Source organism: Erpetoichthys calabaricus, chromosome 17, assembly GCF_900747795.2.
Source record: "Erpetoichthys calabaricus chromosome 17, fErpCal1.3, whole genome shotgun sequence".
Classification (NCBI taxonomy): domain Eukaryota; kingdom Metazoa; phylum Chordata; class Cladistia; order Polypteriformes; family Polypteridae; genus Erpetoichthys; species Erpetoichthys calabaricus.
In genome coordinates, this window is record NC_041410.2 from 4615695 (window position 1) to 4678386 (window position 62692).

Genomic DNA, 62692 nt, shown 5'->3' on the forward strand with positions numbered 1-62692 from the left:
TGCACTGTAAGTGGCGTCGTTTATGTAAGTTGAGGGGCGTGTGCTCCAAACACCAAGAGGAACCCGGGTGATGATAATGAGTGGGCGCCGTTAATGAAAGTAAAACACCAAGGTGTGTGCGTTGCTTTTACTGTCCGCAGTATGTACACAAAGGGGTGCTGTTATTGTTATTGCAGAGGCGCGCGCTTGTGACACCGATAGGTGACGCATACCGTACCCCTATTACAGTGGCGTAGCGTAGTGGGGGCGGCAGGGGAGGCAGGGGAGGCCCGCCTCAGGCGGCACTTTTAGGGGGCGGCAAAATTTCACAATAAATAATAATAATATCTTGTAAAAATTTGAACCATACCTAAATAAGGGAGCGGCGGAATGTTCCTCCGCCCCGGGCGGCTGACACCCACGCTACGCTACTGCCCTAATAAACAAAAAACAACGCACAGGTTGTCAAAGTGTAGAAATTACGACAACACGCTATGGACAACGAGGGGCACTCAGTATCAAGCAAGTTCGCCAATGAGCGGACAGTTCCCAGACCAATATTAGAAACTGCAAATTGACGCGCGCATGCGCTTTAGTTTTTATTCCTGCCCCTTGACAGAGAAGTAAAGCTTGTCGTTCACATTCTAGGACACTTTTTATTCACAGAATGCATTTGTTTATTAATGTAATTACTTACGTTCTATTAACGTTCTTACGTTTTCTATACACATCAAGCCGCAGCTTCGTGGCTCAGAGCGCACGCACATGACAGCTAAAGCCGAGGAAACGAAAGTTAAGCGAGGAAAGCGAAAGTGCGCGCTGAGCGCCCCCGGCCGCCGCGTCTCTCCAGTCAGTTTGTGGCGCTCGCCATCGCGTTAACCTACAGAGCAGCTTTCTGTTATTATTGTGCGATCCCTGAACAGGATATCCTGATCTAATTTTCCTGAACTGTAAGTATGTTTGAATGCAGATACATTTCATGGAATTTAAGTAAATACGCGTTTTGAATTTTAATGGTCTCATTGTAGTACTTATTATAGCGACTAATACGAGTGAGAGACACCGTTTGTAACTAGAATGGGCCTGCAATCTCATGCCGTTTTTATAGTGAAAACCCGTAAGGTTCAAGTAGTTGGTACCCTCCAGCTGGCTGCTGTTTGGGCTTAACGCGGTAAAGCTCTGAAATACTGTAAATTGAAAATAAATAATTTCTGTTTGTTGTGTTCTTGGTTACACCGCTAGATGGGGATAGAGCGCGTTATGCCGGGCATACACTGTGCGATTTTTAGAAATCGTGTTCAAATGACCGCACAATCGAGTCGCCAGTCGTTTATATGCCCTGACTGAACGAGCACGTTTGGACAGATTGACACGCCACGACCTGGGGGGGATCAGACTATACGAATACATGGCCCCCCACTGACAGTTTTAACAATTTACATTATTTTGCAATAAAACTTTACTCAAAAAAGTAACATAGTTGCATTGCTTGTTATGTTCTGAAAGTAAAAAGAAATGAAAAAAGTGAAACTGGAAACGCGGGTGTTTGAGTCCATCTGTTTTAGAGAGCACCGGAGGTACATGTAATCTGTTTCATTAACTCTTGTGTTTATTTCAGGTTCTTTCGTGGTATTTTAAGAGAACGTTTCCTAAGACGCACCTGTCATTGAATATTTCGTTGTATGTCTGTTGCTTATATGAGCGTTAGCTTTTTAAAACCAAAAACGTGAAAATGGGTCTGACAACAGCAATACCCAAAGTACAAAATAGTGAGATCGAGGCGCAATGAATTTTTATAGCGACAGCAGACAATTGCCTGTCATTCTGTCACATTCTGGCATTGCAAATCCCTCTCAAACTGCACGTGAAACAACGGCCGATGAAGCTGAATTTCAGGCCGACTTTTAGAAAATCAGTCGGTGACTGCGGGTCGGTCTTAAAATTGTTCCGAAATCGCACGTGTATGCCCGGAATTGGGTCAAATAATAGAGAAAGGAACGTAGCGATATACGTGAGTTTATCAACAAGCACAGCGACAAAAAGGGCGGAGTCACCTGAGGGGCGCCATTTATGAAAGGTAAGGGGCGCGCCGCTCCAGATACCCCAATAACATCCAAGTACAGAGCCGTAGGTCACTGTAGGGTTTGACTGCAATAAGATTAGGGTAATTTAGGGTTAGGGGTCAGTACTGTTAGGGTAAGGGGTTTGTGTGGTTAATGTGTAGTAATAGATGTGAGGTTCTGTAACGTCACTTCTGCTGTAAAACTGCTGCTCATTATATTTAGTGGCTTCTGCCAATAAACTGCAATTTAAAACATTTTCAAACTTTAGCGAAATATTGCTCCGTGGTTCAGCTGTTGGATGTATCTCAGACATTGAGGGGGACCAACCACCAGCTGTCAAACTATGATAATAATGAGTGGCCACCGTTAATGAAAGTAAAAGTGGGTGCACTCTGTACACCAAGGGGCATACACTCCTTCAAGTTCATGATATTTGCACAAAGGGATGCCATCTCTGCCATCGAAGTGGCGTGTACTTTGGACTCTGAGGTGGGTCTTCACCTCCCAACAGGGCATTATTCATACAGTTGGACATTTTGATTTTTTTTTTTAAATTTAAAAGTCTGTTCCCCATTTTTAGAGCCCAAATAGGCCAAAGCCTGCTGGTAAAGTTTGGGTCTGGTTGCCTGGGTAAGGCCTATTTTGGGAGGCAGATTCAGCGAGTTCCTGGTCTGGTTTGTTTATTTTAAAGCCTTAATACACTTTTTGCTGTATTCACGATAAAAATGGTGGCATCCACAAAAAAAAAGATAAGATGTTATTTGTATTGACAATTTTAATGGTTGTTTTCTGGAAAAAATAAATGTGATACATGGATTCTCCATTTTCAGAAACTTATAAAAGGATATGAAATGAATGATAAATGAATCCATAAAAGATGTGGAAAAATAGAACCATAACCGTACATTGGAACCTTCTAGAAAGTGACTCGTGAACAGAAATGCTCGTATTCCGGAACAAATTTTCCCATAAGAAATAATGCAGATTTCATTAATCCGTCTCACAACCCAGAACTGTTGATAAACATACGTTGTATATAGTGGGTCAATTAATGCATTTTTATTTATTTATCTCTCTCTCTAAATATACTGTCTCTCTATTATAAAAAAAAATCCTTTCAGAGGGAGACTAGGGAGACGAGACGTGATCTTCTCGGAAGACAATTTGAAGTCCCATGAGAGACGCATTAACTCGCACCCAGCTCTTAAAACAACGACAAGCGACAAGCAAAACACGCAGCTCGCCAGTGGCAGAAAGCCAGAAGATGATCCGACCGCTTCTCCTTAGTGTGCGTTCAGCCACCCAAACCCCCCCTCTCCCCGTTCACAACGCGAGTGGCAGAGACATGAGGTGGCAAGAGGACAGCTGCTGTACAGGCTTTGAAATGATCGATGGGCAGCGAGACAAGCAGAACACGCGGCTCGCCAGCAGCAGAAAGACAACAGATGATCCGACGGCATCTCCTTAGCGTGCGTTCAGCCGCACCCAAAGCAACGCGAACAGCGTTATACATCCTGCGAGAAAGAGATGTAACCACGCCTGGGACTGAAAATGAAAGACAAGTATTGTTTTTACAAAAGTTTTAAAGGAAAAATGAAAATAATGCATATGTAACAATTCCCATGAAAATAACAATCTCTTTAAATTGTGCAGTATATCTGGTAAATCAAACCTGGGGGTGGGCGAGCAAAGCGAGCAGGGGGCTGAGCCCCCAAGTGTATATATATATATACATATATATATATATATATATATATATATATATATATATATATATATATATATATATAAAAAAACATCCAACCTCTGTCTGTCTGTATGTCTGTCTGCTTTTCACGAGAGAACTACTTAACGGATTTAGATCGGGTTTTTTTTTCTAGAATTTGCTTGAACATTCCAGTTGATTTCATGACTTCTCTCATTGCGCTCTCATAGTTCGCTTGCGGTATGGAAGTTAATTGCGCGAACCTGAGAGACACGCAGTGGGCCGAGGGGAGGGGAGGGAGGCGGGGCCTCAGTTTAGCTAGCGAATGAGAGAACTACTTAACGGATTTAGATCGGGTTTTTTTTTCTAGAATTTGCTTGAACATTCCAGTTAATTTCATGACTTCTCTCATTGCGCTCTCATAGTTCGCTTGCGGTATGGAAGTTAATTGCGCGAACCTGAGAGACACGCAGTGGGCCGAGGGGAGGGGAGGGAGGCGGGGCCTCCGTTTAGCTAGCGAATGAGAGAACTACTTAACGGATTTAGATCGGGTTTTTTTCTAGAATTTGCTTGAACATTCCGGTTGACTTTGTGACTTGTCTTTTTGTACCAAGTATCACAGTTCGCTTGCAGGAGTGATATATTCACGCTAATCCGAGACAGTGGCTGGGGGCCGAGGGGAGAGGGATGCATGACATCAGGAGTGGGGAGCCGGGCGGGACCCTCCTCGCTGTCTTGTTTCACTAGTATGTGGGCGGAGCCACAGGGGACTGCTAGTTGTGTATATATAAAGATAATAAAGTTACATATAAGGTAAGGTTCAGGGGTACAACTTTATCTGAGCTCGCAGCTTCGCCATGCTTTATGCCACTGTGAATGCCACTATCTTTTTTTAAACTTCTCAAACCATCCGCTGCTCGCTTCTGAATCACTCGTTCCAGCAGTTGTCTTAATGAGATCAGCATGCAACTCCCTTGCGTTTTCACATCTGATCGCCTCAGATATGCTGTCACCCACTAACTGTTTCTGGTTTATCCACACTAGCAACAGCTTTTCAATATCATCGGTTGCTTTGGTTCTTTGTTTCATTAACACTTTAACACCTTTTGCCACATCAGCACTCTTGAATCTCTCTTTCTCTTTAAGAATGGTACATACTGTCGACGTTGCTTTGCTGTATTGCCCTGCCAGATCAGCCACACGAACACCATCTTCATGTTTTTTAATGATCTCTTTTTTCAGTTCTATGGTTATGTTCACTAATTTCTTCATGGATGCATCCTTTAATGCTTTCTTTGGCCTCTTTTGTAACTCAACAGTAAAATACACCAAAAACTGCTAACGTGTTCGCAATAAAATAACTCGCATATTAATTTGGCGAAGGATGGGCTCAGACCGACTCGAGATTCCTTTGTCTAACTGACGCTGCGCAAACCATGCATGCTTGATTGTGTTCGAAAACGCTTGGGTTCCGAGTAACTACTCGTGTATGGAGACAGATTTCATGACGGAAAAATGCTTGTATACCGGATTACTCAGAAAGAGAGGAGCTGATGAACAGAGGTCTCACTGTACCCCAGTTTTCCATCTGAAAAATCTTAGAATTTGCGTTTTCTAAGTCAGGTTGTATAACATTGGGGACAAAACGAGGACCAGCCCTGGATGAGGTTCCAATCCATGAAAGAGCAAACCATAATGGTAACCTAACACCGCATCTTTGTGACGTGAAGGAAAACCAAAATACTTCGAAAAAAGTTCATACATCAGACAAAAAGGGAGATGAAGGCTGCTGGGAATTTGGTGAATCTGTGTGCACCACCAGCTGTAAAAAGATGTCTGAGATTTGTGTTTAATGTCTGTATTTACCATGGAAGCCGTCATTTTCGTGTTGTTATATCGTTTCAAGCTTCTGTTTTCTATTACTTAACAGGCCCAGATGTCTCAGAAAAAGGTGAAATGCTTGGAGCTACCCGCCCTGAGTCGGCCGTTCAAACTTGGGGGCCTATATGACTCGTGTTCTGATGCAATCATCCAAGGTAAGCCATCTGAGTGAGCGTCAGGTGTTTCTATATGTTACGTCTACACCTGATTGCAAGAAGAGAGAAAATCAAAAAAACAAGTTAGAAAATGTCAACATGGCAGTGGCGTAATTCGAGTTTGTGCCGCTCGGGGCGGGTCGGTGCTTCAATTTAGGTTTAGGTTTAGGTTTATTTGTCATATATAGGTTAACACAGGGTTCAACATACAATGAAATGTGTATGACGAGAAAAACAAGTCACTCAGCCTAGATCCAATAAAGCTAAAAAAATAATTTAAAAAGATTACAAGTTAAAAATAGACAAGCCATATAAAATAAAATGTGTACATTTTAAAAGAAGTTATTGAGCAATATGAGTTGAATGAGCAGCAAGTACAAATGACAGTTATTGCACAGATAATGTTTTATAAGTACAGCTGCATATTCCATAAAGTGCAGATGCATGTTCCAGTCAGTATTCAGAGTGTGTGCAGGTACAGTTTGTGTGTGAGTAGTGCAATGTACTGTAGATGTAATGTAGGTGTAATGTAAGTGTATGTAAGTGTTCAGGTGTTGTTGTTGAGGAGTCGAATGGCCTGGTGGTAGAAACTGTTCTTAAGTCTTGTAGTCCGAGTAGCCAGACTCCTGTATCGTCTGCCAGACGGTAACAAGGAGAACAGCTGGTGTGATGGATGGCTGTGGTCCTTTATGATGCTGTTTGTCTTTCTCAAGCACCGGTGGAGGTAAATGTCTTCAATGGCAGGGAGACTCTTGCCCGTGATGTGCTCTGCTGCCTTCACCACTCTCTGTAGTGATTTCCGGCTGCTGGCAGAGCAGCTCCCATACCAGACGGTAATGCAGCCCATCAGCAGACTCTCGACCACACTCCTGTAAAAGTTTGAGGTGATGTTGGCATTCATGCCAAACTTCCTCAGCCTCCTCAGGAAGTAGAGCCGCTGGCGAGCTTTCTTGACCACAGTGTCTATGTGAAGGGTCCATGAGAGATCCTTGGTGATGTTTACTCCGAGGAACTTGAAGCTGTTAACCCTTTCAACTTCTACACCGCTGATGTAGATGGCCTGGTGTTCTCTGCCTTGTTGTTTCCGATAGTCTACGATCATCTCCTTGGTTTTGCTGACGTTAAGAGACAAGTTGTTATCCAGGCACCAATTACTCAATGCCAGCACCTCCTCTCTGTAGGCCGTCTCATCATTGTCAGTGATAAGGCCTATGATGGTTGTGTCGTCTGCAAACTTTATGATGGTGTTTGTGCCGTGTTTTGCAACACAGTCGTGGGTAAACAAGGAATACAAGAGGGGGCTAAGCACACAGCCCTGTGGCGCTCCTGTGTTTATTAATTTTTTATTAATTAATTATTATTAATTTGCCACCCTCCAACATATCTGAATATCCATCCATCCATTATCCAACTCGCTAGGGGTTTGCTGGAGCCAATCCCAGCCAACAAAGGGCGCAAGGCAGGAAACAAACCCCAGACAGGGCACACACACACACATACTAAGCACACACTAAGGACAATTTAAGATCGCCAATGCACCTAACCTGCATGTCTTTGGACTGTAGGAGGAAACCCACGCAGACACGAGGAGAACATGCAAACTCCACGCAGGGAGGACCCGGGAAGCGAACCACAGGTCTCCTTACTGCGAGGCAGAAGCGCTACCACTGCGCCACCATGCCATGCCAATATGTTAACCTATTTAAATACAAAATTAAAATGACTTGTAGAGAAAAATTAAGATAAATTTTGCATAGATTTATTCATATATAGAGAAACAAAAATAATTTTTCATATATAATCATTTATAAGCAACAGCTAGACAAGAATATAATATTGACGCACTGATAAGCCATGTTCTAATTATTAGTTTAATATAATTACGCTGTGAATACCAGAACTAGCGTACTGTACAAGTGATAGCTGGGGAGGTTTTCTACGCAGAGCAAGAACGCATTCGGACTGATAACGAAACGAAATTATAAATTGTAAATTAGTTGTTTATCGTCCTATAAGTTTTTATTGGCATAATGTTTGTTTATTTTTGTTATTGCCTCATAAATTTTTTAACTGCTGTGTCTGATGCCGTCATAGAAGGACAGTCTGAAAATCATTTTTGAAGCATTTGTGGATTAAAATTAGAGGATTTTACTATTTTCATTCATGAGTGATATTTTGCAGAACCCAGCTGCTTACACACGAACTGTACTGAGCCTTTTGGCCAATAATGCCGCCCCCAAAAATGTGCGGCCCAGGGCAGACCACTCCCTCCGCCTGCCCACCCCTAGCTACGCCACTGCCAGATGGCTGCTCTGAAATGTGATGTTTCATTTTGATTATTGTATTCAGTTATCCTATTTTAAAAATGAAATATACAGTGGATATAGAAAGTATTCAGACCCCTTCACTTTCTGAACATTTTACTGTGTTGTAGATTTCATTTTCAATGGATACATTTGCCATTTTTGCCCACCAATGCCCACCACTGCCCTCTAGTGTTTTGGTTAATGATTCTCTCCTCTCACTCTGTCTCTTTTTCTTTCTGTATATAAAGTGTACGCCATCCCAATAGCCCAGTTTTGCTCTAATGTTTCTAGGGGGAGGTTGTACTGTTTGATGCAGGTGTACACTTTTATGTTACAGTAATTAAATCAAAGATTCTAAAGCTCTGTCATGGTATGCACTGTCCATTTTCTTTCAGATATCACACTTTGGCCCCCTGAAGCCCTGGAGAAAGCTGTTAATGTTAAGCCACAACGCACCCGCAAAAGCAGTTTGAGTCCTTCAGACTCCATCAAGAAAAAAGATGCAGCCCTTCGTCTTCCCGCGTCTCTCCAAGCCAGTGTTCTGAGTGAGTTGATTGATCTCCAAGGTTCTGCCAGATACTGGAAATATAGAAATGCGTTTAGGAAAGGCGTGCAGGTGACTTTGCATTACCAGGCCTCAACGAGATATGAAGAGTTAGTGATGGAGCAGCTGAAACCAAACAAAGGCTCCTGTGTAGATGTCACAAAAGAGGGCTCTGCCACGCATGTCGTCATGGGGTTGATGTATGGAGTGCAGGTTTTCCTGGTTTTTCATCTTGACGTTCTTCAGTCTGAGGAGAAAGAAGACCTCCAAGATAAGTTAACAAAGTTGGTCAAAAATAATCTCATGAGCACAGTAAATCAAGGCCTGAAGTGTAATGTCCATGAAACGGTAATTGTTGAGAGAGTCAGATGCAGGGCCTTCACTGATTTGAGGCTTCCCAAAGAGACCTTGACGTTCATGGAGGCCTACGATTTGTATCACTCCCTGAAAAACATACCTCCTGAAAATGATCAGAAAGTAGCGCCTATCAAAGTGTGGCTGCAACCCCTGACAATGGTGGACCCCAAAGCTCCAAAAGCTGGTCGAGAGCTTCGTGAAGGTTTAGTCGAGTCCTTGCAGGGAGTTTTTAACCACCTGGAGGAGTGTGAGGCAAGAAGCACTGACATGATGACAGATGACGTTGTGCACACATTTCCACTACTTAAGAAGAAGTTCCAACATTTCAGAAAGTTGTGCCAGGAGTACAAATTGTGCTTGCAGAGGAGCTTGTCAAGGTTGGTTCCACTCGCCCGCAGAAGTGAAAAGGAAGAAAACGTTCTTCAACAAATTCTGGCTGCCAGGGAGCGGTCTCCGTTAAGTAAAAACTCATTAGATGCCTGGATAAATGACAAGACGAAGGAGATGACCACCATTCAGTCGTACCTGAAACACTTCAATGGTCTGCGGATCATGTCCTCAGAAAAACAGCTGGAAGAGGAGGTTTTAAACCCAGACGCAGAGTATTTGCTGTGCTTTGTGTTCACTTCACTGGATCAGGAAGAACCGTATCTGTCGGAGCTGGAGAAGTACTGTGCTCGGCAAACAGACGAAACAATGGCAGATCAACAGTCAGAGCCCTATGATTACACAAATCAAGTGGGCCAGCAGTGGTTTCAGGCAAGCTCAGGTGGCAAAAAGGCCCGGAAGTGCGCTCGATTCTTTGCGGAGTTTGTCGAGGCAAACAAAAACTCTAAAATGACAAAATTTGCGATCGCTTCAGTCCCAAACAAGGACCATCCTGGGGTAACGGTCTACTTCTATGAGGAAGGTGTGCTGCAAAGCACAGACTATGAGCCTCCAACAAAGCCTGGGCCAGTCCAGATTACCCATAAGGCCAGTGATGGGGTGACCCTTCAGATGCAAGCTCCCAAAAAAGGGTGTGCTAACATCCTCAACTACAGAGTCCATTACAGAGCCTTGCCACAAGAAACGTGGAACACCGCTGAAACCAAAGGGAAGGAGGAACATCTTTGTGTTGGCGGCCTACTTCCTGATCAACGTTATGAGTTCAAGTCCTCGGCAGTGTGCCTACCTGGAGTCAGTCAAGCAAGTGAAACAAGTGACATTGTGATACCGAAAACAGGCAACAATGAGAAGTTATCATTAACTGCACATCCCTCACCACATGAGGAACTCTCTGCCGATGAATATGATGCAGAAAATGAACATTCTCAGTCCGAAGAATGTGATGAATCCAAAATGTTGGGTTATGAGAGTTCTGAAACCCTTGATTCTTCCATTGAGGACAGCTGTAAAAATGAAACTAAACTGGCCAATGATGAGACCATATGTAATCATGTCACCAGTGAGCTCGCCTTGCAAATCTGTAATCACATGAGTCGCCCCATGACATTCCAAAATTCTTCAAAGAAGCCACAGTTATTTGAGCTCTCTCTAGAAGAGAGGAACTTGAATGCAAGTGGACATCTTAGAAAAGCCTCCTTCGGAGAACGAGGGTCGAAACCCAACAAGAACATTTTAGTCGTTGGGGCATCAGGGGCAGGCAAAACCATGCTCATTAATGCCATGATCAACTACATACTGGGAGTCGAGTGGGCGGATGACTTCCGATTTATTCTGAAAGAAGAAGAACTGAAGAGATCCCAAACAGAAAGCCAGACTTCGGAAGTGACTGCCTACACGATTCATCATATGGAGGGCTTTCAAATTCCGTTCTCCCTCACTATCATTGACACGCCAGGTTTCGGAAGCACTAAAGGAATCAAAGAAGATGAAAACATCTCCAGGCTGATCCGGGATCTTTTTACCCAGCATCCTATCTTCCATCACATCGACACAATTTGTTTCGTGACGCCAGCCTCCGTAGCTCGTGTGACCCACACCCAGCAGTATATCTTTGACGCCATCACTTCTGTCTTCGGGAAAGACGTTGCTCAGAATGTGGTTATCCTGACCACTTTCTCGGACGCGCAGAAGCCCCCAGTCCTAGAGGCCATCAGGAACTCCAAGGTGCCCTATGCCAAAGATGGAGATGGAACCCCAGTCTTTTTTAAATTCAACAGTTCCTCCTTGTATGCCAGTAGCTCAAAATCAAGCGGCGGAAGGAACAAAGAGCAAGACGGCTTCAGTTTTGAAAAAATTTTCTGGCAGATGGGGTCACACAGCCTCAAGAATTTTTTTCTTTTCTTAAGCCAAACGAAAGCAAGAAGCCTGGCTTTAGTTAACAATGCGCTTAAAGAAAGGAAACAGCTGGAGGTCACCACAGAAGGATGGAGGACTATGATCAATTCTTGCCTGTGTGCTCTCGATGAATTACGTGCAACAAGACTTGCTTTGGAACAGCATCAGAATAAAACGGAAGAAGGCGAAAATTTTGAGTATGAAGTCGAAACTACGAAATCTGTCAGAGAACCGCTTCCAAGTGGCCATCACGTCAAAAATTGCATGAACTGCCAGTTCAAGTGCGGATCTCCATTTTCTACTGATCGAGATGAGGAAAACGGCCGATTCCCCATACATGACAGCAAAGGCAACTGCAACATCTGTCCCAACAAATGTACCTGGAAAATTCATTTTGACCAAAAATACAAATGGACCTACGAAGTTACAAAAGAGAAGAAAGAGTATCGGGAAGTCAAGGAGAGATTTGAACGAGAGTACGGCGAGGTGATGACAGCAGACCAGATCCTTGCGTGTCTACAGACGGAAATCATCGTTTATCAAGGAGCCGCGATCACGTTGATACAAAACCTGCACAGGGATCTTCAGAAAATTAATAAAATGGGAGCAAAAAGGCAAATCCAAACTGTCGCCGAGTATATCAACTTGATGATTGAATCGGAACAATTTGAAGGCAAGCCGGGCTATGAGGGCCGCATTCAGTCGCTGCGGGAAATCCAAAAGCAAGACGGACAAGCTATGGCCCAATAGGTACAAAGAATGGAGTAAATAAGGGAAAAGGTTTTATACTTATATCATTTTTTTTTTAAATGTTGAAACAATTAAATACTTAACTGATTAATTGATTATCAAAATGATTTAATTGGTAACAAACTTAGAATTTTATTAACTCAAAGTCTGCACTTATTGAGTTTGGAAAACTTTCAGCAAATAAATTGAATGAAATGTTGACTTACCTGTGATTCTTTAACTATAAAACACTTGAACCTCCAGTCCTCGAATAAAGGTGGGTCAGGTGCACTTATGAAGCACAGCACCCCAGGTCACCCCACAGAGGGTGCCACCCCCTTTTCATACCCTAACGGTGTGTATACAAGACCACATTAAGACCCCAAAAGACCCCTGGGTGGCTTGGCTCCTTAACAGAGAGCTGATCACACTTTTACCAATGTAGCGCCCACATCAGGTCGTTTAGTGCAGCATGGTATTTCTCACTTTTCAGACTTATTCACTCATGGATACTCGATCATTTCATTTTATCGAGAAGTCCCCCTTGGTCATTTCAATTTGCAGATACACCATTATTTCATCAAAAGGGGGTCAGGGTGCTCATTGGTGAAAAAGTCATCCAGGATGTCCTGATGGGAGATCCACCGCATGTGTATGACTGTCCTTTGCACTCTGAGTGTATGACGTGCATTTGCAATGAAAACGATCAGTCAGTCAGTGCAGTATGTTTACGGTCAGCAGATGTCACCACTGTTCTTTTCCTGTTTGCCACGTCACGCGCTGACACTGCTTTTCTATACATGTCAGCAATGTCATGTAGCCATGTAATCATTTGTCACGATAAGGACCCAAAGCCCAATCATGTGGTGGAGGTAGCCCCCACCTCCAATTTTTTGGTTGCCTTTGCCTTATGTTTGCAATGAAAATGATCAGTTGGCTTGTGCAATGTGTTTCACTGTCAGTAGATGTTGCAGCGGTTCTGTGGCTGTCAGCAATGCTCCATGCCCAAAAACTGCCAGTCTTGGTGTGTGGCCACACCACCACTTGTTGTGAGAAGGACCTGAAGAACAATTATGTGGGCAAGGTAGTCCATAGCACATCATTATCTCTCTTTTAACACCAAGATCAAGATTTAAGGCCCAGCAGTTCACAAGTTTTTGCATGACAGAGAGACAGCCCTTAGAATTATGTAGATATACTGTATAGAAGAAGCCCCATCCACCAGCTAGGAGCTACAAATGAAAAGAATCTAGACTGAGACTTGATACACACAAAGTTGGCACCACCATACGCTGTTCACTAGCAGACCTGAGTGGTTGGGAAGGAGCAGAGGACCTCACAAGTTCCTTCATATATAGTGGAGCCAAACCACTGACTCCTCTGTAGGCAAGCATCAAGGATTTGAACCTAATATGTGCCACTACAAGTACCCAGTGATGTGATTTAAAGAGAGAAGTGACATGCGCCCACCACAGCTGGGTGAACACCAGATGTGCTGCTGCATTCTGAATCACCCACAGAAGCTTCCTGCCAGCAGAGAGTCACAGTAGTCCAGACATGACACATGACCAAACCCTGGACCTGGAGTGTTAGATACGGGATGATCTTAAGGATATTGTATGGAATGAATCTGCAAAACCAAGAGACCTCAGCAACATGGTCCCTGAACGACAGCTGGTCATTGATCACCACCTTAAGGTTCTGCTGTGGTAGAAATCAAATATATTAATTAAAGAAAGAAACTTCACCTCTACTAGAACGAGTCTGTTAAAACGTCTTTGAGTCAGAAACCAGGCAGGAGAAAAACTGTTCATTGCGTGCTTTATTACTCTTGCAGAACCCATGCGGAAGAAGGAGCATCCATCACAGCCGTCTGTTACAGCATGATCAGAATGGTCACAGAATTAAAGGCAGACACTCATACTTACTGATAACTGGCTTTACAGAACAATGCTGATTAACACATTCATGTCGTACTCTGTTCTGCGGTGGGCTGGCGCCCTGCCCGGGGGTTTGTTTCCTGCCTTGCACCCTATGTTGGCTGGGATTGGCTCCAGCAGACCCCCATGACCCTGTAGTTGGGATATAGCGGGTTGGATAATGGATGGATGGATGTCGTACTCTGTTTGGTTAACAGATATGACCAGACAGACACAACCAGCCTAAAATCAAAGTCTTTCTACATTATATCATTGTTCTTCAATATCTCTGAACGCAACTCTTATTCTGTTATGAAAACTTTATATGTGCCAATTAGCAAGTCTTACTTGGTGAGTGAAAGAACATTACATCAGCCAGTTTCTTGAGCCATCCCTCTGGAACATTCTGCTTGTGTACAATCATTTCAGCAGTCTCTTCGTGATATTTCTGAAACAAATGCTTATCTATTTTACTGTACACTACAAATTACTGTTACCTCTGAATTATTCTCTCACAGTACTGACTTGGCAGGTGTTGACCAAAGTGAGCCGAGCTCAACAAAGATGGGGTGTTAGATGGACAAGCTGGGATAACAAGAAGGTCTATCTTTGACAAAATGAGGTGGATGTGGAGTTCCCTCTTCCAGGTTTGAAATATCAATGAGACATGCAGAGATTTCCAGCTGGTCATTCTAACCTAAAATCATAAAGTGAGTTATACACTGAGACATAAAAGAAAATATGTTGTGGACCACCAGGGGGTGTACAGCTCCCCAAACCCGGACACAACAGACACAGAGTCCAGTTTTAGCACACAGCACACATTTATTTAAGCGGGGAAGTGCTTCCCCCCCACAAGTAGCACAGTACCAAGCACTAAATGTACTAATCAGCACGGTCCTTCTTTCTTCTTCTCTTTTCACTTCCACTCCTCCTTGCAAGCTTTGTCCACCTCCTCCCGACTCTGGCTCCTTTTATAGCGCACCCACAAGTGCTCCAGGTGTTCCCTGACCTTCTTCCGGCAGCACTTCTGGGTGTGGAGGAGATGCTGCCTCAAAAGGCTCCATTGACTCTGCAGCACCCACCTAGTGGTGCCCACAGAACCCAACATGGCTGCTCGAGACTCCAACTCCCAGCATGTCTTGTGAGAATCCATGATGCAGCAGCAACCCAGAGGGGGATGCCCTCTAGCGTCACAGGGGAGATAACCGTGTTCTCTCCCTCGGTCCTTGCACCTGGCTGGTGTCCTGGCCGGGTAATGGCCCTGACTTTTGCTCAGTATAGGAAACCAGTGGCATAGCTTTGGGCAAGGGAGGACATCTGTCCCCAGGCGCAGCATCCAGGGGGCACCAAATTTCCCTTCCCCATTGCATTTTGACAAACAGGAGGGGGCGCAAAATCTTCAGTTTTCCCCGGCAGCTGAAAATCCCAGCTACGCCTCTGTATGAAACATCTTTGAGTAGACGTCTGTCCTTACAGTTCACAGTCAATTTCAGTTATCTGCTGCTCTCCAAGCAAACCTTCAGCAAGAAGCACTCCATTGAGGTCTTTGAGTGAAATGTCTGCAATTATAAAATGGGGCTTTATATGTCCAGCACAGGCTGGCCCACAAAGTTGGAGCAAATCTGAAAAGTCTTAAGGAGAAGGCCCTCCTTTGTTGGCTGTTGTTTTGAAATATGAGTATGAAAATATTTCATTAAATAATAAAAATGAAATGCTTTCAAAGTAGTTACAGAGTAAGCCTGAGGCCTTTGGTTAATCTATCCACCTTAATAAAAGGATAAATGTCCGTGTGTCTGTCGTTGTGACTATTCAGTTGCTATCTGTCATTCCAAAAGATTTCACATCACAAACATTTTTAGTAATAAATTACATTGTATTGTCATTCCAACAGATGGTGCATCCCTAATATTTTTAGTGAATTTGTGCTACACATTTGTGAATAAAATAAAATCCAGCCTTTAGTTATCAGACATGAAAACTCATTTTATCAAACTCAGCATTCACATCAGCTCTGGAGAACCGTTACCTTAGCATATTGTACTCCCATTATATCTACTGATGAGACTATTGAGGTCATTTTGTAATCCACTTAATCCTGAACAGGGTCATGTGGGGGGTGCTGGAGTCTATGCCAGCTAGCACAGGGCACAGGGCACCAGTCCATTGCAGGCAAACACACACACACACATCAACCACGACATGGGGAGAACATGCAAACTCCACACAGGGAGGACCCAGGACATGAACCCTGGTCTTCTTATTGCAAGGCAGTAGCGGTACCACTGTGGCAAAGTGCTGCTCTTCATATTAATTTTTAAATTATTCTGTTCAGCTGTCGCTAAATCTTTTCTATTTACTTTGCCTTTTCATTGTCCTGAATGGGTGCTTGACTTTAGTCTTTCATTTTGATCAAGTTCTGAGCTTATTGCAGGCCCACTGAGTGACCAGACCACATCAAACCTCCATTGGATTTCACTAGAAGTCAATATAAGACCCTCCACCATGGCACATTGTAAAATACCCAGGCAGGGGCTGTTTGGACAATTGGCCTCCATCAGGTAGATTCCACTCACCTGTGACTTGGGAGACTGGGGTTTTCTTTGTTGCTTTTTGGTGTTTAAGGTGAAAGCGCCTTATAAACGTGAGAGGTGGAGATGGAGAAGTTAAGGTAAATGGAGAGAGTGCTGGGAACAGGTGTAAAGACCACACCTAAGATGCACAGGCTTCTGCATAAATGAATTCACGGGCAACACAAGTCTTCACACATGTCATTTATAGTATTACTAGCAAAATACCCACACTTCGCAGCAGAGAAGTAGTGTGTTAAAGAGGTTATAAATCTATATATATATATATATATATATATATATATATATATATATATATATACTGTATATAAATCTATATATATATATATATATATAAATCTATATTATATATATATATATATATATATATATATATATATATATATATATAAATCTATATTATATATATATATATATAAATCTATATTATATATATATATATATATATATATATATATATATATATATATAAATCTATATTATATATATATATATATATATATATATATATATATATATATAAATCTATATTATATATATATATATATATATATATATATATATATATATATATATATATATATATATATATATATATCTATATATATATCTCTATATATCTATATATATCTATATATCTATATATATATATATATATATATCTATATATATCTATATATATCTATATATATAGATATATCTATATATATATATATATATATATATATATCTATATATATATATATATATATAGATATATATATATATACATATTACGATTGTTATAGTTCTCTTTGTATACCATGTTGTCAGTTCAGCATTCCGGTTGTAATATGACCAAGCCGTGCAAGCACACTCTTGAGACTGCAATCTTGCCTCAAATCAATGGCAACCTTTTGTAGGTCTATGAACTTAATTTAAACTTTAGGTTTACACGGTGCTTTGTTTCCGACGTGCTGCGTTCAGTCAGTTCACGTGAGCCGCTCTCTTGTGTGATGTTGCGATGTCCACGGCTTTATTTAATGTTAGCTAAGACCTGGCACTTCAAAGTTTCTCGCTACAGCAATTTTAACTCCATTACAAAGTGATCCAAATCTCGTTTATACCTCGTGTCTTCTCATTAAACTTGTATCTCGCGAATATGGTATTGCAAACGGCAGCGGGAGCGTTTCTATAAACTTAATTTAAACTTACGGTTTACACCGTGCTTCGCTTCTTATTGTTTCGCTGCCTTCTCAATTGTGTAATGAATGTTTTCTTCAGCGCTCTTTGGGTACGTACTGCGTTCACAGTCAGTTCACATGATTACGTGGGAGGCGTGATGACGCGATACGCAACTCCGCCTCCCACGGCCAGCGAGCTGCAGTCCATTACAGTATATGGACAAAAAAGAGGTTCCAGTTATGACCGTTACGCTTTGAATTTTGAAATGAAACCTGCCTAACTTTTGTAAGTAAGCTGTAAGGAATGAGCCTGTCAAATTTCAGCCTTCCACCTACACGGGAAGTTGGAGAATTAGTGATGAGTCAGACAGTCAGTCAGTCAGTCAGTGAGGGCTTTGCCTTTTATTAGTATATATTCAGGGTATGGAGAGTGTGGAATTCTCCCAGTTTGGTAAAGGACAAAAAAATACCTTTATCAAAACCCATTTTTTATTCAGTTTATTAATTCGAATAAACAAAAATTAATCAAAATATTCAAAATTACAAAAGGTCAACCCCAAAAGAACATAAAAATACAAAAAAATACCAAAATAAAGAAAACCACCGAAAATATGTAGAGAACTGAAACCTAAATAAATCAGAGCGCTAAATACAAATTTTAAAAAACCCATCAACTGCAAAGTAAAAGTCAAAAACCCCAAAAATGTCAATGAGTAAATACTTCAAACCAACCAAGGAAATGGCACAAGGGAGATGAACAATTAAAGATGCCTCGGAGAGACAATGCCACTGCAAGCTCGCTGTGTCACCTGGGGTCCTACCTGGGGCTCTTAGGTAATTGCTGATCGAAATAAGAAAAGAGCCCTAAACGACTGAACGGAACAAAACGACAAAACATAAACCAATCTCAAAAAAGGGAATGACAGTAAATATAAAGTAAGCTGTGGTTACTGCAACTCTCAGGAGCCGCGGATGTGAAAACGAGCGCTCGAGACATCGCTATGCCTTTTACTGATACTGATCCAAAAAACAGGAGGAAGATTACAGCAAAGTGGAATTCTACACCAGTGAATACTGCATTGTTCTCAGTCCTCTAGCCTGGTGGATAGAAAGGGAGAGCAGCCAAATTTACAATCCTTACTTTCTGGTCCAATAATATTTCTGTACTCAAGAGACATCGTCACAGCATAGGGGTCTCAGCTTCACACAGAGTGTTGATGTATGTACTTTATAGTACATAGTAACAGTTAACGGTTGCGTAAACCGTTCAAGTAGGAAAAAAAAGACAGCCATTGTGGGAGCAAGGTTTGATGTTAACTCAGGAAAACATAAACATACATTTAAACTTGGATGGTTTTGCGGCACAGTAACTTTACATTATAGTCTTATCACATATGCAGAATACAGTGAAATTCTTACTTCCATATACTCATCAACGTTCAACTCGTATTATACAATACAATACAATTTATTTTTGAATAGCCCAAAATCACACAAGAAGTGCTGCAGTGGGCTTTAACAGGCCCCTGCCTCTTGACAGCCCCCCAAGCCTTGACTCTCTAAGAAGACAAGAAAAAATTCCCAAAAAAAACCTTGTAGGGAAAAAATGGAAGAAACCTCGGGAAAGGCAGTTCAAAGGTCAGAGGTCACATCATAAAACAAAATACGGAAATGATCATCAGGGATCTCTAGGTCACTTTCGGTTGGTGTTCAGGATGGAAAGGTACCGTATATAAAATACAATTCTAAAAAGCCAAGTTGCAGGTTGTATGTATATCATTCTGTGCAATCCACAATGCATTACAACACCTTGGGAAAAGTGTTCAATGTGCAAAGGCGCTATATAACATAGGATTCATTCCCAATACTGATTCCAATCCAGATTGAGTCTTGCAGGGCTCACACCATGTAAATATCTGAGGAACTGTGGTGATCTCGTAAAAATTTGCATATTTGCATACTGATCAATTAATTTTGCAAAGGTTAAATTTACAAATGCCTAAGAAGTAATACCAAACACGAAATACATTATTGTTATGAAGATTTCATATCAGGCTGACTCACAACATCGAAGGATAACCGTATTGTTTCATGTCTCCTAATGGACCTACTGCAGTTACAACCACACTTTCTCAACCTTCTAGCCAGCTGTGATGTTCTGTTGAAGTCTAAATGGAGATGTTGATGGCGGCAGCATTTTCTTTTAAAGTACCTTGAACTCCTCTGATCGCTTAGTCATTAAAGGAATTGCTCTGCCAGTTTCCACGTCTGTTGCCTCTACCCCTACCTCTATTATATCCTCTGCCTCTCCAATCTCCGTCATTTCTACCTCTGTTCCCAGACCCACTTTGACCCCAATATACACCGCCACTCCTCCAGTCTCCTTCACCTTTACCTCTGCCATCACCCCAACCTCTGCCTCTGCCCCTACCTCTACCCCAGTCCCTCCACCCTCCCCTTCCCCTGTCCATACTGTCAGTTGTGTTGTTAGTCCCAAAATAAATATATCCTGCCTGTCCATGTTGGGGGCCAAACTGAGTGCTGGGGAATGAGATCTCCATCGGTTTGGGAAGTGACGGAGGCTGTCTACCTTTAAAAGCACTGCACAGCCAGTCTTTGACAGTCCCAAACATACCCCTTCCTTTCACTTTTCTGCTGCCATATTGTGTCCACTCCTCTGGCAGAAGGTCCCCTGAGGACATCTTTGATACAATCTCCGCTTTCTGACGCACCTCCATCAAGGACTGAATCCGATCTTGAAACCCTGGTTTGCATTCGCGTTTCTCCGACTCGATCATCAGGTCAATGTAGTCCGGAGCAGAGAGTGGATTTGGCCTCAGTGCTATCACCTTCAGTTTCTCGAGACAATGATGAGATTTCTGGATTAGCTCAAAGACTATTTCCTGCACAACCGAAAATTCAATTTCTAGCTGTTCAAAAATGTTTTTGGTTGTCATCACTTCACCATGAGCCTCTTCAAAGCGCTGTTTAAGCTCATTGTAAGTTCTCTTTTTCTTTGTTGTCACATACGTCCATTTGTACTTCTGGTTGAAGTGAACATTCCAGACACAGTTTCCAGGACATACTTTACAGTAACCTTTTTTATCCATAGCACAACACTTGTCTTTGTCTTTGTCATCTGCATATATACAGCTATCATGACATGTGAAGTGACAGTTTTGACAGTTGGTCAAGTACCGGCTGCTTGTATTTTCTACTTGCACTGGATTTGTGACATCAATTTCATACTCAAAGTCTTTATTTGCTTCCATTTCTGCTTTGTGCTGCTCGAGGGCGTATTTGATCTTCTTAATTTCATCGAGCTTTGTCAGGCCTGCATTAATTTGGGGCTGCAAGCCTTCGATGGCGACCTCAAGCTCCTGACGTTCTTTGAGAACCTCTTGGGTTAAAACCAAACTTTTAGGGCTGAAGCTAGTGAGCGACATAAAAAATTTTTTTAAACTATATGAGCCCATCTTCCAGAACATGTGGTCAAAATCATCACTTTCAAACTCGTTTTTATTTGCCCCTTTGGGACTTGACTTGTCCACAAAGAGGGCAGAGTTATTAAATTTGAAGTACGTGGGCTCGCCATTTCCATTCACAGAACAAGGAATCTGAGATGCCTTAATTGCTTCTAAAACAGGGGGGCTCTGTCCGTCAGCAAATGTGACCAACATCACGATGTTGTCTGCAATATCCTTACCAAAAATCGACAGGATTGAATCAAAAACATAACGCTGTGTGTGAGTCAGGCGGGCAAGCGAAGCTTGTGTTACAAAGCATATGGCGTCAATATGGTCAATGCCTCCGGGTTGAGAAAAAAAGTCACGGATCAGTCCGGTGATCCTTTGATCGTGTTTGATTCCTCTTGTGTCCCCAAACCCTGGCGTGTCCACAATGGTGAGAGAATATGGGACCTTGAACCCCTCCATATGATTGATTTCATAAGCTGTGACGGCTGAAGTCTGGCTTTCCGCTTGAGACTTCTGTGTTTGCTCATCAATTAGGACAAATCTGAAGTTATCGGTCCATTCCACGCCAAGGATGTAGTTGATCATACCGTTGATGAGTGTTGTCTTACCTGCTCCTGTTGCACCGATCATCATGATGGTCCTGTTGCCTTTATTGCTTGCATATCCAAATCTTACCCTTCTGCAATTTCCATCTTGATTAAGATTTTCTTCACTTAGTTTTAGATTATGCAATGACATCTTTAATCCTTTTTGGGCACTGGATTTATTCTTCCGGCTCATTTTATCACGGACATGCAACGCTAGTCGTCTTCGTTGTTTCCCTTCTTGGTTTCTTTGCCTGTTTCTCGATTGTGGCTGTGCTGGTGTTGTGTTGTCATAGCTGTTTGGTTTTGGCTTTCCACTCATGTCTACATGTTGGTCCTGAGCCTTGGGGACACCACTTTGATGTTCATCTCTTTTACTATCTGGACAAGGCCCTGTTGGTGTAGAACTCTCCTTCTGTGGAATTACATTTTCAGTAGGCTGCTCCGTCTCTGATGTGTTTCTGGAGTCACTTGTTGAGGCCATCGTTGTAGCTTCAGTTATGTTGCTCACACTACTAACACCCACTTTACACATCGCTGCATATCTGAACTGATATTTAGTGTTGGGAATTAAGTCTTTTACACAAAATGATTCTTCTCCAGATGAAACAACCTTCATGGACCAGTCAGACTCTTTGTCCTCCTTGTACTCAAGCCTAAGTTTATCGACGTGTGTCGCCCCTTGACTCGGCAGGTTTAACTTTACTGTCACCTGATCTTGATTTGTCTGCACAATTTGAGGAGGATCAGGTTTTGATGGGAGTTCAAAGTCTGTGTTCTCCAAACTGCCGTCGTCGTAACAGTAAATGGAGGCACCAGCATGGTCGACATCTTCACAGGAAGCCACAATGAATTTCACCTGCCCTGCGGCTGCATTAGTCTTTGCAAATTCCACAAAATATCTGGCCATGCTTCGCATCTTTTTGGACACGGAAGGCATTTTGAACCAACGTTCACCAGCTCGCTTTTCATAATCATAGCCAATTAATTCTTGGCTTGCTGGAGTTCCATTGCTGAGGGAATCGAGATAGCTGGACATATCCAACAGGTAAGGTTCTTTCTCTTTCAAAGATGTAACCATAAAACAGACCACATGTTCGGCTTCTGGGTCTAAGATTTCCGAGTCAAACTGAGAGCCTGAAGACACCACCTTGAAACCAGCTAGCATCTTCAAATAAGAACGTATGATTGCCATCTCCTTCTCTTTGTCATCCAGACATGCCTTTAAAGAAACAGAACCAAATGGGGACTGATCGTGTTCTTTCAGAATTTCCACAATCGCATTTTCTGACTTTTCACCTCTACGGACTGAGGGAATCATTTTCGACAAACGAGTCTGGAAAGATGACTTGTACTCCATACAGAGACTTTGGAGTTTTTGGAACCTCTTTTTAAATGCTGGGAATGTCAATGTAGCCTCATCTTCCAGGGCTGCTGAACACCAAGTGGTGAAGTTGTCGAGGTGGTCCAGGGTAGCCTGTAAAGATTCAACTAGACTCACTGGCACCTCATGAACAATCGGGGAAGCCTTGGAGTCCACGTAACTTACAGGCTGGAGCCACACTTTCATTGGCACAGCGTTCTCCCCGTTTTCTCCAAGCAAATCTGGTAGGGTAGAAATAATATCACAGGCCTCTTCAAAATTCACGAGATCATTGGAAGAATGAAAATCAGAAAAGAAAATGCATTGGAGTCTGTTAGCGACTGTTGATTCTTCATCAGAGAGATGCACATCATGGCCTCCCTTCTGAACAAGTTTACTTTTGATCAGCAGCTCCAGTTTGCCCCGAAGATCATCTTTCTCATCAGATGATAGGGTAGAAATCTCAAACGTCACAAAAATTTGCACACCGTACAGCATCGCGGAGACAACATGTGTTACCTTCGCTTGGTCGATGACATTTGGGTGGGCGGTATTCAGCTCCTTCAGCTCTGTCATCCTCAATTCCTTGTACTTGGATGATATCTGAACCAGCAGGCCAACGCATACTTTGTGTGAGGATTGCTCATTAATATTCAAATATGCAAATGAGTCCTTTAATGAAATCAGTCCACTTGAAAGACTTGCCCTGAGAGGAGGACCAATAGCGAGGCCCTTAGCTTTGGCTTTGAATGAACCAGATGAGATCAGCTGGAATGTCGTGTTTGGTCGAGCCTCAGTTTTAGTGTGGCTGTTGAGAGTCTCAGAGTCCCACAGTGTGATTCCTGAAAAATACAAAGGGGTTTTATTTATTTTCAATTCATTATTCCAAAAAAAAGATTTGCAAATTGGACTTTAGAGGGGAACAGAAAAGTGAGAGTGCTTAGATGGTACTGGAGGGGCAGGCAAGTGAGCAATTCACTGGTAAACATGATGAAGGCCTGTGCTAGCATGGTCCCATGGCCCAGTTGGGCTTTTGTTTTGGTTTGTGTGTTGTTTTGTGCTTTTGGATTTTTTTGAATGTGTTGAGCCCTCATTGTTTGTTTTGTCATGAAACCTGAGATCTTGAACTCCTTGGCAATAAGTCTGGGTGTGGAGAGACCACAGGAGGGTGCTCATGATTTAGAGCTAAGATACCAACAATAATACTAATTCCCCAATATCAGTGATACATGCTAAGAAATTCAATTAAGGTACATCTTTATATCTGAACCTGAACCTGAGCAAGATGGTATTTCAGGGGGGGTGCGACAAAGACAAAGGCTGCGTCACAATTCACCAAAATTGAGTGAGGTGCGTCGACCAACTTTATTGTGGTACAATCGGTGTCTTGTGGTGTGCCGTCATTTGTGAGTCATTTATTGGTTAGTGTTCTTGTACTGTGATATGAAAAGAATCAAGTATTGTGTACACAATTGTCACCTGTGAGTGAGAAATACTCATCCTCGCAGGTCCCACGCTGTGGGCAGTGCATTTGTAAAGGTGAATAGAATTTGGACCTTGCAATAATCCGTACAGAAGGACAACATCTAGTATTAATTTCTGATTGTGAAACATCACTGATTTCAAGGTCTGATTGACATTTCTTGCCGGAGGAAACAAGGGGGGGACTGAATTGGATGTAACACCAGCTGATTACACTCAGCCCATTTCTCCTGCTGGTCGGTCCTGGCAGCAGCGCAACAATTTTAACTGTGCGGCACATTTGGTTTTTAACTGCAGTGCCGGTGTTATTGGGGGATAAAGGTCGTCGACTGTGTTTTATGACTTAGTGGTGTGCGGGCACCAGTTGCTCTATGGGGGTCTTCAATCCCCTAAACCCCACGATTGTTGATTGTGTGTCATTTCCTCACTGAATTTAATGTTTCATGGGATACCCAAACCCCCTGATCGTCAATCGAGTGTCTAAGCTTCATGGAGACACATTTTCAAGGTTATTTGATATTCATAAAGGTAAATTGCTCAATTTATATTTAAATTTTATGCACAGAGTTAAAAGCTTATATTTTCTGAGTTCAGTTTGTTCACCCACTGCACTATATGTGGTTCAATGTATGGTTTAAAAATTTGACTTCTTTATCTTCAAATGTGATTTTACTTCTGTAGGGGGTACAATTTGTTTTGTTGTCCGCATATTGATTTGACAAAATTTTACACCGGATGCCCTTTCTGACGTAACCCTCCTCATTTATCCGGGCTTGGGACTGGCACGAAGAAACACTGGTTTGTGGATCCCCTGTGGCAGGGGTTGGCTCTGAGCCCTGTCTTATTTGCAATGGTGATGGAAAGGTTGACAGATGAGATTAGACAGGAGTCCCCGTGGACTGTGATGTCTGCTGATGACATTGTGGTCTGTAGCGAGAGTAGGGAGCAGGTTGAGGAGACCCTGGAGAGGTGGAGATATGAGAGGAGAGGAATGAAGGTCAGTAGGACCACCAAGACAGAATACATGTGTGTGAATGAGAGGGAGGTCAGTGGAATGGTGAGGATGAGGGAGTAAAGTTGGTGAAGGTGGATGAGTTTAAATACTTGGGATCAACAGTACAGAGTAATGGGGATTGTGGAAGAGAAGTGAAGAAGAGAGTGCAGGCAGGGTGGAGAAGAGTGTCAGGAGTGATTTGTGACAGACGGATATCAGCAAGAGTGAAAGGGAAGGTCTACAGGATGGTAGTGAGATCAGCTATATTATATGGGTTGGAGACAGTGGCACTGACCAGAAAGCAGGAGACAGAGCTGGAGGTGGCAGAGTTAAAGATGCTAAGATTTGCATTGGGTGTGACGAGGATGGACAGGATTAGAAATTAGGACATTAGAGGGTCAGTTCAAGTTGGACGGTTTGGAGACAAAGTCAGAGAGACAAGACTGCGTTGGTTTGGACATGTGCAGAGGAGAGATGCTGAGTATAATGAGAGAAGGGTTCTAAGGATAGAGCTGCCAGGGAAGAGGAGAAGAGGAAGGCCTAAGAGGAGGTTTATGGATGTGGTGGGAGAGGACATGCAGGTGATGGGTGTGACAGGACATGATACAGAGGACAGAGAGATATGGAAGAAGATGATCCGCTGTGGCAACCCCTAACAGGAGCAGCTGAAAGAAGAAGAAAGGGGGTACAAACAGAAATCACACATTTTCTAGGGGTGTGGAGCATAGAAAACGCTGGGAACGACTGACCTAAACCTTCCACAAAGTCTACTAATTGATGGACTTCAAGAGTAAACAAGCAGGCTCAGTTATGGGACACATTCTGGACCCCCAGGAGGTCGTACTGGAGGAGAGGATGAAGACAAAATTGAGTGCCATTAAGAACAACGCCGCACATCCTCTCTCTGTGACACACCAACACTGAGGACTTTCAGCCAACGAATCATTCAGCAGAAGTGTGTTAAGAAACACAACGGGGGCTCCTTCATGCCAACAGCAATACGCGTACATAAAGTTCTGCCAAGTCAGGAGTTTTTCATCCTTTTTAATTTTCTTCCTTTTTAATCATTCTGGTGTGAGTTCAGACTATTGCGTGTGTGTCTGTGTGTGTATTTATGTTTATTTATCTATCTATTATTTATTTAAAGAACTTCTAAAAAAAAGCCAAATTTCCCCCTTTGGTCAAATAAAGTTCTTTCTAAATCTAAACTCTAAATCTTCCTCAAACTCCATATCCCAGCAGGTCACCCACCAGAGTTTGTCGTTTCCGAGCAACAGTCGTACAACATGCCCAGCTGGAAAAACTGGCCGAAGGTCGGACGCTCCAAGCACTCGTCTCCTCTGGCTGTCATCATTTAACACTTCAAGGCCACCCAAGATTCTTGGAATCCTAAAGAAGAAATGATTTATTAGTTATTTTTTGCCACTAATGACATATTTATTTAATTGATTTGAGCAATACATTACATGTCTATGACAGCGACAGATCAGTCAACAAGGAATTGAAGTGTAACAATTGAAGAGCAGAGAAAACAATAACTGGATTAGGATTTTGTTTTTCTTTTTAAAGAGTTGGCTGATCATCTAACGCTTCAATTTCTGAAATGAATTTCTCCATTACAAGTAAGCAGAATTATCCCTGCAACAGTGAGGACAATGTAGTGACTCCCTGGAAGAAAAGAATACGAGACGATCCAAGAGCAGACTCACACACTAAGACACCTCATTCACACAACTTAAAATCACCAGGCATACCTACCAACGTGAATTTGGACTTTGGACGCCACAGGGAGATGAGGCAATAAAATGATTACTATTAATAATATTCTTTACATTTTCTCAAAGTGAATGGGGAGCCACTTCAACCTCCGCTAAGGTATACGATGCAACGACAGCCATTTTTGCACCAGTGCACTCACCACAAATTAGCTGTTAGGTGGTGAAGTGGTGAGACAGACAGCCAGTCAGAGACAGGGGATGATTAGGGGGCCATGGCGGGCAATGTAGCCTACACAACAGAATACACCCTGCTCTTCACAAAGGGATCTTTTATGACCACAGAGAGTCAGGACCTCAGTTTTACATCTCATCTGAAGGTTGTCACCATTTTTACAGTACATTGTCCCCATCACTGCACTGGGGCATTGGGGTCCCAACTCAGACCGCAAGGTAAGCGCCTCCTGCTGGCCTCACCAACACCTCTTCCAGCAGCAACCCAAGCTTTTATTGATTGGTCTCCCAACCAAGTACTGGCCGGGCCTGAATGTGCTGCCAAATTATAGTACTAAGCACCCACTTTAGGCCCCCCACTCTGTTCACCATTTCTACTTTTGTTTCTGTCCTTTTTACCAACTTTTCTTACTTCTTCATATTTTCTTCCTTCTCCATCCGTCCATTTTCCAATTCTGATTAATCCAATGGAGGGTTGTGAGCCTAACCCATGCAGCATGTAGAGCAAAGCAGGCAGTGACCCCAAACGGGTTGTCTTCAGCCCCCAACCTGTCATTTGCTTCATGACGGCACAAAAGCTGAAGCCATTGTTCTAAAAACATTTCCTTGATGTTTTGAAGTGGATTTACCTTCATCAGTATTTTGTTCTTCCCCACTTCAAGATGCACACCAGTGCAGTCCTCTTCTGCCACTAAGCACTCTGGGAAGTCTTTTATAGAATTGTGGAACATGTCAGGTCATTTTCTAACCCACGTAAATCCAGACCTGGCTCACGTCTTGGGGCTACAGTGAATTTTAAGGATAGTGCCTTGGATTTTGAGCCCTGCAAATAATGAAATGAATGCGGAGTCTCCTGCCGCCAAATAGAAGTTAGATAGTCAGTCATCGGGGTCTCAGGTGGGGTCATGGGCGGAGCCTATCCCAGCTAGTGTAACGGGTGTATAAAATAAAACGTTTAGTTGTTTGGAGCTTCACCAGATCCTGATAACATTCATTGTGTTGTATGTTTTCCTGTTGTGGTCCTCTTCTAGTTCCCTACTCTGTTTGTTATGTTATGTTATGTTGCGTCATCAGCGTGAGCTTCTCCCAGTAAGCACGCTGTTATTCTCTGTATGGTAAAATTAATTAAATTATTTTAAATTGCTTGAGTTAATTTTTTTTGCATGTGACAGTAATTGTAAAATATAATATAATATGTAATATATATTGTGTATATATATGTATATATGTATGTACATATGTATATGTATATATATATGTAATATAATTGTATATTTTGTTGTATACAGTTGTTGTTTTGAATGCTTTTCTATTCATTTTAGTTATGTGTTAATGTGAGCGTTCAACAGCCTTTCCGCGTGCTTTTCTTTTGTTAACAGGAGGAATCACAGAACTTGAATTGTCACATTTTATGTTCTCTGTTTGAATATTTCAGGTATGTTATTTTTTATTTGCATATTGAGCTATGCATGGTTATGTATGTCATTGCAATTTAGATTGATCCCAGTATTCGTTGTGTTACTGTGAGAGGAGGAGGAATCACAGAGCTTGAGTAGTCACTTTTTATGTTCTCTGTTTTAATATTTCAGACTATTAATAAAAAAGAGAAAACATCAAGAACTAAAGGGTGTTTTGCATTATTCTTTTGTGGCGGTTTGTACGGCACGTTGCACAACACAGAAGCCGAATCCAAAGGCCAGGATTCAACACTACGGTATGTGTGGTGGAGACCGATTACACTAGCAGGGAACAAGGAAGGAACAAACTCTGGACAGGATGCCAGTCCATCACAAGACAGACACACACACACAGAGGACAATTTAGTATCACCAATCCACCGAACCTGCCTGTCTTTGGACTTTGGGAAGAAACCCACGTAGACACGGGGAGAACATGCAAACTCCACACAAGGTGGACCTGAGACGTGTAGTCCACTTCTTAAAAATGCTATTTTTTTCATGGCATTTTAGGGTTCTTTACCAGGTTGTGTGGTTCCTCCAAGAACCTGTGCTTGACAAAAACTATTTCGTTCTTTGTAACTAAAGCTGTTTTTTGGGTGACTGGAAAAAAAAAAAACCTTTCTAATATATATTTAAAAAAGGCCTGTGGTGGGCTGGCGCCCTGCCCAGGATTTGTTCCTGCCTTGCGCCCTGTGCTGGCTGGGATTGGCTCCAGCAGACCCCGTGACCCTATGTTAGGCTATAGCGGGTTCGAGAATGACTGACTGACTATATATTTAAAAAAAACGGACCCCTTTAATGGGTGGTGGGCTACAAGACAACAACAGATTAAGAAAACCTGAGCTTCTGCTGTGTTGTTGGACGAATGCAGGAAAAGTCCTTTTAAAATCGGGAGCCATTGGTGTTTCAGAAATCTGTTACCATCATTTACTGTATGAAGCCTGTTAAGCCTGATCTTTCTGGAGGCTTCATGCGGATGGGTCTTTTGTGAACCAGAAATCAGAAGCACCACTCTGGCGATTTGATTTTTTAAGAGTGTCAGACCAGCTGTTATTTTAAAGCACAGATGTGATTCAGGAGAGTTTACTAAAGTGCAAAGGCAGCCTCAGGGTTTCTGAACTTCTTTTCTGGGTCTGGTAAATTCCAGCAGGGTTGCTCAAGTACACACGAACACTGAAAAGAGAAATGACAACGTCCGTGTGCGTCACCTGCGGGCGACACAGCGTCTGGCACAGAGCATGCGCAGCTAAACCGGCGGCGTCATCTTGCGCGACTTCAATTCTTGTTCTGTTAGCCTTTCTTTTTTCTCCCCAAATCCCCCCAGCTACCCCCCAAAATTTCTGGTATTGTTTCTAGATTTTTAAAATAATTCATTACATTCATTTTTATCTGCTTGATTGCCCACTGTTACTTTCTTAAAATAAAAGTAATAAACATTAAAGGGCCAAAACTAAAACACTGTATAACTAACGCGCGGCGGAATAAAAGTCACAGACGGACTGGTGGAGTTTTCCGAGGCTTGCCAATATAAACATTTCATCAAACCACTTTTTTTTTCACAAAACTTAATAATATGTCCTTATTTGTGCCAACCAAACTTGCGAGCAAGTAGGATTGGCTCCGACTTCCCGGGACCATAAGCATTATTTATTTATTATTTTTTTTATCGTTTTCTCGCAATAACGGAATGACGGGGATATCGAGGAATTTAACTATTTTACCAAAGCAAAGAGCGCAACGTTTAGCTTATTGAATGCTGTAAGTATTGCAGATCAACTAAAGATCCTAAGTATAAACTACACTCATCTTTGGACCAGAAAGGGCACTCTGCATATAGGAGACCGCGAGAGGGCACTGTTTGTCACATGGACAGCTATGATAACCTCACAACGGGAGAGTGGGTTTGCCCAAAATAATCAAATCGGATCTTGGCACTGAAATCCAGCAACACTCAATATAATTACACCGCTAACGGAACAGCACGATGCAAATCGGTTTATATTTGTATTCGCATTTCAAACGAGTTTGCATCAGTCGATACCATTGCTTTTATCTATGTGTTAGCTGCTCGCCAGGAGCAAAGGCTTAAGTTTCGCTTTTATTCCATTATCACGGGGAAAATAAACACTAATGATATTGCGCTTCCTCGTGAAAATCATTCGGATATCTTGAGAAAACGTTAAAAAAACACTAATGGTACTTACTGCACGTCATCTCTCGGGTTCCTTACGGTTCTCGATGTTTTATACTGCACTTTCGTTTTTAAACAGAGTTTCAAAATAGAATGACTGATTGGACACTCACAGTACGTTATACTGTACGTAAATGAGTCTGAAGGTGTTCATTTTTTAAACAAACTCCGCTAAACTCCTCGTCTCTATTACTGATTACAAATACAATTGATATTTTCGCAGTGTGGATAAGATTTTTAAAAATCGACTGTAAGCCAATTTAGTCCCTTCGCCCGCATGTACCGCGACATTACTTGATAAACAGAAGAAAGTATATATTATTAAACAACCTACCTGGAGACATTTTAATTCATAGAGTAGCGCTAAAATGCTCTCATTCTCTCTCTCTCTCTCTCTATCTATCTATCTATCTATATCTATATATATATATATATATATATATATATATATATATATATATATATATATATATAATTTATAAAAAGAAAAAGATCACAAAGCCAGCTGACTCGAAAGCTCATATGTACAACATGTATACGTTAGCAAGATTTTTATATATAAGAATAAAAAACACACATTCGGCCTTACCTCCGTCATTCAGTCGGACCGTGCAGATCCCTTGATTTGTGACAACTAAAACTCCTCGGGAGGCTTTTCTTAGCTAACAGCCACGAACACACAAGCGACCAATCAGCGCCTCGTCCGCCTGAAGTCAGGCGCCTGATCGGTTTCGTTTCAAGAGAACAGCCGTTTAGTTTCGTTTCAAAGGACTGGACTAAGTGCAACATGACGTATTACCTTTACAGTTATTTGTTACTTTTTAACCCTTCTTCAGTCGTTTTGACAGTCACAATAAAGAATTTATATATTCATGTTAATGTGTATTTAAATATTTAACACGTCGTATGACATAACATTCCGTTTCAGAAAAGTGCATCTCATTCATAACGCACATTTCACACATCCACGCGTCTGTATCGCACCGTCTTTTTACATGTGAAATATACACGTTATTTAACTCTAATATTTAACATGTAATAACACTCGTTGTTATTAGTGCGATACGTCTGCATGTTGTACGAGACGGATAGCACCGCTATTTTTAATAGTATAAATCTATAAGGAAAAATACGTACAGGATTGACTTTTAGAATTGCAAAGTACTGAAGCCCCAATGTTCAGCGTGCCATCTGACAAGGTTAAAGAGAGTTACTCATTCTCATCCAGATTACCGCAAAGTCTTAATTTTAGGTCATGTTAATCAAAGGTAGTTAGGGGGACTTGAATCAGGAGACCTCCATGTGCTGGAGACAGGATCCTAGAGAGGGGTCCAGCTGCACCCCTCCGAGACTCCGCAATTCAGCAGCTCTGCTGGACAGCCAATTGGATTGCAGGTTTCTGTCAACTGGTCTACTCGACTTGTGTCAGAAAACTCCTCCCCCAACCCTAATCCTAACCATAGTGTAACCAGCTGTTGTCACTGACAGGTATAATAGAAAGTGAGAACTTCCTAACGGAGTGGAGCCCTGGAGATCAGCAGGTAGAGTCTGCTGGGATCCCAAAGATTTGACCACAAGTCCACAAATGTATGAAGGAATGCAAGCAGCTCTGCATACTGGTGGACGCGAAAAAGTGACAAAGTGAGGGAGCTGTGACTTGTCTCCGCATCTAGGTGTGTATTTGTTGTTTTGAAGGCGGTCACCGTGGCATAGAATTTGAGGGGCCCACCTGCGTCCCCTGAACCAGGCTACTTTTAGCCTATTAGTCAAGAGCCAGTGATTCCAACAAAATTGAATCAGTGAAATTCACACCATTATTCCAGGGGGAAAGTTTTTTTAGAACATATTAAAAAAAAGAAAACTGTTTTCCGGTACATTTTCATCTCATTCTCAGCCTTGTGGCAGTGCTGAAACAGGGACTACAATTCCCAACAGGCAGCAGAATTGTGCTGGGGCTGATGGGGAGATGCCTTCTTCGGTGCAAACATGGTCTTTAAATTAAGAGAACCAGTAAAAGGAAAAGCACTTCATCTAGGAGCGCAACTGCAGTTGGGTTTGTCTCAATTACTTTAGAGGACAAATTTATCGACTCCCAGCTTTTGCCTAAGAGTGCGTCTTTATCTCAATCGTGGATTGCATTTAGCCAAGTTGCATCTTCAAAAGTTAGGTGTTTTTTTTTAATTTATTTTCCTCTACACCCTTTTCTGTGACATCTATGGGCCCTTAGGGTGCAATGTGTCTTTTACATTCCCATCTCTCAAAAAATATTTAAAACTCAAAAGACAAAACAAAACTCAAAGTTGTGAGTTTTGAGATTGCATGCAGAATCAATAGAAAAGTGTATTTTAGTGTCAGGTTTGTGAAACTATAAACTAAAAGAATCTTGGCTGTTTGACTCATCATTACTCATTTTGTAGAGGGGGCTCCTTTATGCCAACAGCAATATGCATGTATAGCGCCTTACTGGCACTGGGCCTACCAAGTCAAAAGTTTTCCTTTCTTTTTGATTTTCATCCTTTATATTCTGCATTGCCTTCCTATTATAATGCCTTTCCTATTTCTCTATCTATCTATCTATCTATCTATCTATCTATCTATCTATCTATCTATCTATCTATCTATCTATCTATCTATCTATCTATCTATCTATCTATCTATCTATCTATCTATCTATCTATCGTGCTTTTCATACCTCTATTATATAGTGCCTTTCATGTCTATCTATCTATCTATCTATCTATCTATCTATCTATCTATCTATCTATCTATCTATCTATCTATCTATCGTTCTTTTCATACCTCTATCTATCTATTATATAGTGCCTTTCATGTCTATCTATCTATCTATCTATCTATCTATCTATCTATCTATCTATCTATCTATCTATCTATCTATCTATCTATCTATCTATCTATTTATGTTACCATTCATTATATTTGTGTTTGTTGCTGACACCCATGCTTAGGTCACCAAATAAAGGTCCTTTGAGTTCCTCTACTTCTCTCTCACACTCTTTTCTGCTGTCACCGTTGTCCCATCTTACAGGTAACTCTTTTGATTGTGTGTGAGGTTCATTAATGTGGTCCATATGTGGTTGTTTTAGGGTGACAACTGGATGAGGTTTGACACACATTCATGTACGCACGTTTACAAGATGATTGTGATTTATAAACAGCAAGTTGCGTATGAATGTGCTTATGCTGGGTTTTATAAATAGCATTTTTTAAAATAATAATAGTAATACATTTTATTTATTTGTAGGCTCCTTTCTAAACACTCAAGGACACCGAATAATAGACAAAACACACATTATAAACAAAAGTAAAATACAAAAATTTAAATCAGACAGAGCAATTGTAATCAAAGGGAAAAAGCAGTCTTAAACAAATGAGTTTTAAGTTTAGATTTGAAAAGTGAAAATGATTCAATATTCCTAAGCTCAGGTGGTAGTGTGTTCCGGAGCTGGGGAGCAGAGCGACTGAATGTAGTGGTAAGATGGACGAAGGGGACAGTCAAGTGGATGGAGGAAGAGGATCTAAAGGTACAGGAGGGAATGGCAACATGGAGGAGGTCAGACAGATATGGAGGGGCGAGGTTGTGGAGAGCCTTAAAAAGTTAACAGAAGAATTTTAAATTGAATGCGGAACTTAACTGGAAGCCAATGAAGCTGCTGCAAGACGGGAGTGATATGGTGAATGGAGGGGGTTCTAGTAATGATGCAGGTGGGCAGCTGAATTCTGGACTAGTTGAAGCTTATAAAGAGAGTTGCGAGAAAGACCAAAGAAAAGGGAATTGCAATAATCCAGACGAGAAGTGACGAGGCTATGAACAAGGATAGCAGTGGTGGGGGGAGTGAGGGGGGGGGGGCGAATACGATTAAAGTTACGCAAGTGGAAATATGGAGACCGGGAGATGTTATTGATGTGGGACTGAAAGGATAAAGTACTGTCAAGGATGACACCTGTGGGGAAGGGGAGACAGAGGAATTATCCATAACAAATTAAAATTGTGATTTTGTACCAATGAGGAGAACCTCAGTTTTGTCACTTATTTAATTTAAGAAAATTTGAAGAAAACCAGGATTTGATTTCTGCTATGCAATCAATAAGTGAGGAGGGTGGAAAGGAAGCAGTAGGTTTGCTAGTGAGACAGAGCTGGGGGTCATCAGCGTAACAGTGGAAGCTAATGTTATATTTACAAAAGGAGGGGTCCCAGGACAGAGCCCACCTGAACTAACAGCGGTGGGTTGGGATGTGAAAGTTTTAATCTGAACAAACGAGTGCAGCCTGAGAGGTAGGATCTGAACCAAGCTAGTGGAGTGCGGGTAATGCCAATCAGAGATAATCTATTGAGAAGAGTCGTGTGATAAATAGTGTCAAAGGCTGCACTCAGATCAAGGAGGATGAGAATAGGAATTAAAGCAGAATCAGCTGCCATAAGGAGGTCATTAGTCATTTTTATAAGTGCCATTTCTGTACTGTGGAGGGGACGAAAACCAGACTGGAACTGTTGATACAGATTACTTTGAGATAAATGAGAATGAAGTTGAATGTTCACTATTTTTTCAAGTATTTTGGAAAAGAAGGGTAGATTAGAAATAGGACGAAAATTACTGAAATTAGTCGGATTGGCACCAGGTTTTTTCAGTATTGGGATCATTGCAGCAGTTTTAAAAGATGAAAGAACAGTACCAGTAGTGAGAGAAGAGTGGAATATAGCAGAAATAAGAGGGACCAGAGAGGAGAGGCAGGCTTTGACCAGAACTGTAGGGAGAGGGTCCAGTTGACAGGTGGATGGCTTAGACTTACAGACAAGATGTGAGATTTCTGAGAAAGTAGGAAGCTGAAAAGAGGAAAATGAGTGAGTTGGTGGGTGACATTCAAATGAAGGACTGGAGGAATCCGTACCAAGAGACTGATGAATCTTCTGGATTTTTTCATTAAAAAAAAGGACATAAGGGAATTGCAAAAATCAGTTAAGTAAAGGTGAGAAGGTAAACAATCGAGGGGTTGTGTGATATTATTAAGCAGTGAAAACAATGACTTGCTGTTGTCTTCATTGGAAGAAATAATATGAGTATAATAGTTAAGATTTAGTTTAGGCGATACAGTCCTTGTAATAAAGTATATGGTTTTTGTACATCTCTTTGTGAACAAAGAGTCCAGTTTATATATACAACCATTCATGTTGTCGGCCTTTGGCTTTCAAAAGCCGAAGTTCAAGCGTGAACCAGGGAGCAGAAAAGGAGAAAGAAACAGATCTAGTTTTTAATGCAGCAACAGAGTTAAGACTACCATTAAGTTACTGCTTGGTTGAGTTGGGTACTTTAGTGGTGTATCATCCTAGGCTGACCACCTGTAAATAGCTTGTGTAGGCCGTCAGATATTAAGACCAAACATTCGTAACTTCACTATATATACGGTATATACTGATGTATAAGTCGGGTCTTGAGATCCGAAAAATCGATCATAAAATCAGACCCCGACTTATACGCCCGTTCAAAAATAGGACACTTCATTTTTTTTTTTTTACACCTCCATGCCTCCTCCAATCTCGCACCAGTTTCTCAGACACATTGAATTTTGTTGCAGCAGCACACTTACCAATTTCTTTCGCTACTACAACGACTTTTAATTTAAAACCAGCTTCATATTTTCTTCTGATCGAACGCTCCATCGTAGAAATGGGATGCTCTTACGATAAAGGGGTGTGAGATACAAAAAATACAAATCAGTGCAATCGGCACAATAGAGAGAGAGGTTAGGAGCACATGGTGATACAGCACATCGCCGCACCCTCATAGAAATATAAAGGCCGTGTGCTGCGTGGTTCCTCTCTCAGGTGGGCGTTAGCATATAATAATCCCTTGGACCAATAGCATGAGTTTACCGCATTCGACTTATACGACCGACATTATAAAATACCAGAAATTAAATGGTGAAATCAAGTCCTGACTTATCTGCAGGAGAACTTAAACGTGAGGATATAGAGTATATAAAATTCAACATCCATCTGCCTGTCTGTATGTCTGTCCGTGTTTCACAAGAGAATAATTTAGCGGATTTGCATCATTTTTTTTTTTGTATAATTTGCTTCAACATTCCGGTTGATTTTGAGACTTCTCCCATTGTGCTAAGAATCAGAGTTCACTTGAAGGGGCGATTTATTCATGTTAATTTGAGACAGAGGCTGCGGGCTGAGGGGACAGGGAAGAGCGACATCAGGCAAGGAAAGACAGGCGGGGACTTCATCTTTCACGTGCCAACCTCGGAGTGTACTTTGCCTCCACTCGGCTAGTGAACAACAGAACTACTTAACAGATTTAAATCATGTTTTTTTTCTATAATTTCCTTGAACATTCCAGTTGATTTTGCGACTTCTCTCATCATGCTAAGAATCAGAGGAGTGCAGGAGTGACAACGGGAGGGGGAATCGTGACGTCAGGCGTGGGAAGCCGGGCGGGGACCTCCTCACTTACATGCCAGCAGTGGCGGACCGTGCATTTCACACCTAGGCCTTCAGTAGTGCTCCATCTGAATCAACCCACCCCTCAAAAACTAATTTATGGTTATAAAAACCATCTTAATATGCAGAAATACAATGTAAAGAGCCGTTGCATTGCAGATAGATAACTCCTGTAGCCACAATAAATGTCTTTATTGAATAGACAAACCAGGGGTGAACAAGTTCCTTTCTACTGCAGCTACAGCCTGCGACACACATATAAAACATCAATAATAACTCATAAACTTGCAATATTATTTAGGAAAATCACAACATTTTACTCACCAAAAATTCGGATTATTTGTAAACAAAATCCATCCTCCTCTCTTTCCTCAAAAACAGTTCAATTACTCTGTCGTACAGATTATCCGTGCGCTTCAGTTCCATCACGAAGTCCCTTTCTATCGCCATCGAAGCTAATGCTGAAAGTCGAACCTGCCCTGTCGTATTTCTGGCATAAGTTTTAATTCGCTTTAGGGCTGAAAATGTCCGCTCGACAGAAGCAGTGAACACAGGAATGGTCACCGCCAAACATACCAATGTGTACAGCTGCCTCATGATGCTCTCATTCAGATTTTTCTATTACACCATCCTATCCAATCAACGGGTCTGAATATGGTGATGTTGCCGAACGCTTGCTAGAAGGCCCTAGTGAAACCAACTCAAAATCTGATTGGTTGAAGCAACAGTTTAATCGACATTTATTTTGTGTTAGAGGGCCTGCAGAACAGTTTGTGAAGGCCTCCTGGCAGACTTCTTTGACTTTGACCCTGCCTGGCAACAAATGATAGCTGAAATGTGATTGGTTAAATGCTTTATTACGAAAATACATGTCTGGAAGCAGCACAGCCATCAGAAAAGCTATGAAAGGAAGCGGACAGACTATTTGGAATTATTTAATAAGTATTCATGGACAAAATATAATTAACATCAGTTTGTGATTCAGATATTTTTTTAGGCCAGCAGAGAAGGCCTTGAAGGCCCTGATGGCCCGCCACTGCATGCCAGCCTATCTATAAGAATGTCTAACATCAAATATAAAACCAACAACATCTAAAACCACAAGCTACTGGTTTTTATTGTGTCTATTTAAAAATGACATCGAATACATTTTACTCAGCCCTCAATTAATTTATATGAAGAAATAAAAAGCAGAGGATACATTTTGCTCCCTGCGACTGCCCTCTGTCAGTGCAGTCTGTCCATGCAGTTTGTAATGTAGGTGGTCCACGGTGTCCAGCTTCATGACATTTTAGAGGAAGTAATCTCATAATAGAATGAGTGGTCTTGCATTGTACCAGTGCAACAGTCTGGAATGAAGAGTGAAAACCAGCAGTTCCCTGTAAGGATACTGGAAATTTGCTCAGCTGAGTGTCATAACGGGTCACCTGTTCGAAACTCTGATGATGTCACATCCTTTGACTGCATTACAATAAACAGTTGAGGAGAAAGGGGCTTGCATGGGACTTATTTTCCCATCAGGTCTTCAATCAGGTAGGGCTGCTTTTCTTTCAGAGTATTGAAGAACTCCAGTTTCTCCTTGGTCCCCCAGGCACTGACCATCGCATAGAGCCGCCTCATTTTTCTCTGGTTTGTGGGTTCAGACAAGACCTCATCGTAGCACTCATTATCAATCAACTTCTTAGAGAGCAGGCTGTCCAAAATGGGTGGCACCATTGTAACCCTTTGGATCAGTGCCTCTCGGTGCTTCTCCAAAAAATTTGCAGGGCCTGGCAAATAAAAGAAAAATAAAAAAGACAACTGGTTAATAAATATAAAATTTCTAAGTCTTGATGCATTGGTTGGTATGAAAACATGAAAACATATTCTTTGGGACTCTCTGTTGTTTTATTTAATGTGTGTATACTGTACAGTATATTTGGGTGGATGTCCGCTATAATATAAAGATTATGGGAGCACATTCAATCCAATGGAATGGGGTTGGGCTTAGGGGTGGGGTTGGGGTGTGGGCGGAGTCAGATATCAGCCCCTTGCCATATAAGGAGACTACGACATTGCACGTGTACAGTCTCTGTCTTTTTACCTTATTGGTTAATTATGTCATATATGTAAGCACAGTAAACACACACATTCATTGTAATGATATTTTTATTTATTCATTGCCGTAGTAAGTGGATACCACCATCTACTGTACCGAGGTACTTGACTACATCTTGTTATATAAGAAAGCTTGGTTTATACTTCTGCGTCAAGCCTTTACCTTTGCCCAAATAGCCTACTGTGCAGCTATGGTCTCGCCTGATGCTCATCTCCACAGAAATTTGACTTTGTGTTAAATTGAAGCAAACCCTACACAGACCCCTATGTTTCTGATCGTCGAGTTTGGCAACTACAAACACGTTTTCTGTTTGTCTTCCATTTCAGAGTTGACAAATGTATGAAATAGTGGAAAACTGTGAGGGACAAATAGATTCGCAGACGAAAATGTACAGCAAAAGGAGCGGTGATCCTGTAGGACAAACACTGCATAATTCTTAATGGATCATTTGCTTTTCTTGTGTGCTACAAATAACCAACAACTATCGTTCAGGCGTGTGACTGCCGCACCACACGACACAGAAGTATTCAACAGCGTAGACTACACACGTTGGCTCAACACAGAAGCATAAATCGACTTTTAAGAGTTTGACATCAAGCAATGCCCAAGTATTCCACCACCCTTTTCCCGTGTCCCATAATGAGGACCTTCTTGATATTATTGGATGTGTCCCAGGCAGTTGTCGCTAGTGCCTTTGGGACCGGCCACACTATAAACCTGTAATGGGAAATTCAAGTTTCCCAATGGAAAATGTCATATGAACTCGAAACTCCCAGTCTGGACAGCACTTTATTAATCAATCCACCACTTTATGACATAATACTGATCGCTTACCCCAGGGGTGTCCAAACTATTGCCCGCGGGCCAACTGCGGCCCATGGTCCATTTTTAATTGGCCCACAGTAAATTCTAAAAATATAATGAAACTTGAAACCCACGAAACTTGTTCTGAACTGTCTTGTACTTCTTAGGTTTAACACAAGGTGGCGCTACTTTCTTGATCAAGGCAGCGTCTTCACAAACAAACGCAACCAAAGAGCAATTTTGCTACGGGTGACCAAAAATGGCAGTACCAAAGAAATGCGCAATAACAAGTGAGTGCAGAAAACTTCAGACACGGTGGGGAAAATTAATATTTCTTCCTAGAAGCCAAGAGCAAGTGTGTCTATTTGATTTGCAGTGATGAAAGAGTATAATGTGCGTCGACACCATGAAACCAAACATCTGACCTACACGACCTACACCGGTGCCGAGCGAGAACAGAAAGTTTAAGCAAATTGCAGCCAGTCTGCTAGCTCAACAACAGGATTTTTTCCGTGCTAACAAAACACAAGAACATGCCACATTAGCCAGTTACGGGGTAACACAACTCACTGCCTGTCATGGGAAACCTTTCTCAGATGGTGACTTCATAAAACAGCGCCTCACTAAAGTTGCAGGAATAATGTGCCCAGAGAAAATACAGGAATTCAAAAACGTTCGCTTGTCCAGAAACGCAGTTGTGCGGCGAATTAAAACATCAAGTGTCAGATAAAGCTTGTGCTTTTGATTTTTACTCGATTGCATGTGAGGAGAGCACTTTGTAATGCAATAAATGAAAAACCATTCATGGAGAGCTGTGATGCTGTTCTTTTCTTTAAGCATATTCAATTGTGAAGCATAATTTACCGATATTTGATTGCTTAATACACAGGAGGTGAGGCAATAGGCCTCATGTCTAGTGGGTGACCCAGCCCTTCGTATGTTTCTCTGTATGTGGCCCCCAGTGAAAAAACTTTGGACACCCCTGGCTTACCCCATTTCAACCTCCTGCTGTAAGTATTCTTTCTGAGTCTAAATTTCTTCATTCTATGTATTGAATACTGTGTTGTGTATTAATAATTTTTCATTATGTTAGTATTGTATATATTAGCTGTCTTTACTTTCTGGCCTGTTCCCTTTATGTCGAGTTCCAGAGGTTGGTGCCACCTAAGGCTGCAGCTGGGGAACTGCCTCTAGTGATTTTTAAGGAGAAATTGGCGATAACTTGGTTGCTTAGGCATTACAATCGCTCCTGCGTTTTTCTTTGTGCTCTTTTCTTGATTTGGATTCTCTGGTTTTGACCCCACCGTAGTTGAGTTATGGTGCTCTCGATGGGGTCTCGTCTTTGGATTTGTTTGCCTTTTATGTGTCTGTCAGGTTTCCTTGTTTGGCTTATGTCTCAATTGTCTTTTCTGCCTTTTTGATGTTTATGTTACTTTTGTTTATGTACTGTAAATATTGTTTGGTATTTTTAATATTTGTTTAATTTGTTTAATAGGCGGAGTGGTGGCTCTTAGGCTAGAGATCTGCACTGGCAATTGGAAGGTTGCCGGTTCGAATCCCATAAATGCCAATAGAGACTCTGCTCTGTTGGGCCCTTAACCTGCAATTGCTGAGCGCTTTGAGTAGTGAGAAAAGCGCTATATGAATGCAAAGAATTATCATTATTATTATTATTAATTACGTATTACTTGTTATTTGTATTCTATTTGATTATTATTAGTATCTGTGTGTGTCTTGCTATTCTCCCATGTTCCTTGTATTTCTTGTGCAGATCCCCATGAGACAGACAAAGCCATCCGTCTGTTATAGTTTAGGGACCACCCTAGTCCTGTAAAGGCAGGCTGGGAATTGAAGTCCAGTGCGGTTCACTTGAATGCCCTCTGGTGGATTTTGGTGGTTCTGTGAGTTTTGTATTCTACTTTTGTTAATTATTTTGCTCTGCTTCTTAGGTTTCTTCTCCTCAATTTTGTTTTGTGGCCTCATTTGCTTTGGATTCCTTTGTAAGCAATTCCTTTTGCCTCTTTTGGAATATTTTGCTATTTATCTACATTCGTGTGAAAAAATACTTTATTAAGTTTCTTGGGCCTGTGTCTGCAAGCCAGAGTTTTACGGTTCTCCCTTTTGTGAAGTAGTTGTCATTATTGTTGTTTTAGAACTTTCAGGACTATTTTGAATTTTTGAAGCTAAAGCCCCATTTGGCCCGGTGTAGACCAAAGCCAGCCTATAAGGTCGGAGCTAAGGAGTGCTTGTCTTTTCAGGGCAGGCTGGTGAGGATACCAGCCTGCTTCTGTCTCAGTTTTGGAGTCGTCCTACCTTTGTCCTTTATGTGCTGCAGCAATGATAACTGTCATTATATTCCATTGCATATTGTTTTTGAATCCTTATAATAAATATTTTAAATATTAAAGAAATCTTGTTTGGTTTTCTTCTGCCACGTTTTTTTTTAGTTTTTACTCTCTGTAAAGACACCTAGATATGTAAAAACGTTACTTTAAATATTTTGAGCCAGTGCAGGCCAAATGCCCGCCTCTTGAGTTCGGGACCAGGCTGCCCATTTTCGAGCACAGGTCTGGCTTGTGATGTCATCATAGCGTTGTTGCTGTCTGTTCTTCCCAGGCATTATGCAGAAATGTATGTATACAGACGGAGAGGCAGATGCTCTCAGGGCCTTGGTTACTCCATAAGTAGAAGGTGAGTATATCAACATGAGATGTTATGAGCTGACTTTAACATAAGTGTAAAGTAAACCACTTTCAAACATTGGTGTGTGAGAGAGACTTGCCACTAGATGGAAGAATCAGCTTAAGGCCCTCAGAGTGTCCCTGAAAGTGTCTGAGACCTGAGGATGTCTCAACTCCAGTTAGACTCACTGAACGTCTTGAATTGCAAGCTCACTAAGTGTCAGAGTGCGCCAGGTTTGTTCAGAGGATGGGTGAGTGGAACAAGGCTAAAATGGAGTGACTGCAAGTTGCTATCACAGATGGCAGCCCAACTAGCCAGTGGGCTGCATGAAAAATCCTGTATCTCCACTGGCTGTTCTGTAATCTGGAAACCCCACGTTTGAGTTCTGCTACTGCCATCTCAGATAAGATGAGCAGCTGATAGGGGAGGGTCACCCTAAGTAGACACCTGGGTTCCTTTAAAATGATATTTTCTGGTCTTTCCTTACCTTCGAAAGACTGCACTTGCTGTCCAAACTGAGCACCTTGGGCATTTCTCCCTGTGGAAGACAAAGACGGTGTTACAAATTTCTCTTTTATCATTTTATTGCAAATAATACACATTCCAGTTAATCCAAACAGGCGACGCTTTCATGTGTGTTACTTTTTAACATCTCTTCTCACTGTAATCGGAGCAAACAGATGCCAGTGTGTTCGTTGATTTTTAAAGGAGCGACTTAAATAAAAATTTAACTGAAACACAACGGCGATCAAAAATGATGGTTGGGTTGTCAAAACCTAAAACATCCTTAAATGTAAAAAAATCTCAGTTTACATTCTTGTGTGTGTGTGTATTATAGCACCTTGTGAGGATGACTTACGAAAGGCACTACATCTAATAATAATCAGCTGATTGGTTCAAAAACGTCCTGACATTTATCATTTGTGCTTTTTTGTCTGTTTTGCGATGCACGTGCAGCCATATTAATTACGGTGATCACCGGTCACGGATGAGTGCAGTGCAACATGTGAAAATGCTGATAGTGCGGCATCCAAAGATTTATATCAATTTTACATGGACAGCTGTTTGCAATTTTATTTTTCCTATTGGCTTCTGGTTTCCAAGCCAGGCTAATGTTTGCGTTTTATTTGTTTTGATTTTTGCTTCTTGTTCTTGACATTGCTAGATCTTTCCGGAATTGACCTCAGCCAGTTCCAGACTTCTCTTTTCTCAGCCCTTTCATCTCCCTCTCCATCTGTAATTGTGCTTTACAGGACAAGATTCTACTCTGTCACTTCACTGTAAGATGCATATCCATCCATCCATTAACCAACCCGCTGAATCCAAACACAGGGTCACGGGGGTCTGCTGGAGCCAATCCCAGCCAACACAGGGCACAAGGCAGGAACCAATCCCGGGCAGGGTGCCAACCCACCGCAGAAGATGCATATCGCCATTTTAAATACACGTCACGTCAGTGTCTCATAACGTGTTTAGAAAAAGGCTTAGTAGCCACAAACAGCATGGCCGCTGCCATCAAGGAAAAGAGCAGCGCCCATGAAAAAAAGCTGGAGACAAAGATGTGTCATGATGTTGTGAAGAAAACATGTTATTAATAAATAAAAATATAATTAAAATTTTAAACTTCATGATTAATAAACCAAAGGTGTGACCAAGCATTAACAGTAGAAGAGTGCTAGCGTGGCAGAGCTGCTGGCATGACGGTGACATCCTGGCCATGTGTGTGACGCACAAAAATGTGTTCAACTCGCTCTATTCGAGGTATCTCAATGAAAATGGAATTTTCCAGACAAATCTCCCTGAAGAATAAATGTGCCAAATGTCAATGAAATCTGTCCAATGAGAGCTGAGCTGCTTCACGTGGACAGACAGACGTACGGTGTAATACGTTTATATGTTAAATATGTCACTGTTGCTCTGTACAAAAATATTTTATAAATCTACTTTTCTTTCTACTCACATGTACAGCTAACACAAATGTGCCAGATTTAGCACACAGGAGTTCACCATACTGCGGTGGGCTGGCGCTCTGCCCTGGGTTTGTTTCCTGCCTTGCACCCTGTGTTGGCTGAGATTGGCTCCAGCAGACCCCCATGACCCTGTAGTTAGGATATAGCGGGTTGGAGAATGGATGGATGGAGTTCACCATATAAGAACTGCTAGGCAAGCATTTTAAGACAAGACAAGTTAAGGACGACTGCGAAATGGGCAACGTGCACTATTTCTGTGTGTCAAACTCGGCATGAACCCGTATCCTCTCTTTGCCTTGTTTGGAATGGCACGATTCACCGAAGTGGGGGGCTGCACATGAAGAAAGAGTATAAAGCCTTGCAGCATTGCCTGGCACACCTTTGAAGCCGACGGATGGATGGGAGATAACGTCATCCGATGCAGAAAATCTTTCCAACGCAGCGATGAAAACTCTACACATCGGGCCCCCACTCCTGAACTGGGTTCTTGTCATGGCTTCCTTCATCAATTATGCCTTGTAAACCGCCATTAAAGAAACCTGTTATTTCTCCTATGTGATTTCTTTCCGCTGTATCACTAAGGGAGGGGTATCGCCTTTTTGTATTATTATTATTGTATTATATCTGTACTAGGGGGCTCTGCCCCCTGCTCGCTTTGATCGCCAACCCCTGGTGTTGGGTAATTATAAATAGCGTGATGTGTGTATGAGATATAGCATAGTGTGAAGGTGTAGATGACGCACATAGGAAGTAAAGAATAAATTGCATGGCACAGTGTAAAGATTTATCGGAAAATTTCTTTGTACATAACATTAGTAGTAAAGATGGTGTCTTGTCCTTGAATGAGTTTTCCTTGGCATGGATCATTTATAACCTTAACTTTAACGTCAGATGAACGTCGAACTCGTGAGAAGGCCACATAAAGTTGTCCATGTTCAAAAACGGGTTCAGAGAGGTAGATGCCAACCTTGTCCATGGCTTGTCCTTGTGATTTGTTGATGGTCATGGCAAATGCAGGTTTAATGGGGAACTGTCGCCGTTTAAGTGTAAAAGGTAATTCTAGGTCAGAAGTTGAAAGGTCAAGGCTGGTTAGGTGGATTGGCGATTCTAAATTGGCCCTAGTGTGTGCTTGGTGTGTGGGTGTGTTTGTGTGTGTCCTGCGGTGGGTTGGCACCCTGCCCGGGATTGGTTCCTGCCTTGTGCCCTGTGTTGGCTGGGATTGGCTCCAGCAGACCCCCGTGACCCTGTGTTCGGATTCAGCGGGATGGAAAATGGATGGATGGATGGATGGATGAAATTAAGATGGTCATTGTTGTCATCAGAGTTAACTTTGTCAAAGTTTAGAAAGAGCCGTGCCTCTCCAGGAAGTAATGCAATGACTTGGTTATTTATGTGATCAACATTAATATTTTTTGGATATAATATAGTCCGTTGTGTTAAAAGGGGCATTTGGTCTAATGAGAGTGCTGTTCCAAATATCTCCGTAACTAAGTCGTCACAGATAAAGGCCTGAGGAATTGTAATAGTATCTGGGTGAAGTCCATCTGTATTGGTGAGTGTCCCATCTCCCAGTTGTAATAACCAATTGTTATATTCTGGATCTGGACATCGCATGTTTTGTACCAACTGTATCTTTTGAAAGCAATGCCAAATGTCTGCGTAACATTTTTTCTTCCGCGGTTTCAGAAGCGCGTTGCATGCGCCGACGTGTATTGTTTTTTTTGATGCGGGTTCGTGTTTGTGGTCCCGTTACTCGAGCCGTCTCCTTCTGTACCCGTGATCGTGAAATCATGACTTGTTTGTTCTTTATCGTTAGTAATATGGATAAGTAATAAGGAGGATCGCACTCACTGTTAATATGCGGACTGTTCGTTTCTTCGTATTATTACCAATCAGGTGTCGTGCCTGTATATGTATTGTAGTCCGGTCTGTTGTTGTTTATGTATGACGTCGTCCGCGTATTTTAAGGTGGACTGAACAATAGCTGAGCGCATGGCATGTGGAACAATAGCTAAGCACTGTCTAAAATCTCCTCGTAATAAAAGTACCTTCCCCCCAAAGGGAATATTATTAATCATCAACGTTTGTAGAAGTTTATCAATGGTGTTGAGTAAGTGACTGGATGCCATTGTACATTCATCTATAATTAACAGTTTTGCAAGACGGATGTCACGTGCATTGTTACTGTTCATTTTCATAGTGGATACCGATGTTTCTGTGATTGGGATCGGTATTTTCAATAAGAAGTGACATGCGTTTTTGGAGCCGAGACATTTTTTCTTCAGCGGTTTCAGAAGCGCGTTGTAGGCGCCGACGTGTATTGTTTTTTTTCATGCGGGTTCATGTTTGTGGTCCCATTACTCGAGCCGTATCGTTTTGTACCCGTGATCGTGAATTCATGACTTGTTTGTTCTTTATCGTTAGTAATATGGATAAGTAATAAGGAGGATCGCACTCACCGTTAATATGGAGCCTTGTCTGTGGTTGTACGGTTAATAGTGCATCATTGTAATGAGATTCACCTATTAAGGTGGACTGAACAATAGCTGAGCGAATGGCATGTGGAACAACAGCTAAGCACTGTCTAAAATCTCCTCCTAATAAAAGCACTGTTAGGCGGGGATAATCTGATTCAAATATGTTGTGTTGTCCGTATGTGTGGGGTATTTGTATGATCTCGAGTGTTCGCTCTTCCGTTTTTGAGCCTCAATCTCGGGCTCGATGGGTGACCGTGTGTGGAGTCCGTAGTCTGTCCCGTTTAACTTTGGGGTGTGTGTCTGACTCCTCGTTTTTGTGTGATATGGGCGCGTTGCCTGATTTCATATTTCTGTTAGTGGAGGGGTGCCTTGTGTCTCATGTCTTCTTTATGTTAGTGTGTGAAATCCGTAGTCTGTCTCATTTCGTGTGCCATGGGCTTTGTGTGGCACTTGCGTGTGACTCCTTGTTTTTGTGCGCTAGGGTCGCGTTGCCTCATTTCTTATTTCTGTCAGTGGAGGGGTGCTTTGTGTGTCGTGGGTCTGAATCCTCTTTTTTGTGTGTGTCCTGTTTCGTGTGCTATGTGGCGCCTGCGTCCGACTCCTTTTTTTTGTGTGCTATGGGCGCGGCGCATCATTTCTCATTTTCCAGTGCTTGGAGGGGGGCTTTATGTGGCGCCTGCGCACTACGTCTTTTGCGTCCACGGCCCATGTCCCTGCGTCCATCCGGTTTACCATTCTCGTTTAGTAATATGGATAGTTTCGGGTTATGTAACACGTCGCAATTTAAAAAGAGCTCATTCCAACAAGGGAGCTAGCGCCCTCTGCTGGATACAAATGGACACGACCACAGTGGATGTTTTGCATTTTATGTGTTTGCGTCTAAAAAGGAGAAATGCGTCACACTGCTTAGGCAACAATGTCCACTATGCTGCTTAACAACAAGTGCGATACGTAAATAAGAGAACAGGCACGCTGATAGATGTTGTCAATTGAATTAATTTTACTTAATTCATTAATGATTTGGTGTCCCACTGGTCAGGGGTGGATTTCCCATGAAATTAAAGAATCTTAAACTTCAGGGCCTGAATCCCGAAGGAGCCCCAGATGGAACTTTAATTTTCATCCCCCCAACCATAACACGGCAAGTACATGGCACAGGACGTTTTTATTCACACCCGTGACTTTGACGTGTAAGATAATCCAGCACAACAATTTTTATCAAAATCTGAGATGGTGTGGTTAAACGTCAAGAAACATTTTGTGGAGATCTGTTGTGGAACAATCCCATTGAAGAAGATAACAGTGGGGACCCAAACCTTGTTGTTGGGTGTGAAGGGTCCGCCGTAACATTTCAAGCTTCAGGGCCCCAAAAATGAAGGTCCGTCACTGCTGCTGGTTAAAACTTGACAAGAAATATTTGTGTGTGTGTTAAGCAACGATAGCCATTATGGTGACCGGGCTATCTTGGAACAGCAGGTTTGGCTGAAGCAGTGAAATGTTTGTCTATAAGGATGAGATGTTAACAAATATTTAAAAAAATATATTTGATCTACAAGGAGGACCCATTTATGATTATAATTCTGAACAGCATTTTCTGGTGTCACTCCACAGGCCGAGGACAGGGAGGACAACATTGTTGATCACAGCCCACCTCCTCCAAGGATTGTTCATTGTGATGGGACGCCTATGTTGCTGGTCTTGAGCTTGTAGAGAAGCCTGACTTCGGTAATAATGAGCTTGATGACAGCATTTTATAATGTTTAGGATTCTGGAAAAGTAAAGCATAGCACTGAGGATGAAATCGGTCCAAACAGGGCTGGACTGCCTAGGATCTGTGATGGAGACTGAGGGCGTCTACAGCTTTAATACTCCTTTGTTCTTATTTCTCATTTAACAAATATTCTGAGTTTGTACTTGACTTATTTTTTTTTTTTTTTTGGTTTTTTAATTTCCTTCATTTACCTTTTTATTTTAAATTTTGAAAATGTATATTTGACACTGGGTGGCGCAGTGGGTAGCGCTGCTGCCTCCCAGTAAGGAGACCTGGGTTCGCTTCCTGGGTCCTCCCTGCGTGGAGTTTGCATGTTCTCCCCGTGTCTGTGTGGGTTTCCTCCCACAGTCCAAAGACATGCAGGTTAGGTGCATTGGCGATTCTAAATTGGCCCTAGTGTGTGCTTGGTGTGTGGGTGTGTGTGTGTCCTGCGGTGGGTTGGCACCCTGGTTCCTGCCTTGTGCCCTAACCTGTTCAGGTGCCCATTTTTAAAATTTGAACACCTTTCTGGTGTCCTCCGTGTTTAATCGAGAAGAATTCTTCTTTTTGTTTCTTACTGTTTCTAAACATTTTTCCTTAGCTAAGAACTGCAGTTTAAATGTTGTGTTTCAAACAGGTTTGCCAGACGTCCTGATTTGAGTGGGACTGTCCCGAGTTCAACAGGCAAATCCCGAGTCCCGCATTGCCTCTGAAAATTCCGATTGAACAAAAACTGTATGTGGAAGCAAAATCTTAATTGAATTTTTATATTGAATATCTAGTTAAAGAGGCCCACTACATTTTTGTAGACCGCCTGGCGTACCACCTTTTATGAATAAAATGTGTAACTGTCAGCTGAATCCGAGAGTTTGAATTGTGTGTGTTTGTGTACGTCGTGTGCTGGCCCGTTTCTCGTGCTCATCATGGCTGCTTGTGCTCATCGTGTGTAATTCGCTTTGAAAGTGAAGTGATATTGACAAAGACTTTTCAACTAATAAGGTAGGTCGTATCTGCATTTTATTTACACATATCAGGTCGTATTATATGTAACATACAACTTGTTGCAAGTTATATCAAACATACCCAAACCTACATTTTGAATTATAAGGAAGTGATAAGTGAGGTTATAAACAAAACCAAGTGAAATGTTTACCGTATGTTCGTATTTATGTTAGTTTAGTATGCATTGAAATATTGCATTACTACTCGTAGGTATACTATTGTGGTTATTCTGTGATTATTTTACATATGTTCTCTACTATATATGTAATTATTTACATATACTGATATGTTAGATAGATAGATAGATAGATAGATAGATAGATAGATAGATAGATAGATAGATAGATAGATAGATGATACTTTATTAATCCCAATGGGAAATATTCAGTCTATACATGTTTATCTATAATTATAATTAAATTTAAAGTATATAATTTTTGTCTTCCTTAGTTTCTTAACATTTTTTTTTGGTCGCTCGTAAAGGTGGCTGTCCCGATCTGTGTGGCAGCCCTGGTCTCAAACAATAAGCACGCACTAAATGGACATTGATACGCGTTTTTATTATTGTTATGCATGTTAATTGGGACATTTTGTGCACGTTTAGTATTAAATGTTGCGTTGAACTAACGTGTTTTTTTAATCATCGCATACTGTGTCCATATTCGTCACTTTTCTTTCGCATGAATTTCTCACACTGGTTATTCTACACGGTAGTCACTTTTCACCCGGAATATCCAACACGGCACATCGAGGAGCCGGGACGTCACCATATTCGGTATACTGAAGATCTAATGGTTCCTGTTCACTCTCCTAAAAGCTCGTGTCGTGGCCCGTGTGCTCCGGTGTCCTGTATACCGAGCCGGATTCACATTTGTCCCGGAAGGTGTGAGAAGTGGGGGTTGCTCTGCCCCGGCCATCAGTACGGAAATCGATCGGCGGGTTCAGAAGAATTTGGGCACAAATCAAAGTAAAGCAAAGTATGCGGTGGTAGAAAGTGAAGGCTCCAATCTGAGTCACCAAATAATTTCAAACAGCGACTCAGTGAACAGCGGCTGTTGCAGACTCAAATCTCGTTTGGCTTCTTTCGACAAGATACTGTACAAGGAAGTCCAAAATCGAAACCGAAACTGAACGTGTCTGTGCTTTTGTTAGCTCCAAAAGCGATTCTTTGGTTTTTTTTCTTTCTTTTTAAGACGTTGCACATAACATGTTCTTCGTGTTATTCTGTATTACTTTGTACCGAGAACACGCGGGTAGGCAGCATGCAGGCGCACACGTTTAATTGTATTTTACGGTAACACGCGTGCCCGTGTAAGCTGCCTACCCGCGTGTGCAGCCACTTACCCGCCTTACACTCCAGCTCGGCCGCTTCCTGGTTCTGTCCAATCTTTCTCAACACCATGACAGTCACTTCCACGGCTTTGCCTTCGGTGTGGCTGCTGATGATCAAATTGGCCAGGTCGATGCTGTCTGCATGTTCCACTTTGCCCCTGGCAATCTTAACCCCGTAGAAGGTTTGCGAGGAGATCTCGTCACGGAACCGCTTCAGTTCTTTTTCTAAGAGATTGTCCAGTGCGTCAACGATGTGGTCTTTGATGGATCTCTCCATCCTGTCCTGTCCAACTCACCTCACGGCGCGTAGTTCAAAGAACAGCAACAGAAGTGGGCGGAGCGAAGAGCCCGAGTGGCCTTGAAGTCCCACCCTCCCGCACATCAGTCCGTCGTCAGAAGGCGAACTTAATTGTCAGTGTTGTGTTTACCTGAAGCGTCACGCTGCTCACGGCCACATCGAGGCCTTTTTCTTTGATATTTATCTATGATCTCAGCTGCATGATTACAAGATTGCTTGGCCTGTACATACAGAGATGTATTTAAGAATGTTTGTGAAAACATTCATGAGCTGACCGGCACTGTTACTTCTTATAGCAGCTTCTATGAAGAGGTTTGTATTCCCAGTAAAACTACTGTAGAAGGGAGTTGTACCGAGTTAGCCATTATGGGTGCAATGAGAAGTCAAGCAAAATGACACCTTTCAGTGACGTGCGGTGAGGTTAATGGCTGGTGACTCCTTCAGAGTCAGATTTACAAACACTGTATTATGAACCCAAAAGCGTCGCTTATTCACAATTCAATTGGCAGCCAGCATGCACATTGACTACTGGTTATATTTCATATCTCATCAGCATTCTTTACACACACACGGGTAAGGCGCATATTCGGTTAAGAAAGAACGTTACACTGCGTTGGGCTGACGCCCTGCCTGGGATTTGTTTCCTGCCTTGCGCCCTGTGTTGGCTGGGATTGGCTCCAGCAGACCCCCGTGACCCTGTGTTAGGATATATCGGGTTGGATAATGAATGGATGAACGTTACGTTTATAGCGGCGAAAGAGAGCAGGGAGCGCGCGTTTGCTCCTCACGCTCCATGTGTTCTAAATTTGCCGATGAAATTCCACAATTCACACTCATTCAATACAAAGGAAAGTATAGAGTGGTGAACAAAAAAAAGCGGATTTCAATTTTGACCTTAATTGAAAAATTTAGTTGTTTTTAAAAGCTGTTCATTCTGATGATTTAATCAATTTTAATACAGACTGTTCAACAAAAGGATAACAAGAAAAACAAAATAATATTTTATTCAAGGTCAAAATTTAGTTTTTAAATATTGGATTGTTTTTTTTCGTAGTCTGATCTCATTTTTTAAAAAACTGACAAAGTTTATGGTCTTACCTTTCTTTGTAAATGACGCCCATGCGACAATCTTTCTCCACGAAAATCTCCGTCACTTTCTTGTAAAAGTCCTCCTTATTTTCCTTTAGTTTTAAAAGTCTTAATCTTCCATTTTGGCAGTCAGTCGGAGCAAAAATTCAAAATAAACGGACCACTGCAGTGCCCTTGACTTTCTAATATCGCTAACTTATTGGCGCCTCTGCTTAGAAGAACAACCGCAACGAGGACCTGTTGGGCTCACATGCGCCCCCTTCAGGGCGACACGGTACTATCGGCCTCACCTTGTGCCTTTTCACTGCGGTTTTATGTCCTATATGAAAGACAAAATAATAATAAATAATAATACATTTTATTTATATAGCGCCTTTCCCATGCTCAAGGCACTTACAGAATATAATAAAGAACGGCAGTGTATACAGTATATAGCATTGTACAAACCAGATAAATAAATAAAGAAGATTAAGACAGTGAATTCTGGAAAAAAAATATGTTACACACATTCATTAAAGGTATTAGCCAGACCGGGTGTATAATAAACATGTTTGCAAACCTTATATTGGCACCATACAGATAGACAGCGACAGGCACGCGCCAATCGCACGCATCAACCCCGTCAGTGTGTGAACAGAGCGCGCATGTCCGAGGGAAGGTGAGGGTCGTCGCTGCCGCACCTCGTGTTTCTCCCCTGTATTCGAATAGAAAATGCCCCAATTCAGCGATTTTGACTTTAAAATTATCAAAATTATTGGAATCACACAGAAAACAAATTTATAGCACAGACCAGTGGACACGTTTATTTTATCATTATTATTATTTTTTTCTTTTCATGATGACTTTTCTGCCTCACTTGTCTCCCCCGACCGCACGTCCCTGACACCTTTTATTGGTTAACTAAAGAGATTACAATATGCAAACTTTCGAGGCAGCTCAGACCCCTTCTTCAGGCAAGATGTAATTTTAAAGCTGTCACAGTCCAGGTGTGCCAGTTTCTTCCACTGGGTCTTCAGTTCCATGTAGTAGCGGCACATTTCAGTGTATTGTATGTTTGTAGTAGTAGGGTGTTGTACCGAGTTAGCCATTATTTTTGCAAACAGCAGTTACCGCTTCTCTCACTAGATATTAATGTTTTTGAAGTCAATATGGTGGAATCCTTCAAATGTCTGGGTACAACTATCCCAAACACTCACAGCTGGGAGATAAATGCCACTTCACTAAGAAGGCTCAGTACTTCTCACAACAACTAAAGAGATTAAATATTGCCAGGCCAATCCCAGTTCAGTTTTACAAAGCCATCATCAGATTCTCTATTGTTGTCTGGTTTGGTTCAGCAATGGCCACACTCCATAAGTAAATGACGGCGTGTTGTGAGGTCTGCTGAGAAAATAACTTGCTGTGCTCTTCCTGCTATGGCAGATCTGTAGACATCTCGTATCACTAATTGCATCGAGAGGACCACCACAGATTCAACTCACCCAGCTCATCACTTATTCTAAAATCTTCCCTCAGGTAAACACTTCAGGTCAACTCAAACTAAAACTAACAGACACCTCGATAGTTTCTGTCCCAGAGCCACCGCCCTCCCAAACCAGTAATTGAGCCTGTCATCTTTGTATATTCATGCGTTCTGTCATATACTGTATAAAGGTGTGTGTGTGTGTACACCAGTGATTGTCCATGGGAAAGGCGCTATATAAATAAAATGTATTATTATTATTATTAACTTGAAATGTGACGATGAATAAATAATAACAGCATGAAGTGTGAGTATAAGTAATTAAATGTGTCATTATATGTTTGTTACTTATTAATGTATTTCTTATTAATACTTCATTTATTTATTTTAATGACACCGCATCCGATGTGGAATAAAAGTTGTCTCTTTATCTCTTTAAGGAGGAGAGGGCGGGCTCTAATGAGTACAGTTATTTGATTGGTGAATTGTTCCCGGATTGGGTGTATGCGCTTTGCTTGATTGGTAAATTGTGTGGTTCATGCGCATGCTCAAAGTAGTGACCGCGCCCAGCGGATTCGACTACAAAGAAAATAAATTCGCTGTTTGAAGCGGCAACATTAATTTTACAGACTTAGAATTCATGATTAGAAGTTTGCATGTGAAGTGTCTCTTGTTATAAATGTGTCACTTGATGGCCGAAGGATTACGGCCACTCTGATGGCGATTCACAAATCAAGAAACGAGACTCGCTAGAACAAGCGATTAGTGGAAGGGATAGTTTTCAGGTCAGAGCTCTTTTCATGTTGCCTGCGGTGACTGAAATAAAAAAAATGATTGAATAAATACATAAAGAATAATCGACAAACATATATTTCGTGACACATTTAATTATTTGTATTCACATTTCTTTGTGTTAATATTTATTTATGTATTTATTTTCACATTATTTCACTGTTTATGTATGTGTGTATGTGTTTTTTTCTGTCTGAAATATGTCACCATACCCGTGCACCCGCTCCGATCACGTGATTATATCAACGCCCGGTATTTTGAAGCCATCTGTACCGCCTAACCAGAGCGCTTTCGGATTTCGCGCAGGCGCATTAAAGTTTTTTTTATTTGGCACATGCTCCGTATAAATTTCTTTTGAGTCTGGAGGTCTGCAGCTAAGGCCTTGTCATAAGTTTTCGTCAAGCTGATGTGTAATGCGCATGTACATCTGCTTACGAATCTGTGATCATCTCATTAATCTAACTTATTAACGGAAGCAAAGACGATTAAAACGTGATTAAAGGAAATGCGGAGATGTAGATAAGTAAACGAGGTAACAAAACGCAGCAAGGTCAGAATGTAAGAGTGGTCAGCACAGTAAATCAGCAAGCTAAGACAGTTTATCAATTTGAATGAAGTTTCAAATGAATTAGTGAGCAGCGACTACAGTGTTGAAGGGAAAGTAGAAAATTTAGGGACAAGACTGCATTATAGAAGACGTCATGATTATACTTGCTTTACTTGATTTTACAGTATTTCTCCCAATATAATGAGCCCAGTGGTTTAGCGACCCCCTGTGGCTGCAGGTTTTTGTTCCAAACAAGTTATTTGGACATTCTAGCCTAAAAACAAACTTATTTCAACAGTATTTTGGTCAATTTTGATTATTTTTATGTATTTATATAAGATGACCTATACAATTTAAGAGATGCAATGGGTTCCATTTCATTTGTTTGTCTGTTTCGAGCACAGGAGGGTGAAGTGATTTTGCTCATCATGGTCAAAGTCAGCAACAGAATTTAACCCAATATCCTTAGAGTGTGAAGCCCCAAGTCTTTACCAGCATTATTAGAAGGTGCATATATATAGTGTGATTTGTAATGTTTTCATTATTATCGTGATTTTCGTTCTACTTTTCCAGGTGTTCTGATTATTTCATCTAAAGTGTATGGTGAAGCAACAAAGCAGACGATAAGAAAGGGGCCTATATTATTTATCTTGATTTACAGAAGGCTTTTGGCAAAGTATCACATGAAAGGTTAATAATCAGACTAAAGAAACTAGGAATTCAGGGTGAAGTGTGTAGATGGCTCAGAATCAAGAAGCAAATAGAGGAACCTTATTAGAATTACGTGAAGTTCCAAGAGCTGTCCCTTTAGGGCAGGGGTGTCGAACTCCGGGCCTAGAGGGCCATTGTGGCTATGGGTTTTCATTCTAACCCTTTTCCTAATCAGTGACCAGTTTTCACTGCTAATTAGTTTCTTTTCCCTTCATCTTAATAGCCCTGTATTTAAGGATTCATTGCTCCGAATTGATTCATTTCTTCATTAAATGACAGCCAAACAGAAATGAAACATGAAACAAGGAAACAGATAATCATTAAATTGGGGCTTCAGTCTCTAACCAATTTCACTCCAAACACTTTCTTAATGAGAAGCTGATTCTTGCTGTTAATTAAACCCATTATTTAATTCCATGGCTTGTTGTTGCTGTCATTCTGCCACAGCAGACATTTCCATAACTGTTGATTTTCTGTTTTTTCTAAGAGTACTGTCAAAATGTTATGGTGAACTGAGAGATCAACCTTACTGAGATCTTCACCTTTCTTTATTTTCAGATATTGTGTGATGGGCACAGGTGAGCTGGTCATGTGGCAGCTTGTTTTTTGTCTCACTATTGTTTGGCTATTAATTAGGGAAAAAGAAACAAACCAAGGGGTCTGAGCCAAATTAATTAAAATTAAGGCAAAAGAAGTTAATTAGCAGCAAAAACGGGTCACTTATTAAGAAGATAGTTAGAATGAAAACCTGCAGCCACTGCGACCCTACTTTAGGGCAACACTGGGGCTGCTGCTGTGCTTAATATATAAGAATAGTTGGTGTCCAGTCAAACATGGTGGGCCGGTCTCGACAAAAGGCTACGGCCACTTTCACATCCCAGTCCATCTTTGTCAGTCAGGATGGTATAAAATGTGTCACATTTCCGTTGTTAGAAAATAAAATGTTGTAAGAATGGGAAAAGCACTGTAGTAATAATAATAATAATAATAAAGTGATGATGAGGATGTAGAGTTTGTGAAGGGCTGCTTCACCTGCATCTGCAAAAGGAAAACAAAGACACAAAAAAAAAGAGATTACAGATAAAATATTTTAGTCTTTATCAGGTGATGCATGTAATTAGAAAGGTGCTTTGTGATAGATAATTAGAGAGATATGTATTTATTTATTTATTTAAAACCACCTTTATTGAGATGATAATTAACACAGACAGATAAAGACACTGCAAAATAAATAAATAGATGAATAAATAGAAAGGCACTATATAATACATGTAATTAGATAGGAAAGACACTATAAGATAGATTTATTTATTTATGTATAAAACCTTTATTGAAAAAATAATTAAGATAGATAGATAGATAGATAGATAGATAGATAGATAGATAGGATGGCACTATATACTAACTAGATCTATATTTTTTAATCAGCATTTATTGAGATGATAGATAGATTGATATATTGATAGATAGGAAAGGCACTATAAAATAGATAATATATTTTTCTTTATTAATTTATTTTTTAAAACAACCTTTATGAGATAGATAGATATTAAAGGCATTATATTATAAATAGATATATAGATAAATATGAAAGGCACTAGATAGATAGATAGATAGATAGATAGATAGATAGATAGATAGATAGATAGATAGATAGATAGATACATACAGTGGTGTGAAAAACTATTTGCCCCCTTCCTGATTTCTTATTCTTTTGCATGTTTGTCACACAAAATGTTTCTGATCATCAAACACATTTAACCATTAGTCAAATATAACACAAGTAAACACAAAATGCAGTTTTTAAATGATGGTTTTTATTATTTAGGGAGAAAAAAAATCCAAACCTGCATGGCCCTGTGTGAAAAAGTAATTGCCCCCTTGTTAAAAAATAACCTAACTGTGGTGTATCACACCTGAGTTCAATTTCCGTAGCCACCCCCAGGCCTGATTACTGCCACACCTGTTTCAATCAAGAAATCACTTAAATAGGAGCTGCCTGACACAGAGAAGTAGACCAAAAGCACCTCAAAAGCTAGACATCATGCCAAGATCCAAAGAAATTCAGGAACAAATGAGAACAGAAGTAATTGAGATCTATCAGTCTGGTAAAGGTTATAAAGCCATTTCTAAAGCTTTGGGACTCCAGCGAACCACAGTGAGAGCCATTATCCACAAATGGCAAAAACATGGAACAGTGGTGAACCTTCCCAGGAGTGGCCGGCCGACCAAAATTACCCCAAGAGCGCAGAGACGACTCATCCGAGAGGTCACAAAAGACCCCAGGACAACGTCTAAAGAACTGCAGGCCTCACTTGCCTCAATTAAGGTCAGTGTTCACGACTCCACCATAAGAAAGAGACTGGGCAAAAACGGCCTGCATGGCAGATGTCCAAGATGCAAACCACTGTTAAGCAAAAAGAACATTAGGGCTCGTCTCAATTTTGCTAAGAAACATCTCAATGATTGCCAAGACTTTTGGGAAAATACCTTGTGGACTGATGAGTCAAAAGTTGAACTTTTTGGAAGGCAAATGTCCCGTTACATCTGGCGTAAAAGGAACACAGCATTTCAGAAAAAGAACATCATACCAACAGTAAAATATGGTGGTGGTAGTGTGATGGTCTGGGGTTGTTTTGCTGCTTCAGGACCTGGAAGGCTTGCTGTGATAGATGGAACCATGAATTCTACTGTCTACCAAAAAATCCTGAAGGAGAATGTCCGGCCATCTGTTCGTCAACTCAAGCTGAAGCGATCTTGGGTGCTGCAACAGGACAATGACCCAAAACACACCAGCAAATCCACCTCTGAATGGCTGAAGAAAAACAAAATGAAGACTTTGGAGTGGCCTAGTCAAAGTCCTGACCTGAATCCAATTGAGATGCTATGGCATGACCTTAAAAAGACGGTTCATGCTAGAAAACCCTCAAATAAAGCTGAATTACAACAATTTTGCAAAGATGAGTGGGCCAAAATTCCTCCAGAGCGCTGTAAAAGACTCATTGCAAGTTATCGCAAACGCTTGATTGCAGTTATTGCTGCTAAGGGTGGCCCAACCAGTTATTAGGTTCAGGGGGGCAATTACTTTTTCACACAGGGCCATGTAGGTTTGGATTTTTTTTTCTCCCTAAATAATAAAAACCACCATTTACAAACTGCATTTTGTGTTTACTTGTGTTATATTTGACTAATGGTTAAATGTGTTTGATGATCAGAAACATTTTGTGTGACAAACATGCAAAAAAATAAGAAATCAGGAAGGGGGCAAATAGTTTTTCACACCACTGTAGATATGAAAGGCACTATATTATAGATAGATAGATAGATATGAAAGGCACTATATTACAGATCACAGGTGTTGAACTCCGGTCCTGGAGGGCCGCAGTGGCTGCAGGTTTTCATTCCATCCTTCTTCTTTATTTGTGACATGTTTTTGCTGCTAATTAACTTCTCTATTTCCTTAATTAGCAGCCAAACAATAATGAGACACAAAACAAGCCACCACATGACCAGCTCACCTGTGCCCATCACACAATATCTGAAAATAAAGAAAGGTGAAGGTCTCAGTAAGGTTGATCTCTCAAGTCACCAAAACACTTTGACCATGTTCTTAGAAAAAACAGAAAATCAACAGTTTTAGAAATGTCTGCCATGGCAGAATGAGAGCAGCAAGAAGCTGTGGAATTAAATAACGAGTTTAATTAACAGCAAGAATCAGCTTTTCATTAAGAGACAGGTTGGAGTGAAAATTGGTTGGAGTTTGAAATCCCAATTTAGCTGGTCATCTGTTGGCTTGTTTCACATCTCATTTCTGGCTGACTCTCATTTAATGAAGAAAGGAATACATTCAGAGGACTGAATCCTTAAAAACAGGGCTATTAAAATGAAGGGAAAATGTGTTAATTAGCAATGAAAACTGGTCAGTGATTAGGAAAAGGGTTAGAATGAAAACATGCAGCCACTGCGGCCCTCCAGGCCTGGAGTTCGACACCCCTGCTATAGATGGATAGATAGATAGATAGACATGAAAGGTGTTATATTATAGATAGATAGATAGATAGATAGATAGATAGATAGATAGATAGATAGATAGATGTCACCAATATCAGGTCATGTTGTAGAAATGCAGACCCAAAAGCATGGCTGCCACTGTTGACTTGTGAAAATTGGGAAATTAGAAGCCTAATTTGCCAAACACTCAACAGCCCGCGCCGTTTAAGGACTGTTGGCTAGAATGCAGTCCAGCAGGCATTGCAACACTTGAGAAGTTGAACATGTCATCCATTATTCTGAAATGGAATACGGAAGTGAAATGAAGCAGGGCTTTCTTATTAGATGGTGCAGTTTAGTTGCAGATGTCAAGCTCGGTTGGAAGGCAGCCCCCTTTTCCAGTTCAGGCTCCAGAAGTGGAGTTTCACACTTCAGCATTTGGGTGGTGTCCTGAATTAAATGGTCAGAGTTTGTAGAGATGTTTCTAGCAAGTGCCAAGTGCACCTTGAACAGAGTCATTGGTGTAATAAAGAAGGCACATACAGCCTGCCTACAGCATTATATGTTGTATTATATGGGAAGCTTTTACAAAGACGAGTCCAAAGTGACTCCAAGTAACAAACATGAATTAACCACACAAACGTCCCAAGGGCAGCAGGTTTGTCTGAATGAGCATATTCTTTCGTTTTTTCTTTTTGCGACTGCTTTGTCCCATTCAGCATCATGGGGACTGCAGCAAAGCAGTAGTTAACCCTGGATGGAGCTGAGATCAGTCACATGCCACATTTACACTCAAATAAAAGTCACCAATTGATGTGTAGACAAAAACAGAAGTACTTGCAGGGAATAACTGCATAGACACGAGAAGAACATTCAAATGGCACAAAAGCATCCTGCATACCGACTGAAATAAATTCCGTCTTTTGGAGTTTTAAGACTTTGGTGCTCATTAACCTCCCTGCCACTTCACCTTTAGTATTAAAGTGTGACACACAAAAGAGTGTCGTGAGTCCCCACCACTGACATGCTGTACGAGTCGCCTCATACTCCATTGTTGTATGAAAACAAGTGTTCAGTACTGGGCATAGGGAGAAGATGAAGACCCCATGTAAAATAAAGAGTTTGTCCATGTGTGGGATGTTAGAGAATTTCCTTCCCACATGTTAAAAAGTTTATCATTAAACCACACTTTCCAATCACAATTGTTGTGCAACGTATTTAACAGAAATCTGCAATGGTCTCAAAGAGTAGCACAGTCTAGTAGCCCCCGTAAATTCTATGCGTGTTTTCTGCCCTCTATGGCTAATTCATGTCACCATATGTGATTTTTCTTATCATTTCCCCCACATTTTTGAAACATAAAGACGTCTGCTCTGCCTCAAGTTTGTTTCTTAGTTTGGTTTGTCATTATGTGTAAGTAATACAATTTTTTTAATTTTGTTATTTTTTTATAGCTACCGTGAATTCAAAAAGTCTTGAGACCCATTCACTTCTTTCATGCCCTGTTCTGGTGCTAAAATTATTTCAATTCATTTTTTCCCTCAATAAAGCAACACTCAATACCATCAGAATGATAAAGCGAGAACAGAATTTTTTTTGTAGATTTCTTAAAAATGCTGCCAAAGGATTGGCATGAGTTTGGTCTCTCTGCCCCTCTATCTCTCTGTCTCGCTGCTGTTTTCCATCTGGAGAAGACCACCCCTCTGTCTTGGTGGCCGTGTTCAGAGCGGCCGCCCGGCTGAATGCAGACAATGAAGTGAGGAGAGCTGACCAGAAATGATCTGAACAGAGAAACTCAAGTGTAACTGCAAGTTTATGTGCCACCTGAAACTACACATCTGGCACTACCAGGTTGCATTTTTTGCCAGGCCACATTATATGGCACTAGTTATAATAAAACGTATTATCTATAATACAAAACCAGATGTGCACGTTTCTCCATCCTGTTCTGGTGCTCTTTCTTGTTTCCTGAGGTCAAAGATTTTAAAGGATTTCTAACATATGAGGGCTTCAGCAGGGATTTGGAGGCATTTTATTAACGTCTACAC

General features: G+C 41.4%; 3 protein-coding genes across 3 annotated transcripts; 1 reads left to right on the forward strand and 2 right to left on the reverse strand.

The window, feature by feature from the left end:
* The first annotated feature begins 604 nt into the window (after nt 1-604).
* LOC114667562 (uncharacterized) lies at nt 605-12224 on the forward strand. Its single transcript, XM_051920663.1, has 3 exons — nt 605-929; nt 5678-5783; nt 8485-12224. The coding sequence occupies exons 2-3, from the start codon at nt 5684-5686 to the stop codon at nt 12021-12023; spliced, it is 3639 nt and encodes a 1212-aa protein (XP_051776623.1). The 5' UTR covers nt 605-929; nt 5678-5683; the 3' UTR covers nt 12024-12224.
* A 7054-nt stretch (nt 12225-19278) lies between these two features.
* Nucleotides 19279-31828, reverse strand: LOC114644638 (uncharacterized). Its single transcript, XM_028792683.2, has 3 exons — nt 31764-31828; nt 26826-26963; nt 19279-23940 (listed from the first exon to the last, which is right to left on the reverse strand). The coding sequence occupies exons 2-3, from the start codon at nt 26926-26928 to the stop codon at nt 19907-19909; spliced, it is 4137 nt and encodes a 1378-aa protein (XP_028648516.2). The 5' UTR covers nt 26929-26963; nt 31764-31828; the 3' UTR covers nt 19279-19906.
* Nucleotides 31829-38733: 6905 nt separating this feature from the next.
* LOC114667876 (apoptosis-associated speck-like protein containing a CARD) lies at nt 38734-52098 on the reverse strand. Its single transcript, XM_028823385.2, has 3 exons — nt 51768-52098; nt 43712-43762; nt 38734-39409 (listed from the first exon to the last, which is right to left on the reverse strand). The coding sequence occupies exons 1-3, from the start codon at nt 52030-52032 to the stop codon at nt 39147-39149; spliced, it is 579 nt and encodes a 192-aa protein (XP_028679218.1). The 5' UTR covers nt 52033-52098; the 3' UTR covers nt 38734-39146.
* Nucleotides 52099-62692: the final 10594 nt, after the last annotated feature.

Excerpts from the sequence above, each read along its gene's own strand:
- LOC114644638 (XM_028792683.2), bottom strand. The coding sequence starts at position 26,928 with ATGATGACAGCCAGAGGAGACGAGTGCTTGGAGCGTCCGACCTTCGGC. Across the intron at positions 23,941-26,825 it reads CTCGGAAACGACAAACTCTG|GAATCACACTGTGGGACTCT; the intron begins GTGGGTGACCTG and ends TGTATTTTTCAG.
- LOC114667562 (XM_051920663.1), top strand. The coding sequence starts at position 5,684 with ATGTCTCAGAAAAAGGTGAAATGCTTGGAGCTACCCGCCCTGAGTCGG. Across the intron at positions 5,784-8,484 it reads TTCTGATGCAATCATCCAAG|ATATCACACTTTGGCCCCCT; the intron begins GTAAGCCATCTG and ends ATTTTCTTTCAG.
- LOC114667876 (XM_028823385.2), bottom strand. The coding sequence starts at position 52,032 with ATGGAGAGATCCATCAAAGACCACATCGTTGACGCACTGGACAATCTC. Across the intron at positions 43,763-51,767 it reads CGAGCTGGAGTGTAAGGCGG|GGAGAAATGCCCAAGGTGCT; the intron begins GTAAGTGGCTGC and ends TGTCTTCCACAG. Across the intron at positions 39,410-43,711 it reads GCAAGTGCAGTCTTTCGAAG|GCCCTGCAAATTTTTTGGAG; the intron begins GTAAGGAAAGAC and ends TTTATTTGCCAG.